This window comes from Borostomias antarcticus (genome assembly GCF_949987555.1).
Source record: "Borostomias antarcticus genome assembly, contig: scaffold_162, whole genome shotgun sequence".
Classification (NCBI taxonomy): Eukaryota; Metazoa; Chordata; class Actinopteri; order Stomiiformes; family Stomiidae; genus Borostomias; species Borostomias antarcticus.
In genome coordinates, this window is record NW_028176100.1 from 45,882 (window position 1) to 117,970 (window position 72,089).

Consider the following 72,089-nt stretch of genomic DNA (forward strand, 5'->3'; position numbering starts at 1 on the left):
TATGCTAGCTACTGCCCATCCCAACTATGCTACTAACAAATCAATGTGCTAGCTACTGTCCATCCCAACTATGCTAATATCAAACCAATGTGCTAGCTACTGTCCTTCCCAACTATGCTACTATCAAAGCAATGTGCTAGCTACTGTCCATCCCAACTATGCTACTATCAAACCAATGTGCTAGCTACTGTCCATCCCAACAATGCTACTATCAAACCAATGTGCTAGCTACTGTCCATCCCAACTATGCTACTATCAAACCAATGTGCTAGCTACTGTCCATCCCAACTATGCTACTATCAAACCAATGTGCTAGCTACTGTCCATCCCAACTATGCTACTATCAAACCAATGTGCTAGCTAATGTCCATCCCAACTATGCTACTATCAAACCAATGTGCTAGCTACTGTCCATCCCAACAATGCTACTATCAAACCAATGTGCTAGCTACTGTCCATCCCAACTATGCTACTATCAAACCAATGTGCTAGCTACTGTCCATCCCAACTATGCTACTATCAAACCAATGTGCTAGCTACTGTCCATCCCAACTATGCTACTATCAAACCAATGTGCTAGCTACTGTACATCCCAACTATGCTACTATCAAACCAATGTGCTAGCTACTGTACATCCCAACTATTCTATCAAACCAATGTGCTAGCTACTGTACATTCCAACTATGCTACTATCAAACCAATGTGCTAGCTACTGTACATCCCAACTATGCTACTATCAAACCAATGTGCTAGCTACTGTCCATCCCAACTATGCTATCAAACCAATGTGCTAGCTACTGTCCATCCCGACTATGCTACTATCAAACCAATGTGCTAGCTACTGTCCATCCCAACTATGCTATCAAACCTATGTGCTAGCTACTGTCCATCCCAACTATGCTTCTATCAAACCAATGTGCTAGCTACTGTCCATCCCAACTATGCTACTATCAAACCAATGGGCTAGCTACTGTCCATCCCAACTATGCTACTATCAAACCAATGTGCTAGCTACTGCCCATCCCAACTATGCTACTAACAAACCAATGTGTTAGCTACTGTCCATCCCAACTATGCTACTATCAAACCAATGAGCTAGCTACTGTCCATCCCAACTATGCTACTATCAAACCAATGTGCTAGCTACTGTCCATCCCAACTATGCTTCTATCAAACCAATGTGCTAGCTACTGTACATCCCAACTATGCTACTATCAAACCAATGTGGTAGCTACTGTCCATCCCAACTATGCTACTATCAAACCAATGTGCTAGCTACTGTCCATCCCAACTATGCTTCTATCAAACCAATGTGCTAGCTACTGTCCATCCCAACTATGCTACTATCAAACCAATGTGCTAGCTACTGTCCATCCCAACTATGCTACTATCAAACCAAAGTGCTAGCTACTGCCCATCCCAACTATGCTACTAACAAACCAATGTGTTAGCTACTGTCCATCCCAACTATGCTACTATCAAACCAATGAGCTAGCTACTGTCCATCCCAACTATGCTACTATCAAACCAATGTGCTAGCTACTGTCCATCCCAACTATGCTTCTATCAAACCAATGTGCTAGCTACTGTACATCCCAACTATGCTACTATCAAACCAATGTGCTAGCTACTGTCCATCCCAACTATGCTACTATCAAACCAATGTGCTAGCTACTGTCCATCCCAACTATGCTTCTATCAAACCAATGTGCTAGCTACTGTCCATCCCAACTATGCTACTATCAAACCAATGTGCTAGCTACTGTCCAACCCAACTATGCTACTATCAAACCAAAGTGCTAGCTACTGTCCATCCCAACTATGCTACTATCAAACCAATGTGCTAGCTACTGTACATCCCAACTATTCTATGAAACCAATGTGCTAGCTACTGTACATCCCAACTATGCAACTATCAAACGTATGTGCTAGAGTACATCCCAACTATGCTACTATCAAACCTATGTGCTAGAGTACATCCCAACTATGCTACTATCAAACCAATGTGCTAGCTACTGTCCATCCCAACTATGCTACTATCAAACCAGTGTGCTAGCTACTGTACATCCCAACTCTGCTACTATCAAACCAATGTGCTAACTACTGTACATACCAACTAGGCTACTATCAAACATATGTGCTAGCTACATCCCAACTATGCTACTATCAAACCAATGTGCTAGCTACTGTACATCCTAACCATGCTACTATCAAACCTATGTGCTAGAGTACATCCCAACTATGCTACTATCAAACCTATGTGCTAGAGTACATCCCAACTATGCTACTATCAAACCAATGTGCTAGCTACTGTCCATCCCAACTATGCTACTATCAAACCAATGTGCTAGCTACTGTACATCCCAACTATGTTACTATCAAACCAATGTGCTAGCTACTGTACATCCCAACTATTCTATCAAACCAATGTGCTAGCTACTGTACATTCCAACTATGCTACTATCAAACCAATGTGCTAGCTACTGTACATCCCAACTATGCTACTATCAAACCAATGTGCTAGCTACTGTCCATCCCAACTATGCTATCAAACCAATGTGCTAGCTACTGTCCATCCCAACTATGCTACTATCAAACCAATGTGCTAGCTACTGTCCATCCCAACTATGCTATCAAACCTATGTGCTAGCTACTGTCCATCCCAACTATGCTTCTATCAAACCAATGTGCTAGCTACTGTCCATCCCAACTATGCTACTATCAAACCAATGTGCTAGCTACTGTCCATCCCAACTATGCTACTATCAAACCAATGTGCTAGCTACTGCCCATCCCAACTATGCTACTATCAAACCAATGTGCTAGCTACTGTACATCCCAACTATTCTATCAAACCAATGTGCTAGCTACTGTATATTCCAACTATGCTACTATCAAACCAATGTGCTAGCTACTGTACATCCCAACTATGCTACTATCAAACCAATGTGCTAGCTACTGTCCATCCCAACTATGCTATCAAACCAATGTGCTAGCTACTGTCCATCCCAACTATGCTACTATCAAACCAATGTGCTAGCTACTGTCCATCCCAACTATGCTATCAAACCTATGTGCTAGCTACTGTCCATCCCAACTATGCTTCTATCAAACCAATGTGCTAGCTACTGTCCATCCCAACTATGCTTCTATCAAACCAATGTGCTAGCTACTGTCCATCCCAACTATGCTACTATCAAACCAATGTGCTAGCTACTGCCCATCCCAACTATGCTACTAACAAACCAATGTGTTAGCTACTGTCCATCCCAACTATGCTACTATCAAACCAATGAGCTAGCTACTGTCCATCCCAACTATGCTACTATCAAACCAATGTGCTAGCTACTGTCCATCCCAACTATGCTTCTATCAAACCAATGTGCTAGCTACTGTACATCCCAACTATGCTACTATCAAACCAATGTGCTAGCTACTGTCCATCCCAACTATGCTACTATCAAACCAATGTGCTAGCTACTGTCCATCCCAACTATGCTACTATCAAACCAATGTGCTAGCTACTGTCCATCCCAACTATGCTACTATCAAACCAATATGCTAGCTACTGCCCATCCCAACTATGCTACTAACAAACCAATGTGTTAGCTACTGTCCATCCCAACTATGCTACTATCAAACCAATGTGCTAGCTACTGTCCATCCCAACTATGCTTCTATCAAACCAATGTGCTAGCTACTGTACATCCCAACTATGCTACTATCAAACCAATGTGCTAGCTACTGTCCATCCCAACTATGCTACTATCAAACCAATGTGCTAGCTACTGTCCATCCCAACTATGCTACTATCAAACCAATGTGCTAGCTACTGTCCATCCCAACTATGCTACTATCAAACCAATGTGCTAGCTACTGTCCATCCCAACTATGCTACTATCAAACCAATGTGCTAGCTACTGTCCATCCCAACTATGCTACTATCAAACCAATGTGCTAGCTAATGTCCATCCCAACTATGCTACTATCAAACCAATGTGCTAGCTACTGTCCATCCCAACAATGCTACTATCAAACCAATGTGCTAGCTACTGTCCATCCCAACTATGCTACTATCAAACCAATGTGCTAGCTACTGTCCATCCCAACTATGCTACTATCAAACCAATGTGCTAGCTACTGTCCATCCCAACTATGCTACTATCAAACCAATGTGCTAGCTACTGTCCATCCCAACTATGCTACTATCAAACCAATGTGCTAGCTACTGTACATCCCAACTATGCTACTATCAAACCAATGTGCTAGCTACTGTACATCCCAACTATTCTATCAAACCAATGTGCTAGCTACTGTACATTCCAACTATGCTACTATCAAACCAATGTGCTAGCTACTGTACATCCCAACTATGCTACTATCAAACCAATGTGCTAGCTACTGTCCATCCCAACTATGCTATCAAACCAATGTGCTAGCTACTGTCCATCCCAACTATGCTACTATCAAACCAATGTGCTAGCTACTGTCCATCCCAACTATGCTATCAAACCTATGTGCTAGCTACTGTCCATCCCAACTATGCTTCTATCAAACCAATGTGCTAGCTACTGTCCATCCCAACTATGCTTCTATCAAACCAATGTGCTAGCTACTGTCCATCCCAACTATGCTACTATCAAACCAATGTGCTAGCTACTGCCCATCCCAACTATGCTACTAACAAACCAATGTGTTAGCTACTGTCCATCCCAACTATGCTACTATCAAACCAATGAGCTAGCTACTGTCCATCCCAACTATGCTACTATCAAACCAATGTGCTAGCTACTGTCCATCCCAACTATGCTTCTATCAAACCAATGTGCTAGCTACTGTCCATCCCAACTATGCTACTATCAAACCAATGTGCTAGCTACTGTCCATCCCAACTATGCTACTATCAAACCAATGTGCTAGCTACTGTCCATCCCAACTATGCTACTATCAAACCAAAGTGCTAGCTACTGTCCATCCCAACTATGCTACTATCAAACCAATGTGCTAGCTACTGTCCATCCCAACAATGCTACTATCAAACCAATGTGCTAGCTACTGTCCATCCCAACTATGCTACTATCAAACCAATGTGCTAGCTAATGTCCATCCCAACTATGCTACTATCAAACCAATGTGCTAGCTACTGTCCATCCCAACTATGCTATCAAACCTATGTGCTAGCTACTGTCCATCCCAACTATGCTTCTATCAAACCAATGTGCTAGCTACTGTCCATCCCAACTATGCTACTATCAAACCAATGTGCTAGCTACTGTCCATCCCAACTATGCTACTATCAAACCAAAGTGCTAGCTACTGTCCATCCCAACTATGCTACTATCAAACCAATGTGCTAGCTACTGTACATCCCAACTATTCTATGAAACCAATGTGCTAGCTACTGTACATCCCAACTATGCAACTATCAAACCTATGTGCTAGAGTACATCCCAACTATGCTACTATCAAACCAATGTGCTAACTACTGTACATACCAACTAGGCTACTATCAAACATATGTGCTAGCTACATCCCAACTATGCTACTATCAAACCAATGTGCTAGCTACTGTACATCCTAACCATGCTACTATCAAACCTATGTGCTAGAGTACATCCCAACTATGCTACTATCAAACCTATGTGCTAGAGTACATCCCAACTATGCTACTATCAAACCAATGTGCTAGCTACTGTCCATCCCAACTATGCTACTATCAAACCAATGTGCTAGCTACTGTACATCCCAACTATGTTACTATCAAACCAATGTGCTAGCTACTGTACATCCCAACTATTCTATCAAACCAATGTGCTAGCTACTGTACATTCCAACTATGCTACTATCAAACCAATGTGCTAGCTACTGTACATCCCAACTATGCTGCTATCAAACCAATGTGCTAGCTACTGTCCATCCCAACTATGCTATCAAACCAATGTGCTAGCTACTGTCCATCCCAACTATGCTACTATCAAACCAATGTGCTAGCTACTGTCCATCCCAACTATGCTATCAAACCTATGTGCTAGCTACTGTCCATCCCAACTATGCTTCTATCAAACCAATGTGCTAGCTACTGTCCATCCCAACTATGCTACTATCAAACCAATGTGCTAGCTACTGTCCATCCCAACTATGCTACTATCAAACCAATGTGCTAGCTACTGCCCATCCCAACTATGCTACTAACAAACCAATGTGTTAGCTACTGTCCATCCCAACTATGCTACTATCAAACCAATGAGCTAGCTACTGTCCATCCCAACTATGCTACTATCAAACCAATGTGCTAGCTACTGTCCATCCCAACTATGCTACTATCAAACCAATGTGCTAGCTACTGTACATCCCAACTATGCTACTATCAAACCAATGTGCTAGCTACAGTCCATCCCAACTATGCTACTATCAAACCAATATGCTAGCTACTGCCCATCCCAACTATGCTACTAACAAACCAATGTGCTAGCTACTGTCCATCCCAACTATGCTACTATCAAACCAATGTGCTAGCTACTGTCCATCCCAACTATGCTACTATCAAACCAATGTGCTAGCTACCGTCCATCCCAACTATGCTACTATCAAACCAATGTGCTAGCTAATGTCCATCCCAACTATGCTACTATCAAACCAATGTGCTAGCTACTGTCCATCCCAACTATGCTACTATCAAACCAATGTGCTAGCTACTGTCCATCCCAACTATGCTACTATCAAACCAATGTGCTAGCTACTGTCCATCCCAACTATGCTTCTATCAAACCAACGTGCTAGCTACTGTACATCCCAACTATGCTACTATCAAACCAATGTGCTAGCTACTGTCCATCCCAACTATGCTACTATCAAACCAATGTGCTAGCTACTGTCCATCCCAACTATGCTACTATCAAACCAATGTGCTAGCTACTGCCCATCTCAACTATGCTACTAACAAACCAATGTGTTAGCTACTGTCCATCCCAACTATGCTACTATCAAACCAATGAGCTAGCTACTGTCCATCCCAACTATGCTTCTATCAAACCAATGTGCTAGCTACTGTACATCCCAACTATGCTACTATCAAACCAATGTGCTAGCTACTGTCCATCCCAACTATGCTACTATCAAACCAATGTGCTAGCTACTGTCCATCCCAACTATGCTACTATCAAACAAATGTGCTAGCTACTGTCCATCCCAACTATGCTTCTATCAAACCAATGTGCTAGCTACTGTACATCCCAACTATGCTACTATAAAACCAATGGGCTAGCTACTGTCCATCCCAACTATGCTACTATCAAACCAATGTGCTAGCTAATGTCCATCCCAACTATGCTACTATCAAACCAATGTGCTAGCTACTGTCCATCCCAACTATGCTACTATCAAACCAATGTGCTAGCTGCTGTCCATCCCAACTATGCTACTATCAAACCAATGTGCTAGCTACTGTCCATCCCAACTATGCTACTATCAAACCAATGTGCTAGCTACTGTCCATCCCAACTATGCTACTATCAAACCAATATGCTAGCTACTGCCCATCCCAACTATGCTACTAACAAACCAATGTGCTAGCTACTGTCCATCCCAACTATGCTACTATCAAACCAATGTGCTAGCTACTGTCCATCCCAACTATGCTACTATCAAACCAATGTGCTAGCTACTGTCCATCCCAACTATGCTTCTATCAAACCAATGTGCTAGCTACTGTACATCCCAACTATGCTACTATCAAACCAATGTGCTAGCTACTGTCCATCCCAACTATGCTTCTATCAAACCAATGTGCTAGCTACTGTACATCCCAACTATGCTACTATCAAACCAATGTGCTAGCTACTGTCCATCCCAACTATGCTACTATCAAACCAATGTGCTAGCTACTGTCCATCCCAGCTATGCTACTATCAAACCAATGTGCTAGCTACTGTCCATCCCAACTATGCTACTATCAAACCAATGTGCTAGCTACTGTCCATCCCAACTATGCTACTATCAAACCAATGTGCTAGCTACTGCCCATCCCAACTATGCTACTACCAAACCAATGTGTTAGCTACTGTCCATCCCAACTATGCTACTATCAAACCAATGAGCTAGCTACTGTCCATCCCAACTATGCTACTATCAAACCAATGTGCTAGCTACTGTACATCCCAACTATGCTACTATCAAACCAATGGGCTAGCTACTGTCCATCCCAACTATGCTACTATCACACCAATGGGCTAGCTACTGTCCATCCCAACTATGCTACTATCAAACCAATGGGCTAGCTACTGTCCATCCCAACTATGCTACTATCACACCAATGGGCTAGCTACTGTCCATCCCAACTATGCTACTATCAAACCAATGTGCTAGCTACTGTCCATCCCAACTATGCTATCAAACCAATGTGCTAGCTACTGTCCATCCCAACTATGCTACTATCAAACCAATGTGCTAGCTACTGTCCATCCCAACTATGCTATCAAACCTATGTGCTAGCTACTGTCCATCCCAACTATGCTTCTATCAAACCAATGTGCTAGCTACTGTCCATCCCAACTATGCTACTATCAAACCAATGTGCTAGCTACTGTACATCCCAACTATGCTACTATCAAACCAATGGGCTAGCTACTGTCCATCCCAACTATGCTACTATCACACCAATGGGCTAGCTACTGTCCATCCCAACTATGCTACTATCAAACCAATGTGCTAGCTACTGTCCATCCCAACTATGCTATCAAACCAATGTGCTAGCTACTGTCCATCCCAACTATGCTACTATCAAACCAATGTGCTAGCTACTGTCCATCCCAACTATGCTATCAAACCTATGTGCTAGCTACTGTCCATCCCAACTATGCTACTATCAAACCAATGTGCTAGCTACTGTCCATCCCAACTATGCTACTATCAAACCAATGTGCTAGCTACTGTCCATCCCAACTATGCTACTATCAAACCAATGTGCTAGCTACTGCCCATCTCAACTATGCTACTAACAAACCAATGTGTTAGCTACTGTCCATCCCAACTATGCTACTATCAAACCAATGAGCTAGCTACTGTCCATCCCAACTATGCTACTATCAAACCAATGTGCTAGCTACTGCCCATCTCAACTATGCTACTAACAAACCAATGTGTTAGCTACTGTCCATCCCAACTATGCTACTATCAAACCAATGTGCTAGCTACTGTCCATCCCAACTATGCTACTATCAAACCAATGTGCTAGCTACTGCCCATCCCAACTATGCTACTAACAAACCAATGTGTTAGCTACTGTCCATCCCAACTATGCTACTATCAAACCAATGAGCTAGCTACTGTCCATCCCAACTATGCTACTATCAAACCAATGTGCTAGCTACTGTCCATCCCAACTATGCTACTATCAAACCAATGTGCTAGCTACTGTACATCCCAACTATGCTACTATCAAACCAATGTGCTAGCTACAGTCCATCCCAACTATGCTACTATCAAACCAATATGCTAGCTACTGCCCATCCCAACTATGCTACTAACAAACCAATGTGCTAGCTACTGTCCATCCCAACTATGCTACTATCAAACCAATGTGCTAGCTACTGTCCATCCCAACTATGCTACTATCAAACCAATGTGCTAGCTACCGTCCATCCCAACTATGCTACTATCAAACCAATGTGCTAGCTAATGTCCATCCCAACTATGCTACTATCAAACCAATGTGCTAGCTACTGTCCATCCCAACTATGCTACTATCAAACCAATGTGCTAGCTACTGTCCATCCCAACTATGCTACTATCAAACCAATGTGCTAGCTACTGTCCATCCCAACTATGCTTCTATCAAACCAACGTGCTAGCTACTGTACATCCCAACTATGCTACTATCAAACCAATGTGCTAGCTACTGTCCATCCCAACTATGCTACTATCAAACCAATGTGCTAGCTACTGTCCATCCCAACTATGCTACTATCAAACCAATGTGCTAGCTACTGCCCATCTCAACTATGCTACTAACAAACCAATGTGTTAGCTACTGTCCATCCCAACTATGCTACTATCAAACCAATGAGCTAGCTACTGTCCATCCCAACTATGCTTCTATCAAACCAATGTGCTAGCTACTGTACATCCCAACTATGCTACTATCAAACCAATGTGCTAGCTACTGTCCATCCCAACTATGCTACTATCAAACCAATGTGCTAGCTACTGTCCATCCCAACTATGCTACTATCAAACAAATGTGCTAGCTACTGTCCATCCCAACTATGCTTCTATCAAACCAATGTGCTAGCTACTGTACATCCCAACTATGCTACTATAAAACCAATGGGCTAGCTACTGTCCATCCCAACTATGCTACTATCAAACCAATGTGCTAGCTAATGTCCATCCCAACTATGCTACTATCAAACCAATGTGCTAGCTACTGTCCATCCCAACTATGCTACTATCAAACCAATGTGCTAGCTGCTGTCCATCCCAACTATGCTACTATCAAACCAATGTGCTAGCTACTGTCCATCCCAACTATGCTACTATCAAACCAATGTGCTAGCTACTGTCCATCCCAACTATGCTACTATCAAACCAATATGCTAGCTACTGCCCATCCCAACTATGCTACTAACAAACCAATGTGCTAGCTACTGTCCATCCCAACTATGCTACTATCAAACCAATGTGCTAGCTACTGTCCATCCCAACTATGCTACTATCAAACCAATGTGCTAGCTACTGTCCATCCCAACTATGCTTCTATCAAACCAATGTGCTAGCTACTGTACATCCCAACTATGCTACTATCAAACCAATGTGCTAGCTACTGTCCATCCCAACTATGCTTCTATCAAACCAATGTGCTAGCTACTGTACATCCCAACTATGCTACTATCAAACCAATGTGCTAGCTACTGTCCATCCCAACTATGCTACTATCAAACCAATGTGCTAGCTACTGTCCATCCCAGCTATGCTACTATCAAACCAATGTGCTAGCTACTGTCCATCCCAACTATGCTACTATCAAACCAATGTGCTAGCTACTGTCCATCCCAACTATGCTACTATCAAACCAATGTGCTAGCTACTGCCCATCCCAACTATGCTACTACCAAACCAATGTGTTAGCTACTGTCCATCCCAACTATGCTACTATCAAACCAATGAGCTAGCTACTGTCTATCCCAACTATGCTACTATCAAACCAATGTGCTAGCTACTGTACATCCCAACTATGCTACTATCAAACCAATGGGCTAGCTACTGTCCATCCCAACTATGCTACTATCACACCAATGGGCTAGCTACTGTCCATCCCAACTATGCTACTATCAAACCAATGGGCTAGCTACTGTCCATCCCAACTATGCTACTATCACACCAATGGGCTAGCTACTGTCCATCCCAACTATGCTACTATCAAACCAATGTGCTAGCTACTGTCCATCCCAACTATGCTATCAAACCAATGTGCTAGCTACTGTCCATCCCAACTATGCTACTATCAAACCAATGTGCTAGCTACTGTCCATCCCAACTATGCTATCAAACCTATGTGCTAGCTACTGTCCATCCCAACTATGCTTCTATCAAACCAATGTGCTAGCTACTGTCCATCCCAACTATGCTACTATCAAACCAATGTGCTAGCTACTGTACATCCCAACTATGCTACTATCAAACCAATGGGCTAGCTACTGTCCATCCCAACTATGCTACTATCACACCAATGGGCTAGCTACTGTCCATCCCAACTATGCTACTATCAAACCAATGTGCTAGCTACTGTCCATCCCAACTATGCTATCAAACCAATGTGCTAGCTACTGTCCATCCCAACTATGCTACTATCAAACCAATGTGCTAGCTACTGTCCATCCCAACTATGCTATCAAACCTATGTGCTAGCTACTGTCCATCCCAACTATGCTACTATCAAACCAATGTGCTAGCTACTGTCCATCCCAACTATGCTACTATCAAACCAATGTGCTAGCTACTGTCCATCCCAACTATGCTACTATCAAACCAATGTGCTAGCTACTGCCCATCTCAACTATGCTACTAACAAACCAATGTGTTAGCTACTGTCCATCCCAACTATGCTACTATCAAACCAATGAGCTAGCTACTGTCCATCCCAACTATGCTACTATCAAACCAATGTGCTAGCTACTGCCCATCTCAACTATGCTACTAACAAACCAATGTGTTAGCTACTGTCCATCCCAACTATGCTACTATCAAACCAATGAGCTAGCTACTGTCCATCCCAACTATGCTACTATCAAACCAATGTGCTAGCTACTGTACATCCCAACTATGCTACTATCAAACCAATGTGCTAGCTACTGTCCATCCCAACTATGCTACTATCAAACCAATGTGCTAGCTACTGTCCATCCCAACTATGCTACTATCAAACCAATGTGCTAGCTACTGTCCATCCCAACTATGCTTCTATCAAACCAATGTGCTAGCTACTGTACATCCCAACTATGCTACTATAAAACCAATGGGCTAGCTACTGTCCATCCCAACTGTGCTACTATCAAACCAATGTGCTAGCTAATGTCCATCCCAACTATGCTACTATCAAACCAATGTGCTAGCTAATGTCCATCCCAACTATGCTACTATCAAACCAATGTGCTAGCTACTGTCCATCCCAACTATGCTACTATCAAACCAATGTGCTAGCTACTGTACATCCCAACTATGCTACTATCAAACCAATGTGCTAGCTACAGTCCATCCCAACTATGCTACTATCAAACCAATATGCTAGCTACTGCCCATCCCAACTATGCTACTAACAAACCAATGTGCTAGCTACTGTCCATCCCAACTATGCTACTATCAAACCAATGTGCTAGCTACTGTCCATCCCAACTATGCTACTATCAAACCAATGTGCTAGCTACCGTCCATCCCAACTATGCTACTATCAAACCAATGTGCTAGCTAATGTCCATCCCAACTATGCTACTATCAAACCAATGTGCTAGCTACTGTCCATCCCAACTATGCTACTATCAAACCAATGTGCTAGCTACTGTCCATCCCAACTATGCTACTATCAAACCAATGTGCTAGCTACTGTCCATCCCAACTATGCTTCTATCAAACCAATGTGCTAGCTACTGTACATCCCAACTATGCTACTATCAAACCAATGGGCTAGCTACTGTCCATCCCATCTATGCTACTATCAAACCAATGTGCTAGCTACTGCCCATCTCAACTATGCTACTAACAAACCAATGTGTTAGCTACTGTCCATCCCAACTATGCTACTATCAAACCAATGAGCTAGCTACTGTCCATCCCAACTATGCTACTATCAAACCAATGTGCTAGCTACTGTCCATCCCAACTATGCTTCTATCAAACCAATGTGCTAGCTACTGTACATCCCAACTATGCTACTATCAAACCAATGTGCTAGCTACTGTCCATCCCAACTATGCTACTATCAAACCAATGTGCTAGCTACTGTCCATCCCAACTATGCTACTATCAAACCAATGTGCTAGCTACTGTCCATCCCAACTATGCTACTATCAAACCAATGTGCTAGCTACTGTCCATCCCAACTATGCTTCTATCAAACCAATGTGCTAGCTACTGTACATCCCAACTATGCTACTATAAAACCAATGGGCTAGCTACTGTCCATCCCAACTGTGCTACTATCAAACCAATGTGCTAGCTAATGTCCATCCCAACTATGCTACTATCAAACCAATGTGCTAGCTAATGTCCATCCCAACTATGCTACTATCAAACCAATGTGCTAGCTACTGTCCATCCCAACTATGCTACTATCAAACCAATGTGCTAGCTACTGTACATCCCAACTATGCTACTATCAAACCAATGTGCTAGCTACAGTCCATCCCAACTATGCTACTATCAAACCAATATGCTAGCTACTGCCCATCCCAACTATGCTACTAACAAACCAATGTGCTAGCTACTGTCCATCCCAACTATGCTACTATCAAACCAATGTGCTAGCTACTGTCCATCCCAACTATGCTACTATCAAACCAATGTGCTAGCTACCGTCCATCCCAACTATGCTACTATCAAACCAATGTGCTAGCTAATGTCCATCCCAACTATGCTACTATCAAACCAATGTGCTAGCTACTGTCCATCCCAACTATGCTACTATCAAACCAATGTGCTAGCTACTGTCCATCCCAACTATGCTACTATCAAACCAATGTGCTAGCTACTGTCCATCCCAACTATGCTTCTATCAAACCAATGTGCTAGCTACTGTACATCCCAACTATGCTACTATCAAACCAATGGGCTAGCTACTGTCCATCCCATCTATGCTACTATCAAACCAATGTGCTAGCTACTGCCCATCTCAACTATGCTACTAACAAACCAATGTGTTAGCTACTGTCCATCCCAACTATGCTACTATCAAACCAATGAGCTAGCTACTGTCCATCCCAACTATGCTACTATCAAACCAATGTGCTAGCTACTGTCCATCCCAACTATGCTTCTATCAAACCAATGTGCTAGCTACTGTACATCCCAACTATGCTACTATCAAACCAATGTGCTAGCTACTGTCCATCCCAACTATGCTTCTATCAAACCAATGTGCTAGCTACTGTCCATCCCAACTATGCTACTATCAAACCAATGTGCTAGCTACTGTACATCCCAACTATGCTACTATCAAACCAATGTGCTAGCTACTGTCCATCCCAACTATGCTACTATCAAACCAATATGCTATCTACTGCCCATCCCAACTATGCTACTATCAAACCAATGTGCTAGCTACTGTCCATCCCAACTATGCTACTATCAAACCAATGTGCTAGCTACCGTCCATCCCAACTATGCTACTATCAAACCAATGTGCTAGCTAATGTCCATCCCAACTATGCTACTATCAAACCAATGTGCTAGCTACTGTCCATCCCAACTATGCTACTATCAAACCAATGTGCTAGCTACTGTCCATCCCAACTATGCTACTATCAAACCAATATGCTAGCTACTGCCCATCCCAACTATGCTACTAACAAACCAATGTGCTAGCTACTGTCCATCCCAACTATGCTACTATCAAACCAATGTGCTAGCTACTGTCCATCCCAACTATGCTACTATCAAACCAATGTGCTAGCTACTGTCCATCCCAACTATGCTTCTATCAAACCAATGTGCTAGCTACTGTACATCCCAACTATGCTACTATCAAACCAATGGGCTAGCTACTGTCCATCCCAACTATGCTACTATCAAACCAATGTGCTAGCTGCTGTCCATCCCAACTATGCTACTATCAAACCAATGGGCTAGCTACTGTCCATCCCAACTATGCTACTATCAAACCAATGTGCTAGCTAATGTCCATCCCAACTATGCTATCAAACCAATGTGCTAGCTACTGTACATCCCAACTATGCTACTATCAAACCAATGTGCTAGCTACTGCCCATCCCAACCATGCTACTAACAAACCAATGTGCTAGCTACTGTCCATCCCAACTATGCTACTATCAAACCAATGAGCTAGCTACTGTCCATCCCAACTATGCTACTATCAAACCAATGTGCTAGCTACTGTCCATCCCAACTATGCTTCTATCAAACCAATGTGCTAGCTACTGTACATCCCAACTATGCTACTATCAAACCAATGTGCTAGCTACTGTCCATCCCAACTATGCTACTATCAAACCAATGTGCTAGCTACTGTCCATCCCAACTATGCTACTATCAAACCAATGTGCTAGCTACTGTCCATCCCAACTATGCTACTATCAAACCAATGTGCTAGCTACTGTCCATCCCAACTATGCTACTATCAAACCAATGTGCTAGCTACTGCCCATCCCAACTATGCTACTAACAAACCAATGTGTTAGCTACTGTCCATCCCAACTATGCTACTATCAAACCAATGAGCTAGCTACTGTCCATCCCAACTATGCTATCAAACCAATGTGCTAGCTACTGTCCATCCCAACTATGCTACTATCAAACCAATGTGCTAGCTACTGTCCATCCCAACTATGCTACTATCAAACCAATGTGCTAGTTACTGCCCATCCCAACTATGCTACTAACAAACCAATGTGCTAGCTACTGTCCATCCCAACTATGCTACTATCAAACCAATGAGCTAGCTACTGTCCATCCCAACTATGCTACTATCAAACCAATGTGCTAGCTACTGTCCATCCCAACTATGCTTCTATCAAACCAATGTGCTAGCTACTGTACATCCCAACTATGCTACTATCAAACCAATGTGCTAGCTACTGTCCATCCCAACTATGCTACTATCAAACCAATGTGCTAGCTACTGTCCATCCCAACTATGCTACTATCAAACCAATGTGCTAGCTACTGTCCATCCCAACTATGCTACTATCAAACCAATGTGCTAGCTACTGTCCATCCCAACTATGCTACTATCAAACCAATGTGCTAGCTACTGCCCATCCCAACTATACTACTATCAAACCAATGTGCTAGCTACAGTCCATCCCAACTATGCTACTATCAAACCAATATGCTAGCTACTGCCCATCCCAACTATGCTACTAACAAACCAATGTGCTAGCTACTGTCCATCCCAACTATGCTACTATCAAACCAATGTGCTAGCTACTGTCCATCCCAACTATGCTACTATCAAACCAATGTGCTAGCTACCGTCCATCCCAACTATGCTACTATCAAACCAATGTGCTAGCTAATGTCCATCCCAACTATGCTACTATCAAACCAATGTGCTAGCTACTGTCCATCCCAACTATGCTACTATCAAACCAATGTGCTAGCTACTGTCCATCCCAACTATGCTACTATCAAACCAATGTGCTAGCTACTGTCCATCCCAACTATGCTTCTATCAAACCAATGTGCTAGCTACTGTACATCCCAACTATGCTACTATCAAACCAATGTGCTAGCTACTGTCCATCCCAACTATGCTACTATCAAACCAATGTGCTAGCTACCGTCCATCCCAACTATGCTACTATCAAACCAATGTGCTAGCTAATGTCCATCCCAACTATGCTACTATCAAACCAATGTGCTAGCTACTGTCCATCCCAACTATGCTACTATCAAACCAATGTGCTAGCTACTGTCCATCCCAACTATGCTACTATCAAACCAATATGCTAGCTACTGCCCATCCCAACTATGCTACTAACAAACCAATGTGCTAGCTACTGTCCATCCCAACTATGCTACTATCAAACCAATGTGCTAGCTACTGTCCATCCCAACTATGCTACTATCAAACCAATGTGCTAGCTACTGTCCATCCCAACTATGCTTCTATCAAACCAATGTGCTAGCTACTGTACATCCCAACTATGCTACTATCAAACCAATGGGCTAGCTACTGTCCATCCCAACTATGCTACTATCAAACCAATGTGCTAGCTGCTGTCCATCCCAACTATGCTACTATCAAACCAATGGGCTAGCTACTGTCCATCCCAACTATGCTACTATCAAACCAATGTGCTAGCTAATGTCCATCCCAACTATGCTATCAAACCAATGTGCTAGCTACTGTACATCCCAACTATGCTACTATCAAACCAATGTGCTAGCTACTGCCCATCCCAACCATGCTACTAACAAACCAATGTGCTAGCTACTGTCCATCCCAACTATGCTACTATCAAACCAATGAGCTAGCTACTGTCCATCCCAACTATGCTACTATCAAACCAATGTGCTAGCTACTGTCCATCCCAACTATGCTTCTATCAAACCAATGTGCTAGCTACTGTACATCCCAACTATGCTACTATCAAACCAATGTGCTAGCTACTGTCCATCCCAACTATGCTACTATCAAACCAATGTGCTAGCTACTGTCCATCCCAACTATGCTACTATCAAACCAATGTGCTAGCTACTGTCCATCCCAACTATGCTACTATCAAACCAATGTGCTAGCTACTGTCCATCCCAACTATGCTACTATCAAACCAATGTGCTAGCTACTGCCCATCCCAACTATGCTACTAACAAACCAATGTGTTAGCTACTGTCCATCCCAACTATGCTACTATCAAACCAATGAGCTAGCTACTGTCCATCCCAACTATGCTATCAAACCAATGTGCTAGCTACTGTCCATCCCAACTATGCTACTATCAAACCAATGTGCTAGCTACTGTCCATCCCAACTATGCTACTATCAAACCAATGTGCTAGTTACTGCCCATCCCAACTATGCTACTAACAAACCAATGTGCTAGCTACTGTCCATCCCAACTATGCTACTATCAAACCAATGAGCTAGCTACTGTCCATCCCAACTATGCTACTATCAAACCAATGTGCTAGCTACTGTCCATCCCAACTATGCTTCTATCAAACCAATGTGCTAGCTACTGTACATCCCAACTATGCTACTATCAAACCAATGTGCTAGCTACTGTCCATCCCAACTATGCTACTATCAAACCAATGTGCTAGCTACTGTCCATCCCAACTATGCTACTATCAAACCAATGTGCTAGCTACTGTCCATCCCAACTATGCTACTATCAAACCAATGTGCTAGCTACTGTCCATCCCAACTATGCTACTATCAAACCAATGTGCTAGCTACTGCCCATCCCAACTATGCTACTATCAAACCAATGTGCTAGCTACAGTCCATCCCAACTATGCTACTATCAAACCAATATGCTAGCTACTGCCCATCCCAACTATGCTACTAACAAACCAATGTGCTAGCTACTGTCCATCCCAACTATGCTACTATCAAACCAATGTGCTAGCTACTGTCCATCCCAACTATGCTACTATCAAACCAATGTGCTAGCTACCGTCCATCCCAACTATGCTACTATCAAACCAATGTGCTAGCTAATGTCCATCCCAACTATGCTACTATCAAACCAATGTGCTAGCTACTGTCCATCCCAACTATGCTACTATCAAACCAATGTGCTAGCTACTGTCCATCCCAACTATGCTACTATCAAACCAATGTGCTAGCTACTGTCCATCCCAACTATGCTTCTATCAAACCAATGTGCTAGCTACTGTACATCCCAACTATGCTACTATCAAACCAATGGGCTAGCTACTGTCCATCCCAACTATGCTACTATCAAACCAATGTGCTAGCTACTGCCCATCTCAACTATGCTACTAACAAACCAATGTGTTAGCTACTGTCCATCCCAACTATGCTACTATCAAACCAATGAGCTAGCTACTGTCCATCCCAACTATGCTACTATCAAACCAATGTGCTAGCTACTGTCCATCCCAACTATGCTTCTATCAAACCAATGTGCTAGCTACTGTCCATCCCAACTATGCTACTATCAAACCAATGTGCTAGCTACTGCCCATCCCAACTATGCTACTATCAAACCAATGTGCTAGCTACAGTCCATCCCAACTATGCTACTATCAAACCAATATGCTAGCTACTGCCCATCCCAACTATGCTACTAACAAACCAATGTGCTAGCTACTGTCCATCCCAACTATGCTACTATCAAACCAATGTGCTAGCTACTGTCCATCCCAACTATGCTACTATCAAACCAATGTGCTAGCTACCGTCCATCCCAACTATGCTACTATCAAACCAATGTGCTAGCTAATGTCCATCCCAACTATGCTACTATCAAACCAATGTGCTAGCTACTGTCCATCCCAACTATGCTACTATCAAACCAATGTGCTAGCTACTGTCCATCCCAACTATGCTACTATCAAACCAATGTGCTAGCTACTGTCCATCCCAACTATGCTTCTATCAAACCAATGTGCTAGCTACTGTACATCCCAACTATGCTACTATCAAACCAATGTGCTAGCTACTGTCCATCCCAACTATGCTACTATCAAACCAATGTGCTAGCTACCGTCCATCCCAACTATGCTACTATCAAACCAATGTGCTAGCTAATGTCCATCCCAACTATGCTACTATCAAACCAATGTGCTAGCTACTGTCCATCCCAACTATGCTACTATCAAACCAATGTGCTAGCTACTGTCCATCCCAACTATGCTACTATCAAACCAATATGCTAGCTACTGTCCATCCCAACTATGCTACTATCAAACCAATGTGCTAGCTACCGTCCATCCCAACTATGCTACTATCAAACCAATGTGCTAGCTAATGTCCATCCCAACTATGCTACTATCAAACCAATGTGCTAGCTACTGTCCATCCCAACTATGCTACTATCAAACCAATGTGCTAGCTACTGTCCATCCCAACTATGCTACTATCAAACCAATGTGCTAGCTACTGTCCATCCCAACTATGCTTCTATCAAACCAATGTGCTAGCTACTGTACATCCCAACTATGCTACTATCAAACCAATGGGCTAGCTACTGTCCATCCCAACTATGCTACTATCAAACCAATGTGCTAGCTACTGCCCATCTCAACTATGCTACTAACAAACCAATGTGTTAGCTACTGTCCATCCCAACTATGCTACTATCAAACCAATGAGCTAGCTACTGTCCATCCCAACTATGCTACTATCAAACCAATGTGCTAGCTACTGTCCATCCCAACTATGCTTCTATCAAACCAATGTGCTAGCTACTGTCCATCCCAACTATGCTACTATCAAACCAATGTGCTAGCTACTGCCCATCCCAACTATGCTACTATCAAACCAATGTGCTAGCTACAGTCCATCCCAACTATGCTACTATCAAACCAATATGCTAGCTACTGCCCATCCCAACTATGCTACTAACAAACCAATGTGCTAGCTACTGTCCATCCCAACTATGCTACTATCAAACCAATGTGCTAGCTACTGTCCATCCCAACTATGCTACTATCAAACCAATGTGCTAGCTACCGTCCATCCCAACTATGCTACTATCAAACCAATGTGCTAGCTAATGTCCATCCCAACTATGCTACTATCAAACCAATGTGCTAGCTACTGTCCATCCCAACTATGCTACTATCAAACCAATGTGCTAGCTACTGTCCATCCCAACTATGCTACTATCAAACCAATGTGCTAGCTACTGTCCATCCCAACTATGCTTCTATCAAACCAATGTGCTAGCTACTGTACATCCCAACTATGCTACTATCAAACCAATGTGCTAGCTACTGTCCATCCCAACTATGCTACTATCAAACCAATGTGCTAGCTACCGTCCATCCCAACTATGCTACTATCAAACCAATGTGCTAGCTAATGTCCATCCCAACTATGCTACTATCAAACCAATGTGCTAGCTACTGTCCATCCCAACTATGCTACTATCAAACCAATGTGCTAGCTACTGTCCATCCCAACTATGCTACTATCAAACCAATATGCTAGCTACTGCCCATCCCAACTATGCTACTAACAAACCAATGTGCTAGCTACTGTCCATCCCAACTATGCTACTATCAAACCAATGTGCTAGCTACTGTCCATCCCAACTATGCTACTATCAAACCAATGTGCTAGCTACTGTCCATCCCAACTATGCTTCTATCAAACCAATGTGCTAGCTACTGTACATCCCAACTATGCTACTATCAAACCAATGGGCTAGCTACTGTCCATCCCAACTATGCTACTATCAAACCAATGTGCTAGCTGCTGTCCATCCCAACTATGCTACTATCAAACCAATGGGCTAGCTACTGTCCATCCCAACTATGCTACTATCAAACCAATGTGCTAGCTAATGTCCATCCCAACTATGCTATCAAACCAATGTGCTAGCTACTGTACATCCCAACTATGCTACTATCAAACCAATGTGCTAGCTACTGCCCATCCCAACCATGCTACTAACAAACCAATGTGCTAGCTACTGTCCATCCCAACTATGCTACTATCAAACCAATGAGCTAGCTACTGTCCATCCCAACTATGCTACTATCAAACCAATGTGCTAGCTACTGTCCATCCCAACTATGCTTCTATCAAACCAATGTGCTAGCTACTGTACATCCCAACTATGCTACTATCAAACCAATGTGCTAGCTACTGTCCATCCCAACTATGCTACTATCAAACCAATGTGCTAGCTACTGTCCATCCCAACTATGCTACTATCAAACCAATGTGCTAGCTACTGTCCATCCCAACTATGCTACTATCAAACCAATGTGCTAGCTACTGTCCATCCCAACTATGCTACTATCAAACTAATGTGCTAGCTACTGCCCATCCCAACTATGCTACTAACAAACCAATGTGTTAGCTACTGTCCATCCCAACTATGCTACTATCAAACCAATGAGCTAGCTACTGTCCATCCCAACTATGCTATCAAACCAATGTGCTAGCTACTGTCCATCCCAACTATGCTACTATCAAACCAATGTGCTAGCTACTGTCCATCCCAACTATGCTACTATCAAACCAATGTGCTAGTTACTGCCCATCCCAACTATGCTACTAACAAACCAATGTGCTAGCTACTGTCCATCCCAACTATGCTACTATCAAACCAATGAGCTAGCTACTGTCCATCCCAACTATGCTACTATCAAACCAATGTGCTAGCTACTGTCCATCCCAACTATGCTTCTATCAAACCAATGTGCTAGCTACTGTACATCCCAACTATGCTACTATCAAACCAATGTGCTAGCTACTGTCCATCCCAACTATGCTACTATCAAACCAATGTGCTAGCTACTGTCCATCCCAACTATGCTACTATCAAACCAATGTGCTAGCTACTGTCCATCCCAACTATGCTACTATCAAACCAATGTGCTAGCTACTGTCCATCCCAACTATGCTACTATCAAACCAATGTGCTAGCTACTGCCCATCCCAACTATGCTACTATCAAACCAATGTGCTAGCTACAGTCCATCCCAACTATGCTACTATCAAACCAATATGCTAGCTACTGCCCATCCCAACTATGCTACTAACAAACCAATGTGCTAGCTACTGTCCATCCCAACTATGCTACTATCAAACCAATGTGCTAGCTACTGTCCATCCCAACTATGCTACTATCAAACCAATGTGCTAGCTACCGTCCATCCCAACTATGCTACTATCAAACCAATGTGCTAGCTAATGTCCATCCCAACTATGCTACTATCAAACCAATGTGCTAGCTACTGTCCATCCCAACTATGCTACTATCAAACCAATGTGCTAGCTACTGTCCATCCCAACTATGCTACTATCAAACCAATGTGCTAGCTACTGTCCATCCCAACTATGCTTCTATCAAACCAATGTGCTAGCTACTGTACATCCCAACTATGCTACTATCAAACCAATGGGCTAGCTACTGTCCATCCCAACTATGCTACTATCAAACCAATGTGCTAGCTACTGCCCATCTCAACTATGCTACTAACAAACCAATGTGTTAGCTACTGTCCATCCCAACTATGCTACTATCAAACCAATGAGCTAGCTACTGTCCATCCCAACTATGCTACTATCAAACCAATGTGCTAGCTACTGTCCATCCCAACTATGCTTCTATCAAACCAATGTGCTAGCTACTGTACATCCCAACTATGCTACTATCAAACCAATGTGCTAGCTACTGTCCATCCCAACTATGCTTCTATCAAACCAATGTGCTAGCTACTGTCCATCCCAACTATGCTACTATCAAACCAATGTGCTAGCTACTGTACATCCCAACTATGCTACTATCAAACCAATGTGCTAGCTACTGTCCATCCCAACTATGCTACTATCAAACCAATATGCTAGCTACTGCCCATCCCAACTATGCTACTATCAAACCAATGTGCTAGCTACTGTCCATCCCAACTATGCTACTATCAAACCAATGTGCTAGCTACTGTCTATCCCAACTATGCTACTATCAAACCAATGTGCTAGCTGCTGTCCATCCCAACTATGCTACTATCAAACCAATGTGCTAGCTACTGTACATCCCAACTATGCTACTATCAAACCAATGGGCTAGCTACTGTCCATCCCAACTATGCTACTATCAAACCAATGTGCTAGCTAATGTCCATCCCAACAATGCTACTATCAAACCAATGTGCTAGCTGCTGTACATCCCAACTATACTACTATCAAACCAATGTGCTAGCTACTGTACATCCCAACTATGCTACTATCAAACCAATGTGCAAGCTACTGTACATCCCAACCATGCTACTATCAAACCTATGTGCTAGAGTACATCCCAACTATGCTACTATCAAACCTATGTGCTAGAGTACATCCCAACTATGCTACTATCAAACCAATGTGCTAGCTACTGTCCATCCCAACTATGCTACTATCAAACCAATGTGCTAGCTACTGTACATCCCAACTATGCTACTATCAAACCAATGTGCTAGCTACTGTACATCCCAACTATTCTATCAAACCAATGTGCTAGCTACTGTACATTCCAACTATGCTACTATCAAACCAATGTGCTAGCTACTGTACATCCCAACTATGCTACTATCAAACCAATGTGCTAGCTACATCCCAACTATGCTACTATCAAACCAATGTGCTAGCTACTGTACATCCCAACTATGCTATCAAACCAATGTGCTAGCTACTGTTCATCCCAACTCTGCTACTATCAAACCAATGTGCTAGCTACATCCCAACTATGCTACTATCAAACCAATGTGCTAGCTACATCCCAACTATGCTACTATCAAACCAATGTGCTAGCTACTGTACATCCCAACTATGCTATCAAACCTATGTGCTAGCTACTGTACATCCCAACTATGCTACTATCAAACCAATGTGCTAGCTACTGTACATCCCAACTATGCTACTATCAAACCAATGTGCTAGCTACTGTCCATCCCAACTATGCTACTATAAAACCAATGTGCTAGCTACTGTCCATCCCAACTATGCTACTATCAAACCAATGTGCCAGCTACTGTACATCCCAACTATGCTACTATCAAACCAATGTGCTAGCTACTGTCCATCCCAACTATGCTATCAAACCAATGTGCTAGCTACTGTCCATCCCAACTATGCTATCAAACCTATGTGCTAGCTACTGTACATCCCAACTATGCTACTATCAAACCAATGTGCTAGCTACTGTACATCCCAACTATGCTACTATCAAACCAATGTGCTAGCTACTGTCCATCCCAACTATGCTACTATAAAACCAATGTGCTAGCTACTGTCCATCCCAACTATGCTACTATCAAACCAATGTTCCAGCTACTGTACATCCCAATTATGCTACTATCAAACCAATGTGCTAGCTACTGTCCATCCCAACTATGCTATCAAACCAATGTGCTAGCTACTGTCCATCCCAACTATGCTACTATCAAACCAATGTGCTAGCTACTGTACATCCCAACTATGCTATCAAACCAATGTACTAGCTACTGTACATTCCAACTATGCTACTATCAAACCAATGTGCTAGCTACATCCCAACTATGCTACTATCAAACCAATGTGCTAGCTACTGTACATTCCAACTATGCTACCATCAAACAAATGTGCTAGCTACTGTACATCCCAACTATGCTACTATCAAACCAATGTGCTAGCTACATCCCAACTATGCTACTATCAAACCAATGTGCTAGCTACTGTACATCCCAACTATGCTATCAAACCAATGTGCTAGCTACTCTTCATCCCAACTCTGCTACTATCAAACCAATGTGCTAGCTACTGTTCATCCCAACTCTGCTACTATCAAACCAATGTGCTAGCTACTGTACATCCCAACTATGCTACTATCAAACCAATGTGCTAGCTGCTGTACATCCCAACTATACTACTATCAAACCAATGTGCTAGATACTGTACATCCCAACTATGCTACTATCAAACCAATGTGCTAGCTACTGTACATCCCAACTATGCTATCAAACAATGTGCTAGCTACTGTACATCCCAACTATGCTACTATCAAACCAATGTGCTAGCTACTGTCCATCCCAACTATGCTACTATAAAACCAATGTGCTAGCTACTGTACATCCCAACTATGCTATCAAACCTATGTGCTAGCTACTGTAAATCCCAACTATGCTACTATCAAACCAAAGTGCTAGCTACTGTCCATCCCAACTATGCTACTATCAAACCAATGTGCTAGCTACTGTACATCCCAACTATTCTATGAAACCAATGTGCTAGCTACTGTACATCCCAACTATGCAACTATCAAACATATGTGCTAGAGTACATCCCAACTATGCTACTATCAAACCAATGTGCTAGCTACTGTACATCCCAACTATGCTACTATCAAACCAATGTGCTAGCTACTGTACATCCCAACTATGCTATCAAACCTATGTGCTAGCTACTGTACATCCCAACTATGCTACTATCAAACCAATGTGCTAGCTACTGTACATCCCAACTATGCTACTATCAAACCAATGTGCTAGCTACTGTACATCCCAACTATGCTACTATCAAACCAATGTGCTAGCTACTGTACATCCCAACTATGCTATCAAACCAATGTGCTAGCTACTGCCCATCCCAACTATGCTACTATCAAACCAATGTGCTAGCTACTGTACATCCCAACTATGCTATCAAACCTATGTGCTAGCTACTGTACATCCCAACTATGCTACTATCAAACCAATGTGCTAGCTACTGTCCATCCCAACTATGCTACTATAAAACCAATGTGCAAGCTACTGTCCATCCCAACTATGCTACTATCAAACCAATGTGCCAGCTACTGTCCATCCCAAATATGCTACTATCAAACCAATGTGCCAGCTACTGTCCATCCCAACTATGCTACTATCAAACCGATGTGCTAGCTACTGTACATCCCAACTATGCTATCAAACCAATGTACTAGCTACTGTACATTCCAACTATGCTACTATCAAACCAATGTGCTAGCTACATCCCAACTATGCTACTACAAACCAATGTGCTAGCTACTGTCCATCCCAACTATGCTACTATCAAACCAATGTGCTAGCTACTGTACATCCCAACTATTCTATCAAACCAATGTGCTAGCTACTGTACATTCCAACTATGCTACTATCAAACCAATGTGCTAGCTACTGTACATCCCAACTATGCTACTATCAAACCAATGTGCTAGCTACATCCCAACTATGCTACTATCAAACCAATGTGCTAGCTACTGTACATCCCAACTATGCTATCAAACCAATGTGCTAGCTACTGTTCATCCCAACTCTGCTACTATCAAACCAATGTGCTAGCTACATCCCAACTATGCTACTATCAAACCAATGTGCTAGCTACTGTACATCCCAACTATGCTACTATCAAACCAATGTGCTAGCTACTGTACATCCCAACTATGCTATCAAACCTATGTGCTAGCTACTGTACATCCCAACTATGCTACTATCAAACCAATGTGCTAGCTACTGTACATCCCAACTATGCTACTATCAAACCAAGGTGCTAGCTACTGTACATCCCAACTATGCTACTATCAAACCAATGTGCTAGCTACTGTACATCCCAACTATGCTATCAAACCAATGTGCTAGCTACTGTACATCCCAACTATGCTACTATCAAACCAATGTGCTAGCTACTGTCCATCCCAACTATGCTACTATCAAACCAGTGTGCTAGCTACTGTACATCCCAACTCTGCTACTATCAAACCAATGTGCTAACTACTGTACATCCCAACTAGGCTACTATCAAACATATGTGCTAGCTACATCCCAACTATGCTACTATCAAACCAATGTGCTAGCTACTGTACATCCCAACCATGCTACTATCAAACCTATGTGCTAGAGTACATCCCAACTATGCTACTATCAAACCAATGTGCTAGCTACTGTACATCCCAACTATGCTATCAAACCAATGTGCTAGCTACTGTTTATCCCAACTATGCTACTATAAAACCAATGTGCTAGCTACTGTCCATCCCAACTATCCTACTCTCAAACCAATGTGCCAGCTACTGTACATCCCAACTATGCTACTATCAAACCAATGTGCTAGCTACTGTCCATCCCAACTATGCTACTATCAAACCAATGTGCCAGCTACTGTACATCCCAACTATGCTACTATCAAACCAATGTGCTAGCTACTGTCCATCCCAACTATGCAATCAAACCAATGTGCTAGCTACTGTCCATCCCAACTATGCTATCAAACCTATGTGCTAGCTACTGTACATCCCAACTATGCTACTATCAAACCAATGTGCTAGCTACTGTACATCCCAACTATGCTACTATCAAACCAATGTGCTAGCTACTGTCCATCCCAACTATGCTACTATAAAACCAATGTGCCAGCTACTGTACATCCCAACTATGCTACTATCAAACCAATGTGCTAGCTACTGTCCATCCCAACTATGCTATCAAACCAATGTGCTAGCTACTGTCCATCCCAACTATACTACTATCAAACCAATGTGCCAGCTACTGTACATCCCAACTATGCTACTATCAAACCAATGTGCTAGCTACTGTACATCCCAACTATGCTATCAAACCAATGTACTAGCTACTGTACATTCCAACTATGCTACTATCAAACCAATGTGCTAGCTACATCCCAACTATGCTACTATCAAACCAATGTGCTAGCTACTGTCCATCCCAACTATGCTACTATCAAACCAATGTGCTAGCTACTGCCCATCTCAACTATGCTACTAACAAACCAATGTGTTAGCTACTGTCCATCCCAACTATGCTACTATCAAACCAATGAGCTAGCTACTGTCCATCCCAACTATGCTACTATCAAACCAATGTGCTAGCTACTGTCCATCCCAACTATGCTTCTATCAAACCAATGTGCTAGCTACTGTACATCCCAACTATGCTACTATCAAACCAATGTGCTAGCTACTGTCCATCCCAACTATGCTATCAAACCAATGTGCTAGCTACTGTCCATCCCAACTATGCTACTATCAAACCAATGTGCCAGCTACTGTACATCCCAACTATGCTACTATCAAACCAATGTGCTAGCTACTGTACATCCCAACTATGCTATCAAACCAATGTACTAGCTACTGTACATTCCAACTATGCTACTATCAAACCAATGTGCTAGCTACATCCCAACTATGCTACTATCAAACCAATGTGCTAGCTACTGTACATTCCAACTATGCTACCATCAAACAAATGTGCTAGCTACTGTACATCCCAACTATGCTACTATCAAACCAATGTGCTAGCTACATCCCAACTATGCTACTATCAAACCAATGTGCTAGCTACTGTACATCCCAACTATGCTATCAAACCAATGTCCAATGTGCTAGCGACTCTTCATCCCAACTCTGCTACTATCAAACCAATGTGCTAGCTACTGTTCATCCCAACTCTGCTACTATCAAACCAATGTGCTAGCTACTGTACATCCCAACTATGCTACTATCAAACCAATGTGCTAGCTGCTGTACATCCCAACTATACTACTATCAAACCAATGTGCTAGCTACTGTACATCCCAACTATGCTACTATCAAACCAATGTGCTAGCTACTGTACATCCCAACTATGCTATCAAACCAATGTGCTAGCTACTGTACATCCCAACTATGCTACTATCAAACCAATGTGCTAGCTACTGTCCATCCCAACTATGCTACTATCAAACCAATGTGCTAGCTACTGCCCATCTCAACTATGCTACTAACAAACCAATGTGTTAGCTACTGTCCATCCCAACTATGCTACTATCAAACCAATGAGCTAGCTACTGTCCATCCCAACTATGCTACTATCAAACCAATGTGCTAGCTACTGTCCATCCCAACTATGCTTCTATCAAACCAATGTGCTAGCTACTGTACATCCCAACTATGCTACTATCAAACCAATGGCCTAGCTACTATCCATCCCAACTATGCTTCTATCAAACCAATGTGCTAGCTACTGTACATCCCAACTATACTTCTATCAAACCAATGTGCTAGCTACTGTCCATCCCAACTATGCTACTATCAAACCAATGTGCTAGCTACTGTCCATCCCAACTATGCTTCTATCAAACCAATGTGCTAGCTACTGTACATCCCAACTATGCTACTATCAAACCAATGGGCTAGCTACTGTCCATCCCAACTATGCTACTATCAAACCAATGTGCTAGCTACTGCCCATCTCAACTATGCTACTAACAAACCAATATGCTAGCTACTGCCCATCCCAACTATGCTACTATCAAACCAATGTGCTAGCTACTGTCCATCCCAACTATGCTACTATCAAACCAATGTGCTAGCTACCGTCCATCCCAACTATGCTACTATCAAACCAATGTGCTAGCTAATGTCCATCCCAACTATGCTACTATCAAACCAATGTGCTAGCTACTGTCCATCCCAACTATGCTACTATCAAACCAATGTGCTAGCTACTGTCCATCCCAACTATGCTACTATCAAACCAATATGCTAGCTACTGCCCATCCCAACTATGCTACTAACAAACCAATGTGCTAGCTACTGTCCATCCCAACTATGCTACTATCAAACCAATGTGCTAGCTACTGTCCATCCCAACTATGCTACTATCAAACCAATGTGCAAGCTACTGTCCATCCCAACTATGCTTCTATCAAACCAATGTGCTAGCTACTGTACATCCCAACTATGCTACTATCAAACCAATGGGCTAGCTACTGTCCATCCCAACTATGCTACTATCAAACCAATGTGCTAGCTGCTGTCCATCCCAACTATGCTACTATCAAACCAATGTGCTAGCTACTGTCCATCCCAACTATGCTTCTATCAAACCAATGTGCTAGCTACTGTACATCCCAACTATGCTACTATCAAACCAATGGGCTAGCTACTGTCCATCCCAACTATGCTACTATCAAACCAATGTGCTAGCTGCTGTCCATCCCAACTATGCTACTATCAAACCAATGGGCTAGCTACTGTCCATCCCAACTATGCTACTATCAAACCAATGTGCTAGCTAATGTCCATCCCAACTATGCTATCAAACCAATGTGCTAGCTACTGTCCATCCCAACTATGCTACTATCAAACCAATGTGCTAGCTACTGCCCATCCCAACCATGCTACTAACAAACCAATGTGCTAGCTACTGTCCATCCCAACTATGCTACTATCAAACCAATGTGCTAGCTACTGTCCATCCCAACTATGCTACTATCAAACCAATGTGCTAGCTACTGTCCATCCCAACTATGCTACTATCAAACCAATATGCTAGCTACTGCCCATCCCAACTATGCTACTAACAAACCAATGTGCTAGCTACTGTCCATCCCAACTATGCTACTATCAAACCAATGTGCTAGCTACTGTCCATCCCAACTATGCTACTATCAAACCAATGTGCTAGCTACCGTCCATCCCAACTATGCTACTATCAAACCAATGTGCTAGCTAATGTCCATCCCAACTATGCTACTATCAAACCAATGTGCTAGCTACTGTCCATCCCAACTATGCTACTATCAAACCAATGTGCTAGCTACTGTACATCCCAACTATGCTACTATAAAACCAATGGGCTAGCTACTGTCCATCCCAACTATGCTACTATCAAACCAATGTGCTAGCTACTGCCCATCCCAACTATGCTACTAACAAACCAATGTGTTAGCTACTGTCCATCCCAACTATGCTACTATCAAACCAATGAGCTAGCTACCCTACTAACACAATCAGGTTGCAGCAATGTTGCAGAAACGTGCAATTTAGACTTTTGTATGGTCCACTCAACGTCAAGTTAAACGTGCATGCAACGCAAACGCGGTATCTGCACACAAGTTGCTGCAACGTGCAGGTCCAACGTGTCTGCAACGTGCCTGCAATGTGTACACAACGTTGTGATTTCCGCGATGATTTCGATGTATATTGCAGCAACGTTGTATACACGTTTATATATTACTTTGTTACGTTGCTGCAACGTGGTCTACACTTCCGTTGGCTACATTTATAATTTGCATTACAAAACAAATCAGCTCTTTGCACAAGCTCCACTACTTCCTGAAACTACAGGCATATTTCTTTACCGTCCTATACTATTGGATAGCGATTGCGATGAATCCGGTGTGCAGCACACCTGATCAATCACTTCCATCCACTAGTATAGGACAGGAAAGAAATGCGCCTGTAGAGTGTCAGGAAGTAGTGGAGCTTGTGCAAAGAGCCTATTAATGTCATAGTCAATGCAGCAAGCAAAATTATGGTACAAAAGTTATGACACAACACCATTCAGTCAAGAACAATTTATTTTATTAAAAAAGTACACAATGTCTGGCCTGCAACATGATAAACAAGTTTAAAAACAAAAAGGATAAAAAAAAATAATACAAAAACAGTTATTTACAAAAAAAATGGCAGGCTGTGCTCAGATAGGCTGGGGGTGGGCGTCAGATGGGCTGGGGGGGGGGCTGTGCTCAGATGGGCTGGGGGGGGGGCTGTGCTCAGATGGGCTGGGGGGCAGCTAGGAAGGGAAGTCTTCCTCATCAGAATGCTGGGGAGTGCTCAGATGGACTGTGCTTGGATGGGCTGTGCTCAGGCGGACTTCTGCAGATACCTAAAGACACAATGAAATGGCCGTAAATACACAACGCACATACATGCACAAAAAAGTGGTACACAATCTTTGGAACCATGCAGTCACACTGGGTAGGAGAAACCAAAAAAAAAGACATCACTTACCCTTCTGCATTTAGCAGGGGCATGTTTCAATGTCTCCTGCAGCTGGGCGGCCACCTCCGCCATCGTAGCCTTTGGCATGGAGACCATCACTGCACCTTTAAGTTATCAAGAAAGGTAATGGTTTCAATTCACATCGGTCATGGAACAAAGACGATGTATTAAAAAATATTCAAAATATGAACCATTTCTTACATGTTAGAACATTGAAGAGTGTCAAACTCTTCAGTGGCTTCTTCCCCTTCTTCCCGTGCACACTGTAGGCGCTCCACACCGCATGTGTGGCTACAGCTGACAGCACCCGCCGGACTGTGTCCGCCAAGTCTCTGCCACCAATGGCACCTAGGTATTGTGTCTGCAAAACAAAGAGTCATTTACTGTACCCTTCCCTGCACTGCAAAAATAAGACAAAGTTCCGCCCTGCAGACACTCACCATCTTCCTCTGATGTTCCCGGTCCTTCAACCTGGCCTCACAGACCTGCAGCTCCTCGTCCGTTTGGGCAGGGTTCAGTACATCCAGCACTTCTCCCTGGGCTCCAGACTCCACAGGCCGCGTGCTCTGGGCCAGTTCCCTCACAGTCCGTGCAAGCTCACGGAGTTGCTCCCGCATCTCTGAGAACTGCTGATGTACAGACCTCTGGAAATCTAGATAAACACAGATGTGGCTATAAGTACATTGACATAAAACTAAATGAAACTCAAAATATATCCCTGCATGCAACATGAAGTAGTCCCATACCAGCATCTGCAGAGCAGCATCGATTAGGTAGAGGGGTACATGGAGTCAATGGTGCTGGAGCCGTTTTCTTGGGCGACGGCATCACAGACCTAACTGAAAAACAAAAGGGATAAAGGAAAGGGATGAGCAGGAAACTGTATGGTGTTGGCAGCATGCTTTGGCTTCTGGCATTTGAAGGAGAATAAATTAAGACATTAACAGGTAGACATCACAACACCACAGCAGTACATGCCACTCTTACCTGGTCTGGCTGGGGTGCTATACATGAAGCCTGGGCTCGCATGGTTTTCGCTCACAGGGGATGAGCTCGGAAAATCTGCAAGATGAGTAAATGGTATTCAATCTAAAAAAGCCAATCACAGAGCTAACTGAATGGGATTAGCAGGAAACTTTATGGTGTTGGCTTTGGCTTCTGGCATTTGGAGGGAAACTAAATAAAGACAAGACAGGTAGACACCACAGCAGTACATGCCACTCTTACCTGGTCTGGCTGGGTGCTGTATGATCTGGCTGGGGTGCTATAAATGGGGCCTGGGCCCCGCTCGCCCAGATGGGACAAGCTTGGAAAATCTGCAAGATGAGTAAAATGGTATTCAAAATAAATAAAAAATAGTCCAACTATCAGTGTGCAGTAGGCATAGACATTTCATTTCAACACAAACATGCATACCTGCATTGTTCAGCACACGTGGATTGTACTGGACCGCTGGCAGAGGCCTTTCAACTCCGGCACCTGGTCTTTGGCCTGCATAGTGGGGACCAATGGCTGCCCGGGGCTTGGAATATGTAGTGGAATATCAGTAAATTAGCTCAGATTACTCGATTTCAAAAGTACTACTCTTTTGGGACTGTTGAATGCACTTTAGTATATTACCTTCATCACTGGAGTGATAGCGTGTGTTGCGCCGTCTCTTTCGAACGTCTTGGCACTCGTCCATTGACGACTGCTGCTCAAAGACTTTTGCCATGAGCCTGGCACCTTCGTAATGATCTGTGTGCATAAAGTACCATAATCAATACATTTCAGCCATCCTTTTTTCCTCAGAATAATGAGTCATGATCTTCCCCCCACCCCATCAGTATTTTTTAATAGCTTAAAATGCAAACAGTACCAGTTGTGGACTTTGGGAAAACCCGGACTCTGTGGAGCGCCCAGCCAGGGTTAGGTTCCACACAGCTCTTTATCCGTTGGCTGACTCATTCATTGGCCAGGAACACATCTGCAACTGTGAGTGAAACCATTAGTAGCCGCTTCCCTGTACAATTGAAAAGTAGCACACCAAACACACAAACATGTTCTTACCCCATCCTTTTTGGAGAGCCAGGATACTGGGACAACCGACAGTGTCCTCCCCCAGAAACTCCACACTGCAATAGTCTGCCCAATAAACAAAAAAATATTAAGTTTATAAACACACAAGGACCCTATGGGAAAATAGGCAGAGGGGAAGAAGCGACTAAAACAACAATTCAACAAGTCATTACAGCCGATAAGTAATTAGTGACACGCCACTATTCTATTCTTTTTTTTTGATTCTCTGCCGGCCCAGGACAGATGCGGTCAATGGCGGTCAATCATCAATCAATCGTGTGGGAAACATGAAGCTAGTTTAGGCATTAGCCACTGCAGTGCACAGAATAAATGTATAAGGCCTGTGAATCACGCGTTACTACTCGCAGTTTTAACAGGAACGCCTGTTTTTGACTCGAACTCCAACAATACACACCGATACTACTAATGTGGCAAACAAAGCTGCCTCCATCTTTGTTTCGAGCTATAACGCTATTGTCCATGGTACCCCGCTTACCTCGTGGGTGGCATTGTTCTCAGTCTCCCACTTTCCAGACAAATGGAAAATATATAAAGCATTATCTTGGCTTCGCCTTCACCTTTGCCTATGTAAAATTAGCCTAAGATTCGTGATGGCCTTAGAAAGCCTGACACGAGCGAGCTCCCAATGTGAGTCTCAAATTCAGCAGAGTCAAACACATATTCACATTTCCCTCAGTCCAGCGGCCATTTTAGATTGCGTGGTAGCGTGGTAGCGTGGTAGCGTGCTAGCTAGCATTAGCTAACGTTAGCTAGCTATCATTAGGCTTCCAATTCCTGAACTTAGTTTAGCGTGCAGGTTATGAGTTACTTCTGTTTACTTAAATTATTACCGGTAAGTAAACAAATAAATAGCTAAACCAACAGTCAAATCAATGTAATTTGATGAGGAAAAAACCCCCGAGGTAACTGGTATAACTTACCAGATCTGAAGTGCGCACCACACTGTGTTTGTTGGTCCCCAATCTGCTCTCTTTATGGCTTTAAACCACAGCTTTCGACGGTTCCTCTGAAAAGGGTGACATCTCGAGGGGATGCTGAAGAATCTGAGGCCATCATCTTGTCCTTTTCTGTTTGTACAGTTCACAGCACAGCAGCTTTGAGGCATAATAAGCTACATGAAACGGAGCTCCTGGGTACTGTGGCTAGCGAGTTCCTTTTTACCCAGAGGCCGCGTGCTCGCTCTGCTGTGACGTAGGCGGTGAACCCATCCATAGGGAGGGAAAGTGATCTTATCGCCCCCTAGTGGAAGCGCTCCATAATGCCGAGAGAATGAATGGGATTTCTCGACACGTCTTTTGAAAAATGATATCTTGGTCGACACCGAAACGTTAGTTTTAATTAATGAAAAAGCATTAAATGTATAACAAACAGGGAAATATACAATCAATAACATTTCTAAGATGAGTTATTCACCTCAACATACAGTACAATATGAAGGATATAAGCGAAAATTTAAAAAAAGAACAAAAGACAGGAGCAGTTTGGCAAAGAATCCTGCCTACTTCAACTGTGAACCAAGCAAGCAGTGACGTCACGGGATAGCCCGATTGCTAGCCTAATAGGACTTTAATCCAACGTCACTGCAACGTTATTTAATGACGTTGCAGGGACCCATATTGCCAATGTTTCTGCAACGTTGCAGAAAAGTCTAATTAGACTTAGGAGGGTAAAGTTATTTTCGACCTTAGATGGACGTTGTCACAACATCGCCTGATGGTAACGTTGCAACTTACCTAAGTAAACTTATGTGCAACGTTGCTGCAACCCACTGTGTTAGTAGGGTACTGTCCATCCCAACTATGCTACTATCAAACCAATGTGCTAGCTACTGTCCATCCCAACTATGCTACTATCAAACCAATGTGCTAGCTACTGTCCATCCCAACTATGCTTCTATCAAACCAATGTGCTAGCTACTGTACATCCCAACTATGCTACTATCAAACCAATGGGCTAGCTACTGTCCATCCCAACTATGCTACTATCAAACCAATGTGCTAGCTACTGCCCATCTCAACTATGCTACTAACAAACCAATGTGTTAGCTACTGTCCATCCCAACTATGCTACTATCAAACCAATGAGCTAGCTACTGTCCATCCCAACTATGCTACTATCAAACCAATGTGCTAGCTCCTGTCCATCCCAACTATGCTACTATCAAACCAATGTGCTAGCTGCTGTCCATCCCAACTATGCTACTATCAAACCAATGTGCTAGCTACTGTCCATCCCAACTATGCTACTATCAAACCAATATGCTAGCTACTGCCCATCCCAACTATGCTACTAACAAACCAATGTGCTAGCTACTGTCCATCCCAACTATGCTACTATCAAACCAATGTGCTAGCTACTGTCCATCCCAACTATGCTACTATCAAACCAATGTGCTAGCTACCGTCCATCCCAACTATGCTACTATCAAACCAATGTGCTAGCTAATGTCCATCCCAACTATGCTACTATCAAACCAATGTGCTAGCTACTGTCCATCCCAACTATGCTACTATCAAACCAATGTGCTAGCTACTGTCCATCCCAACTATGCTTCTATCAAACCAATGTGCTAGCTACTGTACATCCCAACTATGCCACTATCAAACCAATGTGCTAGCTACTGTCCATCCCAACTATGCTTCTATCAAACCAATGTGCTAGCTACTGTACATCCCAACTATGCTACTATCAAACCAATGTGCTAGCTACTGTCCATCCCAACTATGCTACTATCAAACCAATGTGCTAGCTACTGTCCATCCAAACTATGCTACTATCAAACCAATGTGCTAGCTACTGTCCATCCCAACTATGCTTCTATCAAACCAATGTGCTAGCTACTGTACATCCCAACTATGCTACTATCAAACCAATGGGCTAGCTACTGTCCATCCCAACTATGCTACTATCACACCAATGGGCTAGCTACTGTCCATCCCAACTATGCTACTATCAAACCAATGTGCTAGCTACTGTCCATCCCAACTATGCTATCAAACCAATGTGCTAGCTACTGTCCATCCCAACTATGCTACTATCAAACCAATGTGCTAGCTACTGTCCATCCCAACTATGCTATCAAACCTATGTGCTAGCTACTGTCCATCCCAACTATGCTTCTATCAAACCAATGTGCTAGCTGCTGTCCATCCCAACTATGCTACTATCAAACCAATGTGCTAGCTACTGTCCATCCCAACTATGCTACTATCAAACCAATGTGCTAGCTACTGTCCATCCCAACTATGCTACTATCAAACCAATATGCTAGCTACTGCCCATCCCAACTATGCTACTAACAAACCAATGTGCTAGCTACTGTCCATCCCAACTATGCTACTATCAAACCAATGTGCTAGCTACTGTCCATCCCAACTATGCTACTATCAAACCAATGTGCTAGCTACCGTCCATCCCAACTATGCTACTATCAAACCAATGTGCTAGCTAATGTCCATCCCAACTATGCTACTATCAAACCAATGTGCTAGCTACTGTCCATCCCAACTATGCTACTATCAAACCAATGTGCTAGCTACTGTACATCCCAACTATGCTACTATAAAACCAATGGGCTAGCTACTGTCCATCCCAACTATGCTACTATCAAACCAATGTGCTAGCTACTGCCCATCCCAACTATGCTACTAACAAACCAATGTGTTAGCTACTGTCCATCCCAACTATGCTACTATCAAACCAATGAGCTAGCTACTGTCCATCCCAACTATGCTACTATCAAACCAATGTGCTAGCTACTGTCCATCCCAACTATGCTTCTATCAAACCAATGTGCTAGCTACTGTACATCCCAACTATGCTACTATCAAACCAATGGGCTAGCTACTGTCCATCCCCAACTATGCTACTATCAAACCAATGTGCTAGCTACTGCCCATCTCAACTATGCTACTAACAAACCAATGTGTTAGCTACTGTCCATCCCAACTATGCTACTATCAAACCAATGAGCTAGCTACTGTCCATCCCAACTATGCTACTATCAAACCAATGTGCTAGCTACTGTCCATCCCAACTATGCTTCTATCAAACCAATGTGCTAGCTACTGTACATCCCAACTATGCTACTATCAAACCAATGTGCTAGCTACTGTCCATCCCAACTATGCTTCTATCAAACCAATGTGCTAGCTACTGTACATCCCAACTATGCTACTATCAAACCAATGTGCTAGCTACTGTCCATCCCAACTATGCTACTATCAAACCAATGTGCTAGCTACTGTCCATCCAAACTATGCTACTATCAAACCAATGTGCTAGCTACTGTCCATCCCAACTATGCTTCTATCAAACCAATGTGCTAGCTACTGTACATCCCAACTATGCTACTATCAAACCAATGGGCTAGCTACTGTCCATCCCAACTATGCTACTATCACACCAATGGGCTAGCTACTGTCCATCCCAACTATGCTACTATCAAACCAATGTGCTAGCTACTGTCCATCCCAACTATGCTATCAAACCAATGTGCTAGCTACTGTCCATCCCAACTATGCTTCTACCAAACCAATGTGCTAGCTACTGTCCATCCCAACTATGCTACTATCAAACCAATGTGCTAGCTACTGTCCATCCCAACTATGCTACTATCAAACCAATGTGCTAGCTACTGCCCATCTCAACTATGCTACTAACAAACCAATGTGTTAGCTACTGTCCATCCCAACTATGCTACTATCAAACCAATGAGCTAGCTACTGTCCATCCCAACTATGCTACTATCAAACCAATGTGCTAGCTACTGTACATCCCAACTATGCTACTATCAAACCAATGTGCTAGCTACTGTCCATCCCAACTATGCTACTATCAAACCAATGTGCTAGCTACTGTCCATCCCAACTATGCTACTATCAAACCAATGTGCTAGCTACTGTCCATCCCAACTATGCTTCTATCAAACCAATGTGCTAGCTACTGTACATCCCAACTATGCTACTATAAAACCAATGGGCTAGCTACTGTCCATCCCAACTATGCTACTATCAAACCAATGTGCTAGCTAATGTCCATCCCAACTATGCTACTATCAAACCAATGTGCTAGCTACTGTCCATCCCAACTGTGCTACTATCAAACCAATGTGCTAGCTACTGTTCATCCCAACTATGCTACTATCAAACCAATGTGCTAGCTACTGTCCATCCCAACTATGCTACTATCAAACCAATATGCTAGCTACTGCCCATCCCAACTATGCTACTAACAAACCAATGTGCTAGCTACTGTCCATCCCAACTATGCTACTATCAAACCAATGTGCTAGCTACTGTCCATCCCAACTATGCTACTATCAAACCAATGTGCTAGCTACCGTCCATCCCAACTATGCTACTATCAAACCAATGTGCTAGCTAATGTCCATCCCAACTATGCTACTATCAAACCAATGTGCTAGCTACTGTCCATCCCAACTATGCTACTATCAAACCAATGTGTTAGCTACTGTCCATCCCAACTATGCTACTATCAAACCAATGAGCTAGCTACTGTCCATCCCAACTATGCTACTATCAAACCAATGTGCTAGCTACTGTCCATCCCAACTATGCTACTATCAAACCAATGTGCTAGCTACTGTCCATCCCAACTATGCTACTATCAAACCAATGTGCTAGCTGCTGTCCATCCCAACTATGCTACTATCAAACCAATGTGCTAGCTACTGTCCATCCCAACTATGCTACTATCAAACCAATATGCTAGCTACTGTCCATCCCAACTATGCTACTAACAAACCAATGTGCTAGCTACTGTCCATCCCAACTATGCTACTATCAAACCAATGTGCTAGCTAATGTCCATCCCAACTATGCTACTATCAAACCAATGTGCTAGCTACTGTCCATCCCAACTATGCTTCTATCAAACCAATGTGCTAGCTACTGTACATCCCAACTATGCTACTATCAAACCAATGTGCTAGCTACTGTCCATCCCAACTATGCTTCTATCAAACCAATGTGCTAGCTACTGTACATCCCAACTATGCTACTATCAAACCAATGTGCTAGCTACTGTCCATCCCAACTATGCTACTATCAAACCAATGTGCTAGCTAATGTCCATCCCAACTATGCTACTATCAAACCAATGTGCTAGCTACTGTCCATCCCAACTATGCTACTATCAAACCAATGTGCTAGCTGCTGTCCATCCCAACTATGCTACTATCAAACCAATGTGCTAGCTACTGTCCATCCCAACTATGCTACTATCAAACCAATGTGCTAGCTACTGCCCATCCCAACTATGCTACTAACAAACCAATGTGCTAGCTACTGTCCATCCCAACTATGCTACTATCAAACCAATGTGCTAGCTACTGTCCATCCCAACTATGCTACTATCAAACCAATGTGCTAGCTACTGTCCATCCCAACTATGCTTCTATCAAACCAATGTGCTAGCTACTGTACATCCCAACTATGCTACTATCAAACCAATGGGCTTGCTACTGTCCATCCCAACTATGCTACTATCAAACCAATGTGCTAGCTGCTGTCCATCCCAACTATGCTACTATCAAACCAATGGGCTAGCTACTGTCCATCCCAACTATGCTACTATCAAACCAATGTGCTAGCTAATGTCCATCCCAACTATGCTATCAAACCAATGTGCTAGCTACTGTCCATCCCAACTATGCTACTATCAAACCAATGTGCTATCTACTGTCCATCCCAACTATGCTACTATCAAACCAATGTGCTAGCTACTGCCCATCCCAACTATGCTACTAACAAACCAATGTGCTAGCTACTGTCCATCCCAACTATGCTACTATCAAACCAATGAGCTAGCTACTGTCCATCCCAACTATGCTACTATCAAACCAATGTGCTAGCTACTGTCCATCCCAACTATGCTACTATCAAACCAATGTGCTAGCTACTGTCCATCCCAACTATGCTACTATCAAACCAATGTGCTAGCTACTGCCCATCCCAACTATGCTACTAACAAACCAATGTGTTAGCTACTGTCCATCCCAACTATGCTACTATCAAACCAATGTGCTAGTTACTGTCCATCCCAACTATGCTACTATCAAACCAATGAGCTAGCTACTGTCCATCCCAACTATGCTACTATCAAACCAATGTGCTAGCTACTGTCCATCCCAACTATGCTACTATCAAACCAATGTGCTAGCTACTGTCCATCCCAACTATGCTTCTATCAAACCAATGTGCTAGCTACTGTACATCCCAACTATGCTACTATCAAACCAATGGGCTAGCTACTGTCCATCCCAACTATGCTACTATCAAACCAATGTGCTAGCTACTGCCCATCCCAACTATGCTACTAACAAACCAATGTGTTAGCTACTGTCCATCCCAACTATGCTACTATCAAACCAATGTGCTAGTTACTGTCCATCCCAACTATGCTACTATCAAACCAATGAGCTAGCTACTGTCCATCCCAACTATGCTACTATCAAACCTATGTGCTAGCTACTGTCCATCCCAACTATGCTACTATCAAACCAATGTGCTAGCTACTGTCCATCCCAACTATGCTTCTATCAAACCAATGTGCTAGCTACTGTACATCCCAACTATGCTACTATCAAACCAATGGGCTAGCTACTGTCCATCCCAACTATGCTATCAAACATATGTGCTAGCTACTGTCCATCCCAACTATGCTACTATCAAACCAATGTGCTAGCTAATGTCCATCCCAACTATGCTATCAAACCAATGTGCTAGCTACTGTCCATCCCAACTATGCTACTATCAAACCAATGTGCTATCTACTGTCCATCCCAACTATGCTACTATCAAACCAATGTGCTAGCTACTGCCCATCCCAACTATGCTACTAACAAACCAATGTGCTAGCTACTGTCCATCCCAACTATGCTACTATCAAACCAATGAGCTAGCTACTGTCCATCCCAACTATGCTACTATCAAACCAATGTGCTAGCTACTGTCCATCCCAACTATGCTACTATCAAACCAATGTGCTAGCTACTGTCCATCCCAACTATGCTACTATCAAACCAATGTGCTAGCTACTGCCCATCCCAACTATGCTACTAACAAACCAATGTGTTAGCTACTGTCCATCCCAACTATGCTACTATCAAACCAATGTGCTAGTTACTGTCCATCCCAACTATGCTACTATCAAACCAATGAGCTAGCTACTGTCCATCCCAACTATGCTACTATCAAACCAATGTGCTAGCTACTGTCCATCCCAACTATGCTACTATCAAACCAATGTGCTAGCTACTGTCCATCCCAACTATGCTTCTATCAAACCAATGTGCTAGCTACTGTACATCCCAACTATGCTACTATCAAACCAATGGGCTAGCTACTGTCCATCCCAACTATGCTATCAAACATATGTGCTAGCTACTGTCCATCCCAACTATGCTTCTATCAAACCAATGTGCTAGCTACTGTCCATCCCAACTATGCTACTATCAAACCAATGTGCTAGCTGCTGTCCATCCTAACTATGCTACTATCAAACCAATGTGCTAGCTACTGTCCATCCCAACTATGCTACTATCAAACCAATGTGCTAGCTACTGTCCATCCCAACTATGCTACTATCAAACCAATGTGCTAGCTACTGTCCATCCCAACTATGCTTCTATCAAACCAATGTGCTAGCTACTGTACATCCCAACTATGCTACTATAAAACCAATGGGCTAGCTACTGTCCATCCCAACTATGCTACTATCAAACCAATGTGCTAGCTACTGTCCATCCCAACTATGCTTCTATCAAACCAATGTGCTAGCTACTGTACATCCCAACTATGCTACTATAAAACCAATGGGCTAGCTACTGTCCATCCCAACTATGCTACTATCAAACCAATGTGCTAGCTAATGTCCATCCCAACTATGCTACTATCAAACCAATGTGCTAGCTACTGTCCATCCCAACTATGCTACTATCAAACCAATGTGCTTGCTACTGTCCATCCCAACTATGCTACTATCAAACCAATGTGCTAGCTGCTGTCCATCCCAACTATGCTACTATCAAACCAATGTGCTAGCTACTGTACATCCCAACTATGCTACTATCAAACCAATGGGCTAGCTACTGTCCATCCCAACTATGCTACTATCAAACCAATGTGCTAGCTAATGTCCATCCCAACTATGCTACTATCAAACCAATGTGCTAGCTACTGTCCATCCCAACTATGCTTCTATCAAACCAATGTGCTAGCTACTGTACATCCCAACTATGCTACTATCAAACCAATGTGCTAGCTACTGTCCATCCCAACTATGCTTCTATCAAACCAATGTGCTAGCTACTGTACATCCCAACTATGCTACTATCAAACCAATGTGCTAGCTACTGTCCATCCCAACTATGCTACTATCAAACCAATGTGCTAGCTAATGTCCATCCCAACTATGCTACTATCAAACCAATGTGCTAGCTACTGTCCATCCCAACTATGCTACTATCAAACCAATGTGCTAGCTGCTGTCCATCCCAACTATGCTACTATCAAACCAATGTGCTAGCTACTGTCCATCCCAACTATGCTACTATCAAACCAATGTGCTAGCTACTGCCCATCCCAACTATGCTACTAACAAACCAATGTGCTAGCTACTGTCCATCCCAACTATGCTACTATCAAACCAATGTGCTAGCTACTGTCCATCCCAACTATGCTACTATCAAACCAATGTGCTAGCTACTGTCCATCCCAACTATGCTTCTATCAAACCAATGTGCTAGCTACTGTACATCCCAACTATGCTACTATCAAACCAATGGGCTTGCTACTGTCCATCCCAACTATGCTACTATCAAACCAATGTGCTAGCTGCTGTCCATCCCAACTATGCTACTATCAAACCAATGGGCTAGCTACTGTCCATCCCAACTATGCTACTATCAAACCAATGTGCTAGCTAATGTCCATCCCAACTATGCTATCAAACCAATGTGCTAGCTACTGTCCATCCCAACTATGCTACTATCAAACCAATGTGCTATCTACTGTCCATCCCAACTATGCTACTATCAAACCAATGTGCTAGCTACTGCCCATCCCAACTATGCTACTAACAAACCAATGTGCTAGCTACTGTCCATCCCAACTATGCTACTATCAAACCAATGAGCTAGCTACTGTCCATCCCAACTATGCTACTATCAAACCAATGTGCTAGCTACTGTCCATCCCAACTATGCTACTATCAAACCAATGTGCTAGCTACTGTCCATCCCAACTATGCTACTATCAAACCAATGTGCTAGCTACTGCCCATCCCAACTATGCTACTAACAAACCAATGTGTTAGCTACTGTCCATCCCAACTATGCTACTATCAAACCAATGTGCTAGTTACTGTCCATCCCAACTATGCTACTATCAAACCAATGAGCTAGCTACTGTCCATCCCAACTATGCTACTATCAAACCAATGTGCTAGCTACTGTCCATCCCAACTATGCTACTATCAAACCAATGTGCTAGCTACTGTCCATCCCAACTATGCTTCTATCAAACCAATGTGCTAGCTACTGTACATCCCAACTATGCTACTATCAAACCAATGGGCTAGCTACTGTCCATCCCAACTATGCTACTATCAAACCAATGTGCTAGCTACTGCCCATCTCAACTATGCTACTAACAAACCAATGTGTTAGCTACTGTCCATCCCAACTATGCTACTATCAAACCAATGAGCTAGCTACTGTCCATCCCAACTATGCTACTATCAAACCAATGTGCTAGCTACTGTCCATCCCAACTATGCTTCTATCAAACCTATGTGCTAGCTACTGTCCATCCCAACTATGCTTCTATCAAACCAATGTGCTAGCTACTGTCCATCCCAACTATGCTACTATCAAACCAATGTGCTAGCTACTGTCCATCCCAACTATGCTACTATCAAACCAATGTGCTAGCTACTGCCCATCTCAACTATGCTACTAACAAACCAATGTGTTAGCTACTGTCCATCCCAACTATGCTACTATCAAACCAATGAGCTAGCTACTGTCCATCCCAACTATGCTACTATCAAACCAATGTGCTAGCTACTGTACATCCCAACTATGCTACTATCAAACCAATGTGCTAGCTACTGTCCATCCCAACTATGCTACTATCAAACCAATGTGCTAGCTACTGTCCATCCCAACTATGCTACTATCAAACCAATGTGCTAGCTACTGTCCATCCCAACTATGCTTCTATCAAACCAATGTGCTAGCTACTGTACATCCCAACTATGCTACTATAAAACCAATGGGCTAGCTACTGTCCATCCCAACTATGCTACTATCAAACCAATGTGCTAGCTAATGTCCTTCCCAACTATGCTACTATCAAACCAATGTGCTAGCTAATGTCCATCCCAACTATGCTACTATCAAACCAATGTGCTAGCTGCTGTCCATCCCAACTATGCTACTATCAAACCAATGTGCTAGCTACTGTCCATCCCAACTATGCTACTATCAAACCAATGTGCTAGCTACTGTCCATCCCAACTATGCTACTATCAAACCAATATGCTAGCTACTGCCCATCCCAACTATGCTACTAACAAACCAATGTGCTAGCTACTGTCCATCCCAACTATGCTACTATCAAACCAATGTGCTAGCTACTGTCCATCCCAACTATGCTACTATCAAATCAATGTGCTAGCTACTGTCCATCCCAACTATGCTTCTATCAAACCAATGTGCTAGCTACTGTACATCCCAACTATGCTACTATCAAACCAATGTGCTAGCTAATGTCCATCCCAACTATGCTTCTATCAAACCAATGTGCTAGCTACTGTACATCCCAACTATGCTACTATCAAACCAATGTGCTAGCTACTGTCCATCCCAACTATGCTACTATCAAACCAATGTGCTAGCTACTGCCCATCCCAACTATGCTACTACCAAACCAATGTGTTAGCTACTGTCCATCCCAACTATGCTACTATCAAACCAATGAGCTAGCTACTGTCCATCCCAACTATGCTACTATCAAAGCAATGTGCTAGCTACTGTCCATCCCAACTATGCTACTATCAAACCAATGTGCTAGCTACTGTCCATCCCAACTATGCTTCTATCAAACCAATGTGCTAGCTACTGTCCATCCCAACTATGCTTCTATCAAACCAATGTGCTAGCTACTGTACATCCCAACTATGCTACTATCAAACCAATGGGCTAGCTACTGTCCATCCCAACTATGCTATCAAACATATGTGCTAGCTACTGTCCATCCCAACTATGCTTCTATCAAACCAATGTGCTAGCTACTGTCCATCCCAACTATGCTACTATCAAACCAATGTGCTAGCTGCTGTCCATCCTAACTATGCTACTATCAAACCAATGTGCTAGCTACTGTCCATCCCAACTATGCTACTATCAAACCAATGTGCTAGCTACTGTCCATCCCAACTATGCTACTATCAAACCAATGTGCTAGCTACTGTCCATCCCAACTATGCTTCTATCAAACCAATGTGCTAGCTACTGTACATCCCAACTATGCTACTATAAAACCAATGGGCTAGCTACTGTCCATCCCAACTATGCTACTATCAAACCAATGTGCTAGCTACTGTCCATCCCAACTATGCTTCTATCAAACCAATGTGCTAGCTACTGTACATCCCAACTATGCTACTATAAAACCAATGGGCTAGCTACTGTCCATCCCAACTATGCTACTATCAAACCAATGTGCTAGCTAATGTCCATCCCAACTATGCTACTATCAAACCAATGTGCTAGCTACTGTCCATCCCAACTATGCTACTATCAAACCAATGTGCTTGCTACTGTCCATCCCAACTATGCTACTATCAAACCAATGTGCTAGCTGCTGTCCATCCCAACTATGCTACTATCAAACCAATGTGCTAGCTACTGTACATCCCAACTATGCTACTATCAAACCAATGGGCTAGCTACTGTCCATCCCAACTATGCTACTATCAAACCAATGTGCTAGCTAATGTCCATCCCAACTATGCTACTATCAAACCAATGTGCTAGCTACTGTCCATCCCAACTATGCTTCTATCAAACCAATGTGCTAGCTACTGTACATCCCAACTATGCTACTATCAAACCAATGTGCTAGCTACTGTCCATCCCAACTATGCTTCTATCAAACCAATGTGCTAGCTACTGTACATCCCAACTATGCTACTATCAAACCAATGTGCTAGCTACTGTCCATCCCAACTATGCTACTATCAAACCAATGTGCTAGCTAATGTCCATCCCAACTATGCTACTATCAAACCAATGTGCTAGCTACTGTCCATCCCAACTATGCTACTATCAAACCAATGTGCTAGCTGCTGTCCATCCCAACTATGCTACTATCAAACCAATGTGCTAGCTACTGTCCATCCCAACTATGCTACTATCAAACCAATGTGCTAGCTACTGCCCATCCCAACTATGCTACTAACAAACCAATGTGCTAGCTACTGTCCATCCCAACTATGCTACTATCAAACCAATGTGCTAGCTACTGTCCATCCCAACTATGCTACTATCAAACCAATGTGCTAGCTACTGTCCATCCCAACTATGCTTCTATCAAACCAATGTGCTAGCTACTGTACATCCCAACTATGCTACTATCAAACCAATGGGCTTGCTACTGTCCATCCCAACTATGCTACTATCAAACCAATGTGCTAGCTGCTGTCCATCCCAACTATGCTACTATCAAACCAATGGGCTAGCTACTGTCCATCCCAACTATGCTACTATCAAACCAATGTGCTAGCTAATGTCCATCCCAACTATGCTATCAAACCAATGTGCTAGCTACTGTCCATCCCAACTATGCTACTATCAAACCAATGTGCTATCTACTGTCCATCCCAACTATGCTACTATCAAACCAATGTGCTAGCTACTGCCCATCCCAACTATGCTACTAACAAACCAATGTGCTAGCTACTGTCCATCCCAACTATGCTACTATCAAACCAATGAGCTAGCTACTGTCCATCCCAACTATGCTACTATCAAACCAATGTGCTAGCTACTGTCCATCCCAACTATGCTACTATCAAACCAATGTGCTAGCTACTGTCCATCCCAACTATGCTACTATCAAACCAATGTGCTAGCTACTGCCCATCCCAACTATGCTACTAACAAACCAATGTGTTAGCTACTGTCCATCCCAACTATGCTACTATCAAACCAATGTGCTAGTTACTGTCCATCCCAACTATGCTACTATCAAACCAATGAGCTAGCTACTGTCCATCCCAACTATGCTACTATCAAACCAATGTGCTAGCTACTGTCCATCCCAACTATGCTACTATCAAACCAATGTGCTAGCTACTGTCCATCCCAACTATGCTTCTATCAAACCAATGTGCTAGCTACTGTACATCCCAACTATGCTACTATCAAACCAATGGGCTAGCTACTGTCCATCCCAACTATGCTACTATCAAACCAATGTGCTAGCTACTGCCCATCTCAACTATGCTACTAACAAACCAATGTGTTAGCTACTGTCCATCCCAACTATGCTACTATCAAACCAATGAGCTAGCTACTGTCCTTCCCAACTATGCTACTATCAAACCAATGTGCTAGCTACTGTCCATCCCAACTATGCTTCTATCAAACCTATGTGCTAGCTACTGTCCATCCCAACTATGCTTCTATCAAACCAATGTGCTAGCTACTGTCCATCCCAACTATGCTACTATCAAACCAATGTGCTAGCTACTGTCCATCCCAACTATGCTTCTATCAAACCAATGTGCTAGCTACTGTACATCCCAACTATGCTACTATCAAACCAATGGGCTAGCTACTGTCCATCCCAACTATGCTACTATCAAACCAATGTGCTAGCTACTGCCCATCCCAACTATGCTACTAACAAACCAATGTGTTAGCTACTGTCCATCCCAACTATGCTACTATCAAACCAATGTGCTAGTTACTGTCCATCCCAACTATGCTACTATCAAACCAATGAGCTAGCTACTGTCCATCCCAACTATGATACTATCAAACCTATGTGCTAGCTACTGTCCATCCCAACTATGCTACTATCAAACCAATGTGCTAGCTACTGTCCATCCCAACTATGCTTCTATCAAACCAATGTGCTAGCTACTGTACATCCCAACTATGCTACTATCAAACCAATGGGCTAGCTACTGTCCATCCCAACTATGCTATCAAACATATGTGCTAGCTACTGTCCATCCCAACTATGCTACTATCAAACCAATGTGCTAGCTAATGTCCATCCCAACTATGCTATCAAACCAATGTGCTAGCTACTGTCCATCCCAACTATGCTACTATCAAACCAATGTGCTATCTACTGTCCATCCCAACTATGCTACTATCAAACCAATGTGCTAGCTACTGCCCATCCCAACTATGCTACTAACAAACCAATGTGCTAGCTACTGTCCATCCCAACTATGCTACTATCAAACCAATGAGCTAGCTACTGTCCATCCCAACTATGCTACTATCAAACCAATGTGCTAGCTACTGTCCATCCCAACTATGCTACTATCAAACCAATGTGCTAGCTACTGTCCATCCCAACTATGCTACTATCAAACCAATGTGCTAGCTACTGCCCATCCCAACTATGCTACTAACAAACCAATGTGTTAGCTACTGTCCATCCCAACTATGCTACTATCAAACCAATGTGCTAGTTACTGTCCATCCCAACTATGCTACTATCAAACCAATGAGCTAGCTACTGTCCATCCCAACTATGCTACTATCAAACCAATGTGCTAGCTACTGTCCATCCCAACTATGCTACTATCAAACCAATGTGCTAGCTACTGTCCATCCCAACTATGCTTCTATCAAACCAATGTGCTAGCTACTGTACATCCCAACTATGCTACTATCAAACCAATGGGCTAGCTACTGTCCATCCCAACTATGCTATCAAACATATGTGCTAGCTACTGTCCATCCCAACTATGCTTCTATCAAACCAATGTGCTAGCTACTGTCCATCCCAACTATGCTACTATCAAACCAATGTGCTAGCTGCTGTCCATCCTAACTATGCTACTATCAAACCAATGTGCTAGCTACTGTCCATCCCAACTATGCTACTATCAAACCAATGTGCTAGCTACTGTCCATCCCAACTATGCTACTATCAAACCAATGTGCTAGCTACTGTCCATCCCAACTATGCTTCTATCAAACCAATGTGCTAGCTACTGTACATCCCAACTATGCTACTATAAAACCAATGGGCTAGCTACTGTCCATCCCAACTATGCTACTATCAAACCAATGTGCTAGCTACTGTCCATCCCAACTATGCTTCTATCAAACCAATGTGCTAGCTACTGTACATCCCAACTATGCTACTATAAAACCAATGGGCTAGCTACTGTCCATCCCAACTATGCTACTATCAAACCAATGTGCTAGCTAATGTCCATCCCAACTATGCTACTATCAAACCAATGTGCTAGCTACTGTCCATCCCAACTATGCTACTATCAAACCAATGTGCTTGCTACTGTCCATCCCAACTATGCTACTATCAAACCAATGTGCTAGCTGCTGTCCATCCCAACTATGCTACTATCAAACCAATGTGCTAGCTACTGTACATCCCAACTATGCTACTATCAAACCAATGGGCTAGCTACTGTCCATCCCAACTATGCTACTATCAAACCAATGTGCTAGCTAATGTCCATCCCAACTATGCTACTATCAAACCAATGTGCTAGCTACTGTCCATCCCAACTATGCTTCTATCAAACCAATGTGCTAGCTACTGTACATCCCAACTATGCTACTATCAAACCAATGTGCTAGCTACTGTCCATCCCAACTATGCTTCTATCAAACCAATGTGCTAGCTACTGTACATCCCAACTATGCTACTATCAAACCAATGTGCTAGCTACTGTCCATCCCAACTATGCTACTATCAAACCAATGTGCTAGCTAATGTCCATCCCAACTATGCTACTATCAAACCAATGTGCTAGCTACTGTCCATCCCAACTATGCTACTATCAAACCAATGTGCTAGCTGCTGTCCATCCCAACTATGCTACTATCAAACCAATGTGCTAGCTACTGTCCATCCCAACTATGCTACTATCAAACCAATGTGCTAGCTACTGCCCATCCCAACTATGCTACTAACAAACCAATGTGCTAGCTACTGTCCATCCCAACTATGCTACTATCAAACCAATGTGCTAGCTACTGTCCATCCCAACTATGCTACTATCAAACCAATGTGCTAGCTACTGTCCATCCCAACTATGCTTCTATCAAACCAATGTGCTAGCTACTGTACATCCCAACTATGCTACTATCAAACCAATGGGCTTGCTACTGTCCATCCCAACTATGCTACTATCAAACCAATGTGCTAGCTGCTGTCCATCCCAACTATGCTACTATCAAACCAATGGGCTAGCTACTGTCCATCCCAACTATGCTACTATCAAACCAATGTGCTAGCTAATGTCCATCCCAACTATGCTATCAAACCAATGTGCTAGCTACTGTCCATCCCAACTATGCTACTATCAAACCAATGTGCTATCTACTGTCCATCCCAACTATGCTACTATCAAACCAATGTGCTAGCTACTGCCCATCCCAACTATGCTACTATCAAACCAATGAGCTAGCTACTGTCCATCCCAACTATGCTACTATCAAACCAATGTGCTAGCTACTGTCCATCCCAACTATGCTACTATCAAACCAATGTGCTAGCTACTGCCCATCCCAACTATGCTACTAACAAACCAATGTGTTAGCTACTGTCCATCCCAACTATGCTACTATCAAACCAATGTGCTAGTTACTGTCCATCCCAACTATGCTACTATCAAACCAATGAGCTAGCTACTGTCCATCCCAACTATGCTACTATCAAACCAATGTGCTAGTTACTGTCCATCCCAACTATGCTACTATCAAACCAATGAGCTAGCTACTGTCCATCCCAACTATGCTACTATCAAACCAATGTGCTAGCTACTGTCCATCCCAACTATGCTACTATCAAACCAATGTGCTAGCTACTGTCCATCCCAACTATGCTTCTATCAAACCAATGTGCTAGCTACTGTACATCCCAACTATGCTACTATCAAACCAATGGGCTAGCTACTGTCCATCCCAACTATGCTACTATCAAACCAATGTGCTAGCTACTGCCCATCTCAACTATGCTACTAACAAACCAATGTGTTAGCTACTGTCCATCCCAACTATGCTACTATCAAACCAATGAGCTAGCTACTGTCCATCCCAACTATGCTACTATCAAACCAATGTGCTAGCTACTGTCCATCCCAACTATGCTTCTATCAAACCTATGTGCTAGCTACTGTCCATCCCAACTATGCTTCTATCAAACCAATGTGCTAGCTACTGTCCATCCCAACTATGCTACTATCAAACCAATGTGCTAGCTACTGTCCATCCCAACTATGCTACTATCAAACCAATGTGCTAGCTACTGCCCATCTCAACTATGCTACTAACAAACCAATGTGTTAGCTACTGTCCATCCCAACTATGCTACTATCAAACCAATGAGCTAGCTACTGTCCATCCCAACTATGCTACTATCAAACCAATGTGCTAGCTACTGTACATCCCAACTATGCTACTATCAAACCAATGTGCTAGCTACTGTCCATCCCAACTATGCTACTATCAAACCAATGTGCTAGCTACTGTCCATCCCAACTATGCTACTATCAAACCAATGTGCTAGCTACTGTCCATCCCAACTATGCTTCTATCAAACCAATGTGCTAGCTACTGTACATCCCAACTATGCTACTATAAAACCAATGGGCTAGCTACTGTCCATCCCAACTATGCTACTATCAAACCAATGTGCTAGCTAATGTCCTTCCCAACTATGCTACTATCAAACCAATGTGCTAGCTAATGTCCATCCCAACTATGCTACTATCAAACCAATGTGCTAGCTGCTGTCCATCCCAACTATGCTACTATCAAACCAATGTGCTAGCTACTGTCCATCCCAACTATGCTACTATCAAACCAATGTGCTAGCTACTGTCCATCCCAACTATGCTACTATCAAACCAATATGCTAGCTACTGCCCATCCCAACTATGCTACTAACAAACCAATGTGCTAGCTACTGTCCATCCCAACTATGCTACTATCAAACCAATGTGCTAGCTACTGTCCATCCCAACTATGCTACTATCAAATCAATGTGCTAGCTACTGTCCATCCCAACTATGCTTCTATCAAACCAATGTGCTAGCTACTGTACATCCCAACTATGCTACTATCAAACCAATGTGCTAGCTACTGTCCATCCCAACTATGCTTCTATCAAACCAATGTGCTAGCTACTGTACATCCCAACTATGCTACTATCAAACCAATGTGCTAGCTACTGTCCATCCCAACTATGCTACTATCAAACCAATGTGCTAGCTACTGTCCATCCCAACTATGCTACTATCAAACCAATGTGCTAGCTACTGTCCATCCCAACTATGCTACTATCAAACCAATGTGCTAGCTACTGTCCATCCCAACTATGCTACTATCAAACCAATGTGCTAGCTACTGCCCATCCCAACTATGCTACTACCAAACCAATGTGTTAGCTACTGTCCATCCCAACTATGCTACTATCAAACCAATGAGCTAGCTACTGTCCATCCCAACTATGCTACTATCAAAGCAATGTGCTAGCTACTGTCCATCCCAACTATGCTACTATCAAACCAATGTGCTAGCTACTGTCTATCCCAACTATGCTACTATCAAACCAATGTGCTAGCTGCTGTCCATCCCAACTATGCTACTATCAAACCAATGTGCTAGCTACTGTACATCCCAACTATGCTACTATCAAACCAATGGGCTAGCTACTGTCCATCCCAACTATGCTACTATCAAACCAATGTGCTAGCTAATGTCCATCCCAACTATGCTACTATCAAACCAATGTGCTAGCTACTGTCCATCCCAACTATGCTACTATCAAACCAATGTGCTAGCTACTGTCCATCCCAACTATGCTTCTATCAAACCAATGTGCTAGCTACTGTACATCCCAACTATGCTACTATCAAACCAATGTGCTAGCTACTGTCCATCCCAACTATGCTTCTATCAAACCAATGTGCTAGCTACTGTACATCCCAACTATGCTACTATCAAACCAATGGGCTAGCTACTGTCCATCCCAACTATGCTACTATCAAACCAATGTGCTAGCTAATGTCCATCCCAACTATGCTACTATCAAACCAATGTGCTAGCTACTGTCCATCCCAACTATGCTACTATCAAACCAATGTGCTAGCTGCTGTCCATCCCAACTATGCTACTATCAAACCAATGTGCTAGCTACTGTCCATCCCAACTATGCTACTATCAAACCAATGTGCTAGCTACTGCCCATCCCAACTATGCTACTAACAAACCAATGTGCTAGCTACTGTCCATCCCAACTATGCTACTATCAAACCAATGTGCTAGCTACTGTCCATCCCAACTATGCTACTATCAAACCAATGTGCTAGCTACTGTCCATCCCAACTATGCTACTATCAAACCAATGTGCTAGCTAATGTCCATCCCAACTATGCTATCAAACCAATGTGCTAGCTACTGTCCATCCCAACTATGCTACTATCAAACCAATGTGCTAGCTACTGTCCATCCCAACTATGCTACTATCAAACCAATGTGCTAGCTACTGCCCATCCCAACTATGCTACTAACAAACCAATGTGCTAGCTACTGTCCATCCCAACTATGCTACTATCAAACCAATGTGCTAGCTACTGTCCATCCCAACTATGCTACTATCAAACCAATGTGCTAGCTACTGTCCATCCCAACTATGCTTCTATCAAACCAATGTGCTAGCTACTGTACATCCCAACTATGCTACTATCAAACCAATGTGCTAGCTACTGTCCATCCCAACTATGCTACTATCAAACCAATGTGCTAGCTACTGTCCATCCCAACTATGCTACTATCAAACCAATGTGCTAGCTACTGTCCATCCCAACTATGCTACTATCAAACCAATGTGCTAGCTACTGTCCATCCCAACTATGCTACTATCAAACCAATGTGCTAGCTACTGCCCATCCCAACTATGCTACTAACAAACCAATGTGTTAGCCACTGTCCATCCCAACTATGCTACTATCAAACCAATGTGCTAGTTACTGTCCATCCCAACTATGCTACTATCAAACCAATGAGCTAGCTACTGTCCATCCCAACTATGCTACTATCAAACCAATGTGCTAGCTACTGTCCATCCCAACTATGCTACTATCAAACCAATGTGCTAGCTACTGTCCATCCCAACTATGCTTCTATCAAACCAATGTGCTAGCTACTGTACATCCCAACTATGCTACTATCAAACCAATGGGCTAGCTACTGTCCATCCCAACTATGCTACTATCAAACCAATGTGCTAGCTACTGTCCATCCCAACTATGCTATCAAACCAATGTGCTAGCTACTGTCCATCCCAACTATGCTACTATCAAACCAATGTGCTAGCTACTGTCCATCCCAACTATGCTATCAAACATATGTGCTAGCTACTGTCCATCCCAACTATGCTTCTATCAAACCAATGTGCTAGCTACTGTCCATCCCAACTATGCTACTATCAAACCAATGTGCTAGCTGCTGTCCATCCCAACTATGCTACTATCAAACCAATGTGCTAGCTACTGTCCATCCCAACTATGCTACTATCAAACCAATGTGCTAGCTACTGTCCATCCCAACTATGCTACTATCAAACCAATGTGCTAGCTACTGTCCATCCCAACTATGCTTCTATCAAACCAATGTGCTAGCTACTGTACATCCCAACTATGCTACTATCAAACCAATGGGCTAGCTACTGTCCATCCCAACTATGCTACTATCAAACCAATGTGCTAGCTACTGCCCATCTCAACTATGCTACAATCAAACCAATGTGTTAGCTACTGTACATCCCAACTATGCTACTATCAAACCAATGTGCTAGCTACTGTCCATCCCAACTATGCTACTATCAAACCAATGAGCTAGCTACTGTCCATCCCAACTATGCTACTATCAAACCAATGTGCTAGCTACTGTCCATCCCAACTATGCTACTATCAAACCAATGTGCTAGCTACTGTCCATCCCAACTATGCTACTATCAAACCAATGTGCTAGCTACTGTCCATCCCAACTATGCTACTATCAAACCAATGTGCTAGCTACTGTCCATCCCAACTATGCTACTATCAAACCAATGTGCTAGTTACTGTCCATCCCAACTATGCTACTATCAAACCAATGAGCTAGCTACTGTCCATCCCAACTATGCTTCTATCAAACCAATGTGCTAGCTACTGTCCATCCCAACTATGCTACTATCAAACCAATGTGCTAGCTACTGTCCATCCCAACTATGCTTCTATCAAACCTATGTGCTAGCTACTGTCCATCCCAACTATGCTTCTATCAAACCAATGTGCTAGCTACTGTCCATCCCAACTATGCTACTATCAAACCAATGTGCTAGCTACTGTCCATCCCAACTATGCTACTATCAAACCAATGTGCTAGCTACTGCCCATCTCAACTATGCTACTAACAAACCAATGTGTTAGCTACTGTCCATCCCAACTATGCTACTATCAAACCAATGAGCTAGCTACTGTCCATCCCAACTATGCTACTATCAAACCAATGTGCTAGCTACTGTACATCCCAACTATGCTACTATCAAACCAATGTGCTAGCTACTGTCCATCCCAACTATGCTACTATCAAACCAATGTGCTAGCTACTGTCCATCCCAACTATGCTACTATCAAACCAATGTGCTAGCTACTGTCCATCCCAACTATGCTTCTATCAAACCAATGTGCTAGCTACTGTACATCCCAACTATGCTACTATCAAACCAATGTGCTAGCTACTGTCCATCCCAACTATGCTTCTATCAAACCAATGTGCTAGCTACTGTACATCCCAACTATGCTACTATCAAACCAATGGGCTAGCTACTGTCCATCCCAACTATGCTACTATCAAACCAATGTGCTAGCTAATGTCCATCCCAACTATGCTACTATCAAACCAATGTGCTAGCTACTGTCCATCCCAACTATGCTACTATCAAACCAATGTGCTAGCTGCTGTCCATCCCAACTATGCTACTATCAAACCAATGTGCTAGCTACTGTCCATCCCAACTATGCTACTATCAAACCAATGTGCTAGCTACTGCCCATCCCAACTATGCTACTAACAAACCAATGTGCTAGCTACTGTCCATCCCAACTATGCTACTATCAAACCAATGTGCTAGCTACTGTCCATCCCAACTATGCTACTATCAAACCAATGTGCTAGCTACTGTCCATCCCAACTATGCTACTATCAAACCAATGTGCTAGCTAATGTCCATCCCAACTATGCTATCAAACCAATGTGCTAGCTACTGTCCATCCCAACTATGCTACTATCAAACCAATGTGCTAGCTACTGTCCATCCCAACTATGCTACTATCAAACCAATGTGCTAGCTACTGCCCATCCCAACTATGCTACTAACAAACCAATGTGCTAGCTACTGTCCATCCCAACTATGCTACTATCAAACCAATGTGCTAGCTACTGTCCATCCCAACTATGCTACTATCAAACCAATGTGCTAGCTACTGTCCATCCCAACTATGCTTCTATCAAACCAATGTGCTAGCTACTGTACATCCCAACTATGCTACTATCAAACCAATGTGCTAGCTACTGTCCATCCCAACTATGCTACTATCAAACCAATGTGCTAGCTACTGTCCATCCCAACTATGCTACTATCAAACCAATGTGCTAGCTACTGTCCATCCCAACTATGCTACTATCAAACCAATGTGCTAGCTACTGTCCATCCCAACTATGCTACTATCAAACCAATGTGCTAGCTACTGCCCATCCCAACTATGCTACTAACAAACCAATGTGTTAGCCACTGTCCATCCCAACTATGCTACTATCAAACCAATGTGCTAGTTACTGTCCATCCCAACTATGCTACTATCAAACCAATGAGCTAGCTACTGTCCATCCCAACTATGCTACTATCAAACCAATGTGCTAGCTACTGTCCATCCCAACTATGCTACTATCAAACCAATGTGCTAGCTACTGTCCATCCCAACTATGCTTCTATCAAACCAATGTGCTAGCTACTGTACATCCCAACTATGCTACTATCAAACCAATGGGCTAGCTACTGTCCATCCCAACTATGCTACTATCAAACCAATGTGCTAGCTACTGTCCATCCCAACTATGCTATCAAACCAATGTGCTAGCTACTGTCCATCCCAACTATGCTACTATCAAACCAATGTGCTAGCTACTGTCCATCCCAACTATGCTATCAAACATATGTGCTAGCTACTGTCCATCCCAACTATGCTTCTATCAAACCAATGTGCTAGCTACTGTCCATCCCAACTATGCTACTATCAAACCAATGTGCTAGCTGCTGTCCATCCCAACTATGCTACTATCAAACCAATGTGCTAGCTACTGTCCATCCCAACTATGCTACTATCAAACCAATGTGCTAGCTACTGTCCATCCCAACTATGCTACTATCAAACCAATGTGCTAGCTACTGTCCATCCCAACTATGCTTCTATCAAACCAATGTGCTAGCTACTGTACATCCCAACTATGCTACTATCAAACCAATGGGCTAGCTACTGTCCATCCCAACTATGCTACTATCAAACCAATGTGCTAGCTACTGCCCATCTCAACTATGCTACAATCAAACCAATGTGTTAGCTACTGTACATCCCAACTATGCTACTATCAAACCAATGTGCTAGCTACTGTCCATCCCAACTATGCTACTATCAAACCAATGAGCTAGCTACTGTCCATCCCAACTATGCTACTATCAAACCAATGTGCTAGCTACTGTCCATCCCAACTATGCTACTATCAAACCAATGTGCTAGCTACTGTCCATCCCAACTATGCTACTATCAAACCAATGTGCTAGCTACTGTCCATCCCAACTATGCTACTATCAAACCAATGTGCTAGCTACTGTCCATCCCAACTATGCTACTATCAAACCAATGTGCTAGTTACTGTCCATCCCAACTATGCTACTATCAAACCAATGAGCTAGCTACTGTCCATCCCAACTATGCTTCTATCAAACCAATGTGCTAGCTACTGTCCATCCCAACTATGCTACTATCAAACCAATGTGCTAGCTACTGTCCATCCCAACTATGCTTCTATCAAACCTATGTGCTAGCTACTGTCCATCCCAACTATGCTTCTATCAAACCAATGTGCTAGCTACTGTCCATCCCAACTATGCTACTATCAAACCAATGTGCTAGCTACTGTCCATCCCAACTATGCTACTATCAAACCAATGTGCTAGCTACTGCCCATCTCAACTATGCTACTAACAAACCAATGTGTTAGCTACTGTCCATCCCAACTATGCTACTATCAAACCAATGAGCTAGCTACTGTCCATCCCAACTATGCTACTATCAAACCAATGTGCTAGCTACTGTACATCCCAACTATGCTACTATCAAACCAATGTGCTAGCTACTGTCCATCCCAACTATGCTACTATCAAACCAATGTGCTAGCTACTGTCCATCCCAACTATGCTACTATCAAACCAATGTGCTAGCTACTGTCCATCCCAACTATGCTTCTATCAAACCAATGTGCTAGCTACTGTACATCCCAACTATGCTACTATAAAACCAATGGGCTAGCTACTGTCCATCCCAACTATGCTACTATCAAACCAATGTGCTAGCTAATGTCCTTCCCAACTATGCTACTATCAAACCAATGTGCTAGCTAATGTCCATCCCAACTATGCTACTATCAAACCAATGTGCTAGCTGCTGTCCATCCCAACTATGCTACTATCAAACCAATGTGCTAGCTACTGTCCATCCCAACTATGCTACTATCAAACCAATGTGCTAGCTACTGTCCATCCCAACTATGCTACTATCAAACCAATATGCTAGCTACTGCCCATCCCAACTATGCTACTAACAAACCAATGTGCTAGCTACTGTCCATCCCAACTATGCTACTATCAAACCAATGTGCTAGCTACTGTCCATCCCAACTATGCTACTATCAAATCAATGTGCTAGCTACTGTCCATCCCAACTATGCTTCTATCAAACCAATGTGCTAGCTACTGTACATCCCAACTATGCTACTATCAAACCAATGTGCTAGCTACTGTCCATCCCAACTATGCTTCTATCAAACCAATGTGCTAGCTACTGTACATCCCAACTATGCTACTATCAAACCAATGTGCTAGCTACTGTCCATCCCAACTATGCTACTATCAAACCAATGTGCTAGCTACTGTCCATCCCAACTATGCTACTATCAAACCAATGTGCTAGCTACTGTCCATCCCAACTATGCTACTATCAAACCAATGTGCTAGCTACTGTCCATCCCAACTATGCTACTATCAAACCAATGTGCTAGCTACTGCCCATCCCAACTATGCTACTACCAAACCAATGTGTTAGCTACTGTCCATCCCAACTATGCTACTATCAAACCAATGAGCTAGCTACTGTCCATCCCAACTATGCTACTATCAAAGCAATGTGCTAGCTACTGTCCATCCCAACTATGCTACTATCAAACCAATGTGCTAGCTACTGTCTATCCCAACTATGCTACTATCAAACCAATGTGCTAGCTGCTGTCCATCCCAACTATGCTACTATCAAACCAATGTGCTAGCTACTGTACATCCCAACTATGCTACTATCAAACCAATGGGCTAGCTACTGTCCATCCCAACTATGCTACTATCAAACCAATGTGCTAGCTAATGTCCATCCCAACTATGCTACTATCAAACCAATGTGCTAGCTACTGTCCATCCCAACTATGCTACTATCAAACCAATGTGCTAGCTACTGTCCATCCCAACTATGCTTCTATCAAACCAATGTGCTAGCTACTGTACATCCCAACTATGCTACTATCAAACCAATGTGCTAGCTACTGTCCATCCCAACTATGCTTCTATCAAACCAATGTGCTAGCTACTGTACATCCCAACTATGCTACTATCAAACCAATGGGCTAGCTACTGTCCATCCCAACTATGCTACTATCAAACCAATGTGCTAGCTAATGTCCATCCCAACTATGCTACTATCAAACCAATGTGCTAGCTACTGTCCATCCCAACTATGCTACTATCAAACCAATGTGCTAGCTGCTGTCCATCCCAACTATGCTACTATCAAACCAATGTGCTAGCTACTGTCCATCCCAACTATGCTACTATCAAACCAATGTGCTAGCTACTGCCCATCCCAACTATGCTACTAACAAACCAATGTGCTAGCTACTGTCCATCCCAACTATGCTACTATCAAACCAATGTGCTAGCTACTGTCCATCCCAACTATGCTACTATCAAACCAATGTGCTAGCTACTGTCCATCCCAACTATGCTACTATCAAACCAATGTGCTAGCTAATGTCCATCCCAACTATGCTATCAAACCAATGTGCTAGCTACTGTCCATCCCAACTATGCTACTATCAAACCAATGTGCTAGCTACTGTCCATCCCAACTATGCTACTATCAAACCAATGTGCTAGCTACTGCCCATCCCAACTATGCTACTAACAAACCAATGTGCTAGCTACTGTCCATCCCAACTATGCTACTATCAAACCAATGTGCTAGCTACTGTCCATCCCAACTATGCTACTATCAAACCAATGTGCTAGCTACTGTCCATCCCAACTATGCTTCTATCAAACCAATGTGCTAGCTACTGTACATCCCAACTATGCTACTATCAAACCAATGTGCTAGCTACTGTCCATCCCAACTATGCTACTATCAAACCAATGTGCTAGCTACTGTCCATCCCAACTATGCTACTATCAAACCAATGTGCTAGCTACTGTCCATCCCAACTATGCTACTATCAAACCAATGTGCTAGCTACTGTCCATCCCAACTATGCTACTATCAAACCAATGTGCTAGCTACTGCCCATCCCAACTATGCTACTAACAAACCAATGTGTTAGCCACTGTCCATCCCAACTATGCTACTATCAAACCAATGTGCTAGTTACTGTCCATCCCAACTATGCTACTATCAAACCAATGAGCTAGCTACTGTCCATCCCAACTATGCTACTATCAAACCAATGTGCTAGCTACTGTCCATCCCAACTATGCTACTATCAAACCAATGTGCTAGCTACTGTCCATCCCAACTATGCTTCTATCAAACCAATGTGCTAGCTACTGTACATCCCAACTATGCTTCTATCAAACCAATGGGCTAGCTACTGTCCATCCCAACTATGCTACTATCAAACCAATGTGCTAGCTACTGTCCATCCCAACTATGCTATCAAACCAATGTGCTAGCTACTGTCCATCCCAACTATGCTACTATCAAACCAATGTGCTAGCTACTGTCCATCCCAACTATGCTATCAAACATATGTGCTAGCTACTGTCCATCCCAACTATGCTTCTATCAAACCAATGTGCTAGCTACTGTCCATCCCAACTATGCTACTATCAAACCAATGTGCTAGCTGCTGTCCATCCCAACTATGCTACTATCAAACCAATGTGCTAGCTACTGTCCATCCCAACTATGCTACTATCAAACCAATGTGCTAGCTACTGTCCATCCCAACTATGCTACTATCAAACCAATGTGCTAGCTACTGTCCATCCCAACTATGCTTCTATCAAACCAATGTGCTAGCTACTGTACATCCCAACTATGCTACTATCAAACCAATGGGCTAGCTACTGTCCATCCCAACTATGCTACTATCAAACCAATGTGCTAGCTACTGCCCATCTCAACTATGCTACAATCAAACCAATGTGTTAGCTACTGTACATCCCAACTATGCTACTATCAAACCAATGTGCTAGCTACTGTCCATCCCAACTATGCTACTATCAAACCAATGAGCTAGCTACTGTCCATCCCAACTATGCTACTATCAAACCAATGTGCTAGCTACTGTCCATCCCAACTATGCTACTATCAAACCAATGTGCTAGCTACTGTCCATCCCAACTATGCTACTATCAAACCAATGTGCTAGCTACTGTCCATCCCAACTATGCTACTATCAAACCAATGTGCTAGCTACTGTCCATCCCAACTATGCTACTATCAAACCAATGTGCTAGTTACTGTCCATCCCAACTATGCTACTATCAAACCAATGAGCTAGCTACTGTCCATCCCAACTATGCTTCTATCAAACCAATGTGCTAGCTACTGTCCATCCCAACTATGCTACTATCAAACCAATGTGCTAGCTACTGTCCATCCCAACTATGCTTCTATCAAACCAATGTGCTAGCTACTGTACATCCCAACTATGCTACTATCAAACCAATGGGCTAGCTACTGTCCATCCCAACTATGCTACTATCAAACCAATGTGCTAGCTACTGCCCATCTCAACTATGCTACTAACAAACCAATGTGTTAGCTACTGTCCATCCCAACTATGCTACTATCAAACCAATGAGCTAGCTACTGTCCATCCCAACTATGCTACTATCAAACCAATGTGCTAGCTACTGTCCATCCCAACTATGCTTCTATCAAACCTATGTGCTAGCTACTGTCCATCCCAACTATGCTTCTATCAAACCAATGTGCTAGCTACTGTCCATCCCAACTATGCTACTATCAAACCAATGTACTAGCTACTGTCCATCCCAACTATGCTACTATCAAACCAATGTGCTAGCTACTGCCCATCTCAACTATGCTACTAACAAACCAATGTGTTAGCTACTGTCCATCCCAACTATGCTACTATCAAACCAATGAGCTAGCTACTGTCCATCCCAACTATGCTACTATCAAACCAATGTGCTAGCTACTGTACATCCCAACTATGCTACTATCAAACCAATGTGCTAGCTACTGTCCATCCCAACTATGCTACTATCAAACCAATGTGCTAGCTACTGTCCATCCCAACTATGCTACTATCAAACCAATGTGCTAGCTACTGTCCATCCCAACTATGCTTCTATCAAACCAATGTGCTAGCTACTGTACATCCCAACTATGCTACTATAAAACCAATGGGCTAGCTACTGTCCATCCCAACTATGCTACTATCAAACCAATGTGCTAGCTAATGTCCTTCCCAACTATGCTACTATCAAACCAATGTGCTAGCTAATGTCCATCCCAACTATGCTACTATCAAACCAATGTGCTAGCTGCTGTCCATCCCAACTATGCTACTATCAAACCAATGTGCTAGCTACTGTCCATCCCAACTATGCTACTATCAAACCAATGTGCTAGCTACTGTCCATCCCAACTATGCTACTATCAAACCAATGTGCTAGCTACTGCCCATCCCAACTATGCTACTAACAAACCAATGTGCTAGCTACTGTCCATCCCAACTATGCTACTATCAAACCAATGTGCTAGCTACTGTCCATCCCAACTATGCTACTATCAAACCAATGTGCTAGCTACTGTCCATCCCAACTATGCTTCTATCAAACCAATGTGCTAGCTACTGTACATCCCAACTATGCTACTATCAAACCAATGTGCTAGCTACTGTCCATCCCAACTATGCTTCTATCAAACCAATGTGCTAGCTACTGTACATCCCAACTATGCTACTATCAAACCAATGTGCTAGCTACTGTCCATCCCAACTATGCTACTATCAAACCAATGTGCTAGCTACTGTCCATCCCAACTATGCTACTATCAAACCAATGTGCTAGCTACTGTCCATCCCAACTATGCTACTATCAAACCAATGTGCTAGCTACTGTCCATCCCAACTATGCTACTATCAAACCAATGTGCTAGCTACTGCCCATCCCAACTATGCTACTACCAAACCAATGTGTTAGCTACTGTCCATCCCAACTATGCTACTATCAAACCAATGAGCTAGCTACTGTCCATCCCAACTATGCTACTATCAAAGCAATGTGCTAGCTACTGTCCATCCCAACTATGCTACTATCAAACCAATGTGCTAGCTACTGTCTATCCCAACTATGCTACTATCAAACCAATGTGCTAGCTGCTGTCCATCCCAACTATGCTACTATCAAACCAATGTGCTAGCTACTGTACATCCCAACTATGCTACTATCAAACCAATGGGCTAGCTACTGTCCATCCCAACTATGCTACTATCAAACCAATGTGCTAGCTAATGTCCATCCCAACTATGCTACTATCAAACCAATGTGCTAGCTACTGTCCATCCCAACTATGCTACTATCAAACCAATGTGCTAGCTACTGTCCATCCCAACTATGCTTCTATCAAACCAATGTGCTAGCTACTGTACATCCCAACTATGCTACTATCAAACCAATGTGCTAGCTACTGTCCATCCCAACTATGCTTCTATCAAACCAATGTGCTAGCTACTGTACATCCCAACTATGCTACTATCAAACCAATGGGCTAGCTACTGTCCATCCCAACTATGCTACTATCAAACCAATGTGCTAGCTAATGTCCATCCCAACTATTCTACTATCAAACCAATGTGCTAGCTACTGTCCATCCCAACTATGCTACTATCAAACCAATGTGCTAGCTGCTGTCCATCCCAACTATGCTACTATCAAACCAATGTGCTAGCTACTGTCCATCCCAACTATGCTACTATCAAACCAATGTGCTAGCTACTGCCCATCCCAACTATGCTACTAACAAACCAATGTGCTAGCTACTGTCCATCCCAACTATGCTACTATCAAACCAATGTGCTAGCTACTGTCCATCCCAACTATGCTACTATCAAACCAATGTGCTAGCTACTGTCCATCCCAACTATGCTACTATCAAACCAATGTGCTAGCTAATGTCCATCCCAACTATGCTATCAAACCAATGTGCTAGCTACTGTCCATCCCAACTATGCTACTATCAAACCAATGTGCTAGCTACTGTCCATCCCAACTATGCTACTATCAAACCAATGTGCTAGCTACTGCCCATCCCAACTATGCTACTTACAAACCAATGTGCTAGCTACTGTCCATCCCAACTATGCTACTATCAAACCAATGTGCTAGCTACTGTCCATCCCAACTATGCTTCTATCAAACCAATGTGCTAGCTACTGTACATCCCAACTATGCTACTATCAAACCAATGGGCTAGCCACTGTCCATCCCAACTATGCTACTATCAAACCAATGTGCTAGCTACTGCCCATCTCAACTATGCTACTAACAAACCAATGTGTTAGCTACTGTCCATCCCAACTATGCTACTATCAAACCAATGAGCTAGCTACTGTCCATCCCAACTATGCTACTATCAAACCAATGTGCTAGCTACTGTCCATCCCAACTATGCTTCTATCAAACCTATGTGCTAGCTACTGTCCATCCCAACTATGCTTCTATCAAACCAATGTGCTAGCTACTGTCCATCCCAACTATGCTACTATCAAACCAATGTGCTAGCTACTGTCCATCCCAACTATGCTACTATCAAACCAATGTGCTAGCTACTGCCCATCTCAACTATGCTACTAACAAACCAATGTGTTAGCTACTGTCCATCCCAACTATGCTACTATCAAACCAATGAGCTAGCTACTGTCCATCCCAACTATGCTACTATCAAACCAATGTGCTAGCTACTGTACATCCCAACTATGCTACTATCAAACCAATGTGCTAGCTACTGTCCATCCCAACTATGCTACTATCAAACCAATGTGCTAGCTACTGTCCATCCCAACTATGCTACTATCAAACCAATGTGCTAGCTACTGTCCATCCCAACTATGCTTCTATCAAACCAATGTGCTAGCTACTGTACATCCCAACTATGCTACTATAAAACCAATGGGCTAGCTACTGTCCATCCCAACTATGCTTCTATCAAACCAATGTGCTAGCTACTGTACATCCCAACTATGCTACTATAAAACCAATGGGCTAGCTACTGTCCATCCCAACTATGCTACTATCAAACCAATGTGCTAGCTAATGTCCTTCCCAACTATGCTACTATCAAACCAATGTGCTAGCTAATGTCCATCCCAACTATGCTACTATCAAACCAATGTGCTAGCTGCTGTCCATCCCAACTATGCTACTATCAAACCAATGTGCTAGCTACTGTCCATCCCAACTATGCTACTATCAAACCAATGTGCTAGCTACTGTCCATCCCAACTATGCTACTATCAAACCAATATGCTAGCTACTGCCCATCCCAACTATGCTACTAACAAACCAATGTGCTAGCTACTGTCCATCCCAACTATGCTACTATCAAACCAATGTGCTAGCTACTGTCCATCCCAACTATGCTACTATCAAACCAATGTGCTAGCTACTGTCCATCCCAACTATGCTTCTATCAAACCAATGTGCTAGCTACTGTACATCCCAACTATGCTACTATCAAACCAATGTGCTAGCTACTGTCCATCCCAACTATGCTTCTATCAAACCAATGTGCTAGCTACTGTACATCCCAACTATGCTACTATCAAACCAATGTGCTAGCTACTGTCCATCCCAACTATGCTACTATCAAACCAATGTGCTAGCTACTGTCCATCCCAACTATGCTACTATCAAACCAATGTGCTAGCTACTGTCCATCCCAACTATGCTACTATCAAACCAATGTGCTAGCTACTGTCCATCCCAACTATGCTACTATCAAACCAATGTGCTAGCTACTGCCCATCCCAACTATGCTACTACCAAACCAATGTGTTAGCTACTGTCCATCCCAACTATGCTACTATCAAACCAATGAGCTAGCTACTGTCCATCCCAACTATGCTACTATCAAAGCAATGTGCTAGCTACTGTCCATCCCAACTATGCTACTATCAAACCAATGTGCTAGCTACTGTCTATCCCAACTATGCTACTATCAAACCAATGTGCTAGCTGCTGTCCATCCCAACTATGCTACTATCAAACCAATGTGCTAGCTACTGTACATCCCAACTATGCTACTATCAAACCAATGGGCTAGCTACTGTCCATCCCAACTATGCTACTATCAAACCAATGTGCTAGCTAATGTCCATCCCAACTATGCTACTATCAAACCAATGTGCTAGCTACTGTCCATCCCAACTATGCTACTATCAAACCAATGTGCTAGCTACTGTCCATCCCAACTATGCTTCTATCAAACCAATGTGCTAGCTACTGTACATCCCAACTATGCTACTATCAAACCAATGTGCTAGCTACTGTCCATCCCAGCTATGCTTCTATCAAACCAATGTGCTAGCTACTGTACATCCCAACTATGCTACTATCAAACCAATGGGCTAGCTACTGTCCATCCCATACTATGCTACTATCAAACCAATGTGCTAGCTAATGTCCATCCCAACTATTCTACTATCAAACCAATGTGCTAGCTACTGTCCATCCCAACTATGCTACTATCAAACCAATGTGCTAGCTGCTGTCCATCCCAACTATGCTACTATCAAACCAATGTGCTAGCTACTGTCCATCCCAACTATGCTACTATCAAACCAATGTGCTAGCTACTGCCCATCCCAACTATGCTACTAACAAACCAATGTGCTAGCTACTGTCCATCCCAACTATGCTACTATCAAACCAATGTGCTAGCTACTGTCCATCCCAACTATGCTACTATCAAACCAATGTGCTAGCTACTGTCCATCCCAACTATGTTACTATCAAACCAATGTGCTAGCTAATGTCCATCCCAACTATGCTATCAAACCAATGTGCTAGCTACTGTCCATCCCAACTATGCTACTATCAAACCAATGTGCTAGCTACTGTCCATCCCAACTATGCTACTATCAAACCAATGTGCTAGCTACTGCCCATCCCAACTATGCTACTAACAAACCAATGTGCTAGCTACTGTCCATCCCAACTATGCTACTATCAAACCAATGTGCTAGCTACTGTCCATCCCAACTATGCTACTATCAAACCAATGTGCTAGCTACTGTCCATCCCAACTATGCTTCTATCAAACCAATGTGCTAGCTACTGTACATCCCAACTATGCTACTATCAAACCAATGTGCTAGCTACTGTCCATCCCAACTATGCTACTATCAAACCAATGTGCTAGCTACTGTCCATCCCAACTATGCTACTATCAAACCAATGTGCTAGCTACTGTCCATCCCAACTATGCTACTATCAAACCAATGTGCTAGCTACTGTCCATCCCAACTATGCTACTATCAAACCAATGTGCTAGCTACTGCCCATCCCAACTATGCTACTAACAAACCAATGTGTTAGCCACTGTCCATCCCAACTATGCTACTATCAAACCAATGTGCTAGTTACTGTCCATCCCAACTATGCTACTATCAAACCAATGAGCTAGCTACTGTCCATCCCAACTATGCTACTATCAAACCAATGTGCTAGCTACTGTCCATCCCAACTATGCTACTATCAAACCAATGTGCTAGCTACTGTCCATCCCAACTATGCTTCTATCAAACCAATGTGCTAGCTACTGTACATCCCAACTATGCTACTATCAAACCAATGGGCTAGCTACTGTCCATCCCAACTATGCTACTATCAAACCAATGTGCTAGCTACTGTCCATCCCAACTATGCTATCAAACCAATGTGCTAGCTACTGTCCATCCCAACTATGCTACTATCAAACCAATGTGCTAGCTACTGTCCATCCCAACTATGCTATCAAACATATGTGCTAGCTACTGTCCATCCCAACTATGCTTCTATCAAACCAATGTGCTAGCTACTGTCCATCCCAACTATGCTACTATCAAACCAATGTGCTAGCTGCTGTCCATCCCAACTATGCTACTATCAAACCAATGTGCTAGCTACTGTCCATCCCAACTATGCTACTATCAAACCAATGTGCTAGCTACTGTCCATCCCAACTATGCTACTATCAAACCAATGTGCTAGCTACTGTCCATCCCAACTATGCTTCTATCAAACCAATGTGCTAGCTACTGTACATCCCAACTATGCTACTATCAAACCAATGGGCTAGCTACTGTCCATCCCAACTATGCTACTATCAAACCAATGTGCTAGCTACTGCCCATCTCAACTATGCTACTAACAAACCAATGTGTTAGCTACTGTACATCCCAACTATGCTACTATCAAACCAATGTGCTAGCTACTGTCCATCCCAACTATGCTACTATCAAACCAATGAGCTAGCTACTGTCCATCCCAACTATGCTACTATCAAACCAATGTGCTAGCTACTGTCCATCCCAACTATGCTACTATCAAACCAATGTGCTAGCTACTGTCCATCCCAACTATGCTACTATCAAACCAATGTGCTAGCTACTGCCCATCCCAACTATGCTACTAACAAACCAATGTGTTAGCTACTGTCCATCCCAACTATGCTACTATCAAACCAATGTGCTAGTTACTGTCCATCCCAACTATGCTACTATCAAACCAATGAGCTAGCTACTGTCCATTGCAACTATGCTACTATCAAACCAATGTGCTAGCTACTGTCCATCCCAACTATGCTACTATCAAACCAATGTGCTAGCTACTGTCCATCCCAACTATGCTACTATCAAACCAATGTGCTAGCTACTGCCCATCCCAACTATGCTACTAACAAACCAATGTGTTAGCCACTGTCCATCCCAACTATGCTACTATCAAACCAATGTGCTAGTTACTGTCCATCCCAACTATGCTACTATCAAACCAATGAGCTAGCTACTGTCCATCCCAACTATGCTACTATCAAACCAATGTGCTAGCTACTGTCCATCCCAACTATGCTACTATCAAACCAATGTGCTAGCTACTGTCCATCCCAACTATGCTTCTATCAAACCAATGTGCTAGCTACTGTACATCCCAACTATGCTACTATCAAACCAATGGGCTAGCTACTGTCCATCCCAACTATGCTACTATCAAACCAATGTGCTAGCTACTGTCCATCCCAACTATGCTATCAAACCAATGTGCTAGCTACTGTCCATCCCAACTATGCTACTATCAAACCAATGTGCTAGCTACTGTCCATCCCAACTATGCTATCAAACATATGTGCTAGCTACTGTCCATCCCAACTATGCTTCTATCAAACCAATGTGCTAGCTACTGTCCATCCCAACTATGCTACTATCAAACCAATGTGCTAGCTGCTGTCCATCCCAACTATGCTACTATCAAACCAATGTGCTAGCTA

General features: G+C 43.0%; 1 protein-coding gene across 2 annotated transcripts; it reads right to left on the bottom strand.

The window, feature by feature from the left end:
• Positions 1 to 32,389: 32,389 nt before the first annotated feature.
• On the bottom strand, positions 32,390 to 33,920 carry LOC311328844 (uncharacterized protein). Of its 2 annotated transcripts, XM_084462751.1 has the most exons (6): positions 33,855 to 33,920; positions 33,615 to 33,689; positions 33,068 to 33,279; positions 32,829 to 32,988; positions 32,637 to 32,731; positions 32,390 to 32,511 (listed from the first exon to the last, which is right to left on the bottom strand). In XM_084462751.1, exons 2-6 carry the CDS (start codon positions 33,637 to 33,639, stop codon positions 32,419 to 32,421), a joined length of 585 nt encoding a protein of 194 aa, XP_084318877.1. In that variant the 5' UTR covers positions 33,640 to 33,689; positions 33,855 to 33,920; the 3' UTR covers positions 32,390 to 32,418. The 2 variants fall into 2 exon arrangements, with proteins under 2 accessions (XP_084318877.1, XP_084318876.1); XM_084462750.1 differs by having other exon boundaries at positions 33,615 to 33,913.
• Positions 33,921 to 72,089: the final 38,169 nt, after the last annotated feature.

Excerpts from the sequence above, each read along its gene's own strand:
- LOC311328844 (XM_084462751.1), bottom strand. The coding sequence starts at position 33,639 with ATGTATAGCACCCCAGCCAGACCAG. Across the intron at positions 33,280-33,614 it reads TAGCACCCCAGCCAGACCAG|ATTTCCAGAGGTCTGTACAT; the intron begins GTAAGAGTGGCA and ends GTGTTTATCTAG. Across the intron at positions 32,732-32,828 it reads ACTCTTCAATGTTCTAACAT|GTGCAGTGATGGTCTCCATG; the intron begins GTAAGAAATGGT and ends GATAACTTAAAG.